The 72,089-nt window shown below is 39.4% G+C and overlaps 4 protein-coding genes across 4 annotated transcripts; 2 read left to right on the top strand and 2 right to left on the bottom strand.

Annotated features, from left to right (window-relative positions):
* Positions 1–21,630: 21,630 nt before the first annotated feature.
* rhoub (ras homolog family member Ub) lies at positions 21,631–25,202 on the bottom strand. Its single transcript, XM_041234466.1, has 3 exons — positions 24,759–25,202; positions 23,888–23,946; positions 21,631–23,302 (listed from the first exon to the last, which is right to left on the bottom strand). The coding sequence occupies exons 1-3, from the start codon at positions 24,973–24,975 to the stop codon at positions 22,847–22,849; spliced, it is 732 nt and encodes a 243-aa protein (XP_041090400.1). The 5' UTR covers positions 24,976–25,202; the 3' UTR covers positions 21,631–22,846.
* Positions 25,203–30,621: 5,419 nt separating this feature from the next.
* LOC121303918 (reticulon-3-like) lies at positions 30,622–46,168 on the bottom strand. The gene is made up of 10 exons (XM_041234781.1): positions 45,959–46,168; positions 44,867–44,920; positions 43,429–43,938; positions 40,940–41,122; positions 35,413–35,623; positions 34,612–34,750; positions 33,823–33,892; positions 33,629–33,675; positions 33,202–33,260; positions 30,622–32,260 (listed from the first exon to the last, which is right to left on the bottom strand). The coding sequence occupies exons 1-10, from the start codon at positions 46,014–46,016 to the stop codon at positions 32,218–32,220; spliced, it is 1,374 nt and encodes a 457-aa protein (XP_041090715.1). The 5' UTR covers positions 46,017–46,168; the 3' UTR covers positions 30,622–32,217.
* Positions 46,169–49,147: 2,979 nt separating this feature from the next.
* LOC121303757 (protein phosphatase 1B-like) lies at positions 49,148–54,114 on the top strand. Its single transcript, XM_041234532.1, has 5 exons — positions 49,148–50,119; positions 51,781–51,898; positions 52,786–52,897; positions 53,106–53,172; positions 53,255–54,114. Exons 1-5 carry the CDS (start codon positions 49,148–49,150, stop codon positions 53,282–53,284), a joined length of 1,299 nt encoding a protein of 432 aa, XP_041090466.1. The 3' UTR covers positions 53,285–54,114.
* A 3,509-nt stretch (positions 54,115–57,623) lies between these two features.
* On the top strand, positions 57,624–64,116 carry LOC121303756 (neutral and basic amino acid transport protein rBAT). Its single transcript, XM_041234530.1, has 9 exons — positions 57,624–57,972; positions 58,388–58,561; positions 59,439–59,554; positions 60,248–60,325; positions 61,526–61,587; positions 61,705–61,879; positions 62,115–62,249; positions 62,402–62,515; positions 62,915–64,116. The coding sequence occupies exons 1-9, from the start codon at positions 57,624–57,626 to the stop codon at positions 63,275–63,277; spliced, it is 1,566 nt and encodes a 521-aa protein (XP_041090464.1). The 3' UTR covers positions 63,278–64,116.
* Positions 64,117–72,089: the final 7,973 nt, after the last annotated feature.

Genomic DNA, 72,089 nt, shown 5'->3' with positions numbered 1-72,089 from the left:
TTTTTTTTTTTCAGTTTTACTCAGCATTTACTATGGGTTTACCCTGCTTTACAATGGTAAACCAGATTTTTTACAGTGCAAAATCTGCAAATGTTTACCAGCTCCTCGGTGCTTCACCACGACTTCACTATGCTTTTACCAAGATATACCGCAACATTTATAAGAGTATAAAGTATTACTAAAACCAGTTCATTATAATGAGAACGTTGTTTTATGATTGTGTATTATTCAATAATATCACAAAAGTGTAAGAACTACAGGGCAGCTACAGTGTAGTTTATGTATCATTTTGGAGTTTATCCCAGGGATGACATTTCTTGGTAAAATCTGTTTTAGTTTTAACTCTGGGCGCTGTCAGGCTAATGAAAACAGTGAATATCTGGATAAACATTACAGTTTAGACATTGACAATAAACAGATGCTATGCCAAGGGCTTCCTAGAAAAACTACAGAAGACAAATTCAATCAGGAGCAGATGGTGCCAGATTAACAATGTAACTAACATTTTCAGCCTTATAAGTGTTTTGTTTGTGTTGCTCGCTGTAGATATCGAACACAAAACTACAGTTACAAAGCACAAGCCAAAACTGTGACAAAGTTCAAATAAAAATGAATGCAAAGACCTACAGAATTTACAAATACTAAAAGAAATTTTGCAAAAGACTTCTAGTTGAAACGTTTGTCATTGAATTTAAGTTCGCCTGAGTATTTCTACTCTAAATTCAGCACTATTGATTATAAAGACCTGCAGGAAAAAAAAAAAAAAATTCTGGACAAACCTGTAATTGAAGAACTATAGAAATCTCAGTGAAAAAAAAGCAAAAAACACTACAATACTAAAATACACAAACCTAAACAGTTGCAAACTTCAAACTATATAAATAAGTCTTCAAGTTGATTTTGAAGGAGTGAACATAGTCTTTAATGTTTTGGGATTGAGACACACGTGCTCCCTGGGTAGACGGTGCCTCACCAAATAACCCCAGTCTTACAACAGCAGGGTAAGACTGTGGGGACATAAGGAATGAACAGCTCTGAAATACAGGCAGAACCATCAATCCAAGCTGATCTCCCAAGTCCCACCTGGACCCACCAATGATCCGAGATCAGCGAATTTTCGACGGTTCTTTCCCAGCAAGCCTTGCGGCTAAGTTAGCATTCCTTTGTTTACAAAACCGAAACAATAGATGATATTGCTTTAGTCCTGATAATCCTAACAATTCTTTTGCAGATTTTAATGCATGGAGAAATCTGCTCACCCCGGATGTGGATTACAGCCACTCGTCACTTGATTGGCCAGTGACGTGACATATTTCCATCCATCTCTGTTTGGCCCGGTTTGGGAAAGGATCTGAAAAAATCACGGGCAGCACTGATTGGCAGCCAGTGCGGTTCGGCTAAATGAACATAGAAACGCAGTATCAGGGGCAGCAGGATTTTCAACCCGGGCTGAGCGGTGCGTGGAAACAAGGCATTAGTGTTAGAGTTTTACCTCGTTTCCATGGACAGCCAAATCGAGTCGACTCAGGTGCATTTGAACTGGCCTGAATTCTCCCAGAACTCGAGCTGATGGACAACTCGAGCTGGTGAAAAAGGAGTCATTTCCATACTTTTCTGAGTTACCCGAGTTATCATGTAAGTTGGGCAGGAAACACTACCACTTTTCCCCAGAAATACTTGCAAGTTAAAGGTCAAGACGTGCATTGGCAGCAGACGGTATTACAGTCAAATTGTCAGTGATTCAAAAGATAAATCCATCTGCATGTTCTTTCACATTTATTTCAAGCAGTACATATACCTCTGGCAGACTGGTAGGCAGTAGAGAGATAGAAATGCTGGACATGGGAAATAATGTGTCAGATGTCAACGTGGATAAGAGAATGGCAGTGATGAAGCAAATTTGCTTGAAAACATTTAAAGTAGACTGGACATTTCCATCAAAGGATTAAAAAAGTCTGGAATTGATAATGCGATCAGAAACTCAGAGGCCCCATAAACTGCGCCTCCTGCTGTCGTAGGACTGTTCTTTTTAATGTTAAGTATTTATTTTTATATTTTTTTTACAAGGGCTTAATTAAGTAATATATCAAACCAAGTTGATTTTACTACTGCTTTCTAGTCTAATTGATTAGAAGGCCTTCTCTGTTATTCATCAAGTTGCCTCAGTGACATTGTAGTGCTAGCATAATCGAGTTACTGTAAATTAGATGTTTTAGCAGACGTATTTCATTAAATAAACATTTATTTGAATCTTGTTTGGAATTAAATGAACATAGTAAGGGAAAAATGGCAATTCACAAAAAGTCAAAATCCCACAAGGCTGCAAATCCGCCAAATTTAATATCAGCCAAAATGTCCTGCCTCCTACAACATTTTTGATTGACATTTAGTGATGTCATTTCCTCCCAGGCCGAATTGAGACTTTAGAATTCAGGCCAGCCTGTGGAGTGAAATAGGACCAGAGAATTCAGGCTCCAACTCGAGTAATGTAAAAACATGGAAATGGAGGTGTATGGGGGCTGTCATGCTCCCGAGTTCTGTGGTTCATAGAAACGTAGTATTTGTATAATGTAAACAATAAGCCACAGCAAGTAAACAAACGTTTCGGCAGTTTACACCGGATAGGGCACCAATTGAAACATTTGTGTACTTAAGTTTCAAACAGGTTTACTTTAGAATTCTGATTGAATGTTTTGAAGAGGAGTTTGTCATAGAACCGGGCCGAGACGTCCTCGGAAGGTAGTCTCCGTCCAGTTAATTCAAACTGAGTTTGGTTTTGTTTCAACATGAAAGCAAAATTAGTTCAGCAAACAAGCAACATTAACTGAGTCAGCTTTCCAAGTAAAGTTATTTTGCATCAAAGAGTCATACGAATTCAAAAGATTGAAACAGGTTCATCTGGAAACAAACCATATGTAAAAAGACCTATCTTAATAAAACAGTATGTTGGCAAAGTCTTATTCTTTGACTGGAGAGCTTGCTTTAGAAAGGTAACACATTCCAGCACGCTCTACCAATTCCACCATCTCATTACTTCACAGCCTGCACCCATTGTCTCCACAGCTTAACTCAGTACCCCAGCGCTTGGCTGTCAATTGTGTTGGCCTTTAGGAATCCTTTGAAATATCAGAGCGAAGCCAAATAGCTAAATGAACTGCTGTTAACCTGCTGTGAAAATGATTCATGGTTAAAAAAAAACACTTCTAGAAATGAGTTCAAATAATATACGTTGTTTATTTAGAAACTATAATGTAAGCGGTTTTACCACTTATGTTGCATGATAACTTATTAACTAGAAGCATATCTATTAAGAGAACAAGAACTGCGGCATTAAAACACATAGGATTGTTTAATGTTAACACTGACTTCCGTTTGCAATACAAAACAGTGCCTTTACATAAAAAAAGCAATATTATGAAGAAGGAGTCAGTGAACGGTGCTTATTGGAGAAAAGATTAAATCAAAATGTGTTCTGCAGATTAAAAAGGCATTTTTAAATAGAACACGATGACCTATGACAGTTGATCATTTTGCATTTAAAAATGTATCTTCTTGTGGGACCCCCTCTTTATGCCCTGTCCACGATTTCTAACATGCGAACAAGAGTTTGAGCTGACCTTGATAATTAGAGTACTGTAGTTATTGCACGATTCCATCTCAGCTCAGCTCCCAAAGGAGGAAGTTGTTTAAGGCCAACTTCACGAGTGACATCGTAATCATTCTGCAGCTAGAATTAAATGAACGCAAAGATTCCAGAATGAGACAACACTGTTTATAAAATGTTTAATCTGTCTGCTGTCTGTTCTTTAAAGAGCTGCCAAACATTCCACACCTATCTGTCTTCCTATCGTTAACAATGTCTGAGATGATTTCAACTTTTTTTGTTTAGATTTGAAACTTGCAAGACTACAGTTTTTTTTGGCTGTTAATTCTTCTACTTCATGTTGTCTATGAATGTTTAATTTGCTACTCAAAAGCTGTCCTAAATCATGAACTGACATTTGCTACAACAAATGGCACTTATTGAACAATATTCTCAGTTTATTTTTATATGTAACAAATCTGAATTAGCACAAAATTACTGAAAACAAAAACAAAAACAAAACAATTAGCGATTAAACTCTGCCCAGTTTAATTCTGCTCTGTTTTTCGAATAAATTGTGTTATAACAATTTGGATAAAAATAAATAATGAAACAAAAAACTAAATTTAACAGTAGGCCGCATTTACATCCTTCCTTTTTTTAAAATACACCTTTATTTTCCTGGTTTCAGCTAAGTTATGAACATCGATATACTGCTGAGAAAACGAGTGGAAGCTAACATAGAAGAAACGTAGAAACGTAGAAGCTAACTGAGACAGCCAAACATTTTAGTGAGTTTTTACATCATAGATAAGTAGGAGAAATGTTGGTCTACTGTACTTCTTTGCCTTAAAAGTTATGCTATACTTGTTTTCAGAACAACTAGAAGTTGTGGGCAGAATATGATCTTTGTGTTTTGTTTTCCGTTGGGAGCACTGCCTGAACTCCAAAAGAAACCTGCAGGGAGTGCCATCAAAGTGCACACTAATGGCCACTTCTGGAACAGCCCAATAGAGCGAACCTTTGACAGTGAAAACGTCCCTCTTACCTGGTTTCCTGAAATGTCAAACCCGGATGAAGGTTTGTAAAATGTTGATTTTTGGTGCACTCAACTGAGAGTCGGAATTCTTTAATGTTTGTTGAGAGTACTCGGTTGCGTTTCCATCACACGCTTTTACTGTAGAAATCACAGCAACTAGTGGTTGAACATGATCCCTACATCTTTAGGAGATGACGCATATCCACTAGAGACAATGTGGACAAGAAGTGTCAACACCTTGCCATTTTATGACATATATTTCCCTTTGAAAATTAAAGATCTGCTTACAAGTATTTTGATATCGATACTCTGAGTGAGGCAGTCCCAAAGCAGTGTCGGTGAAGACAGGGACAAAGCTGTAAAAACATTGAGAAATAGTATTTAAACTGCAAATATACAGCTACGGCCAAAAGTTTTGCATCAGCCTATAGAATTAACATATTTTGCTTCATTAAGTCGACTGAAACCTGCGTTAACATTTTTAATTACCTATCACTTTGTGGTTTTCCATATACTTCACGAAAAACTGACAACAATTGAAAAATGTGTCAAAATCTGACGTGAAATACTGCTGCCATTATTATGGCTTCTGATAGACTTTTGCGATATCATTTTGTAGTTTATTTTATTACATGACGTTAAATAAAAGATCTAAATTATGTTAATATACTTTCTACATAAACTCTACACAGTTCTGTTGTTTGTGGATGGTTTCCCAGTGCGCAATAAACTATAACTGCAAACAAGAATAGCAGAATTATTATAAGGCTTTGAATGTGTTAGTGTAACAGGGCGGGGCTAGGCGCGAAAAAGCGCAATGCAAGCAAGCACCTTAACCACAATGCAAATGAGCCAGGCTCATCTGCATTGATGGTTCTAGAGCTTTTAATCTCATCTCATCTCAGCAACATGGAACACAATATGTAACGGCAGAGTATCACACAACGCTTACACAGGTAAACTGAGAACAACAAACATTAAATCCATTAAAAGCTATTTGGTAAAGTCTTGCTTCTTCTGCTAGAAACACCCAATCCTTTCAGTTTGGTTTCTGGTATGCGTACAGCAACTGAAATGAATTGCTATCAAACAGTTCTGGACTACTTCCATTATTGGTAGGGTGACAGGGATTGGCTGTGCATTATCATGAACAAGGAAAAGGGAAACACATTTAAAAATATCTTAGTAAACTATAGTGAAAGCAAAGCTTAGGAAAGGGGTTACACAGTGTTCCACCACCCCTGCTGGTTGTTGTTACTTGGGGGCGGGAAATTTTGTTGCCCTTTTATTCCAATTAACTAACGGGACCTCTTAGAATTCCTGGCTAGATACATTCTCTTCAAATATAATCAGCAAGCCTTCTCCCAAGAGCACCCCAAAACTAGGTGTGGAATATGTATTTTACATCAACCCCACTTAGACCCTTACCTATTACATATCTTGTAAATAATCATCTCAGAAAATAAGCTTTTAATAAGCATCCCACAAACACGACAGCATCAATTCACTAGAAATGCAGATTAACAAGATGGGATAATTGTGACAGCATTCAAATCCCCAACAATGATAAACTGAAAGGTCCCCCGAATGATGTGCCAGAGTCAGCGGTGTTTGTCAGCCACTGTAATGAGAGGGGTTTACAGACAGTAACCCAGTGCTTGGGTGGGGCGCTCTGTCACGGTGTGGAGCTGTGAAGATTGATGTCCTCCTTGGGCTGTAGCATGCTGGGTTAGCCCCCTCCACTGGGGAGCCTCTCTATCAAAGGCTCCATTTATAAAGTGGGCCCCATGTTCCAGTTACACAGCAGTGGCTGCCTCTCTTCCTGGCTTTGCCATGAGAATTTGAGGGTGTCTGTCTATTTACTCCCCTCCTCCCCAAGCAGCAGGAAAAAAACAGCTTGTGGAGTCAAAACAGCTATCTTCTTTAAGCTGCCTGTCAACAACTTTAAGAAGGCCAGCTGGGTAATATTTTACTACATTGTAGTTTTTTTCATCCTAATTGGGAAATAAACTGTCAGAGTGGCCAAGTTGTTCTTAAAAGGCCACTGTTTAGGAGTTCCAACCTCCCCAAATGACTTTTCTAGTATTACTGGGTATTGCCTGGACCAAACAACATGTGGAGCGACATTTAAAGAGGCTGCAGTGAACAAAATAATTAAAATGATTCCATAAATCATAATGGTTGCGTACTTCCATTTGTCTTATGGGTTTTAAATGTGCAGTGTAGCATGATATCTGGTATCATGTTTGGCTACGTTGTCTTTAAGGAATCGATTACTGTTTCCATACAGCAGTGTCTTGTGGGTAAAAGCATGGCTCTTGCTGAAATGTCAGTCTGTTTTGCTGTATTATTTACATTTTGACATCAAATTGACAGCACAGTTATTTATTATACAAACATAAAATAAATACACTCATGGGTGCCCTGCTTAATAGTTCTGATTATGTGTTTAATAATTAATATTCTCTTTAACTTCCTGAACCATAGGTAGTTTTTTAAAAATATTTTGAAATGTATTTTAAGTTAGTCCCTGTTGTCAAAATTATAATGATTGATTAATATATATATATATATATATATATATATATATATAGAGAGAGAGAGAGAGGAGGGAGGGAGAGAGAGAGAGAAAGAGAGAGAGAGAGAGAGAGAGAGAGAGAGAGAGAGAGAGAGAGATATTACACACAATGTTTTATTTTTAAATTAACTGCCTCAAAGTTGTATTAAAGAAACAAGAATCCCATTTTTTCACCCTGGAAATCTGTTAACCCTACTCAGCTTTCATACAGTAACTCATTCTTTGATACCCAGGGATCGCTCTTTGATAGGCTTTCTCCAGGGTGACCTCAGACAGACACCTACAGGGCTGGCTTTTGTCCTCCAGCCTGTAGCTGGCTGCTGGGTGTAAAACAGGAAATTGGTTTGGTGGTGGGATCGAAGAATTCCCAGTGAACCTTCAGTGCAGTGAGAGAACATAAATGGACATAGGGGGACAAAATATTTGAGCACTTTAAATTTACATTTTTTATATTTACAAAACCTATTTTAATTGTGTTCAATTTAATAAGAAATACGCGGCTTTGAATTCAGTGTTATTGGTAAGAAGAGGTAAGAAAATAGATTGTAAGGCTGTGTCGATGTGGAGCAGGCCAGTGGCACTCCTGCATCAGTTCAGTTTGACTGAACCTGTTTGAACAGTTTGCAGTCAGGCCCTGACATGGTTATTTCAATTCCAGTCATTCGTTGCTGAGGTGCGTTCATAATGGCTTAATGGAGTTTTTCTTATACAAACGGTTCTAGTGTAGATTTCTCGACTGTCATCACTAGTACAAGCAGCAACAGAAACGAACATGAGTTCCCAGTATGCATGCAATTATATTAGGATGAGTAATCAAAGAGGAGATATTTAAAAACATACTGTATTTTAACCTTTTAAAAGATCTATTCCAAGCGAAATTGCACGGTATCCTGAAATCAGTTCTTTCTCTCGTGAAGGATGATATAATAATGTTTCGAATGTATGGAAGTTGTTTCGCCTTTTAATGGGACTATCACAGGGTACAGTGGCAGGAGGGAGCTTGTCTATTGCTGTATTCTCACTCTCCATGTGTACTGAATTCTAGGTAGGCTCACTTGTGCAATTTTGCTGATTTTAAAGTGATTTTTCCTACATCCCTTTTTTAATGGATAAAATAAAAAAGTTCATTTCCCCATGAAAATATGTTTCTTTGGGCCATCAGTTGCAGGCAACATTCACTTCTGACGTCAACTGGCATGATAATTGCAATCTTATCAGCAGTATCAGGATGCAGCAGTATTAAAGGGTCCCTTTAAACCTTTAAACTGCTGAACACTAACACTAGCTGGTAAAGATGTCTTCTGTGAAATCAATTTCTTTATTCAGCACATTTGCTGGTATTATTTGAGAGTTGCAAATATGATTGCCTGTCCCGGGCGCTAAATGTCTAGTTATGTCTCTGTGGAAGTGACTGTGAGTGAAGCATTTATTTCTAGCTAGTGTGCAGTTTACCTCCATAGTCCCTTTAGGGTGTTATTCAGTACCTTTTTACTAATTAATTTTGGGGGTGGTGACAGGGGACAGTATTGTAGACCGAAGTATTTATCTACAGAGCCAGGATCATGTAGTGGTAAAGCGAGATTTCCCACACACTGACATCATGTCTCAAGCCTGCCCTGGGCTGGAGGGACCAACTTTTCTCTAAGGGGGTGAGGGAGCAGTTCAGTCTTCATGGCTCAAGCCTGCCCTGGACTGGAGGGAGCACACTTTCTCTTATGGGTTGAGGGAGCAGGACAGTCTCCACGCCTCAAGCCTACCCTGGACTGGAGGGAACACCTTTTCTCTTAGGGGGTGAGGGAGCAGTTCAGTCTCAATGCCTCAAGTCTGCCCTGGACTGGAGGGAGAAACCTATTCTCTTAGAGAGTTAGGGAGGGAGTAGTTCAGCCTCCATGCCTCAAGTCTGCCTGGACTAGATAGACACGTTTGTTGGAATGATACACCCAACTGTAAATAAAAAGTCTGTAGTTTGTTTGAGGGTTTTTTTTAGCAACATTTGAGGTTGTAAATGACTGTAGTTTATAAAGATGTAAACATTTTCTACTACTACTACTAATAATAATAATAATAATAATAATAATAATAATAATAATAATAATAATAACAATAATAACATTTGAAACTGGCTGGCAGCACCCCATTGCCATTAAGACTGTGTTATTTGTTTGTAACAGAGTACCATGGCAACTGATGTCATGCGGATTGAAGTAATTTCTCCCAGCAGTGTTTTGAAAGCTCATGTCAAGGTCTGATCCAATCCAGTATACCGACCCTTAACCTGTGACATGAACACATGCTGAAACACTCACTGAGAAAGAGCTTCACGCCTCCTCCTACAGGCAGTTCCCTTCTTCCGAGGATTGAGTCTTCCAGCGGATTCCTAGCGGACACGTGAGATAATCAGGAACAACCTGAGACAGAAAGAAAAGAAAATGTGAACAGTGAATCACTGGAACAAAGCTCAAACTCAAGCACGCCAATAAGCCAGCATGAGTTATCTTGTCCACAGAATCAAATCGCAAAGAAAAAGCAAAAATTATAATATGTAGTTCCAAAAATGAGAATGCAGTTTCAACTATGAATGCATGTAAAATGTTCATAGAATAAAAAGTGCGTACAAAATCAAGAATTATAATATAGTCCAAATCGATTAATATGCTGTTCCGTAATTATAATGATGATGTCCTTCCTCAGGAGCCCATGACAGCCCTGAACGTGGGTCACCCACGCATGTGCTACCAGTGATTCTATACAATCCCTAGTGAATGTATGAAATGTTTGAGTTTTCTCAATAGTTCACATATCCACTGGCCAATTTGAGTGATTCTGTCCATTCACTAGCGATTTATACAATCAGTACAATTCACACTTTCACTGTAACATATACATCATTCAGCTTGGGTGTCTAATCACGGTCCTGGAGGGCCATTCCACTCCAGGTTTTAACGGGTAAAATGAGATAATTAACTAGGGTCTGGATGGAGGTTTATGGTTCAGTTAAATAATTTAGAAAAGGGTTGGAACAAAGACCAGGACTGGAAGGGCCAAATGTGGACACCCTTGCTACACAGGGTCCATTACATTACCTTCAACAGTAACTTCAACAAGGAGATTACAGGAGTATTATCAAGGAAACATGCTGCTATAAAACAGTCCTAAAATATTTTCTATTTCATTTAAAATGACAAACAGAAGTAATGACTTCTTCAGGGACACAAAACACAGCATCGTAGAATGCTGCTCCTTGAAAGTTAAATGGTTCCACAGTTGCTAAGGGCAGGGGGTCGGTAGGTTTTTGGGAGAAGACAGAGAAGAGGGGGGTTCTACCCATATCTTATCTGTACCATAATCTATTCATTTGGGGAAGACTAATTCATAAATCACTTAATTTCTGGAGTCACACATATTAGATTCAAACAAAACCTCCTAAACAAATAACCGTGTATGTATTACAGGGTTGGAAACAAACGAATCAGTTTCGCCCGTTCCAGGTTTTATTATTATTAGCTTGATTAGCCACAGTGTATAGGTAACAAGCTCAGGTGTGTCTTATCATTAAACTCATAGTAAAACCCATCGCAGCTTACATCCTACAATGCACTCGCTTCCACAGCTTGAGAATGACATGCCTGGGCATGTCCTGCTGCAGCTATACGTTCAGGCATGCTATAGCTGGTGCACTCAGAATTGCTACATGGGATCACCAATGCTGCTGCTCACCTTCTGTTGCAACCGAGCAGGACAACAACACAGGCAGTGGTATGGTTTACCCGCTTGATTTACTATGTTTTACTTGTGCCGCTGTAAAGTTTGCTCCATTTTGTGTTCATAATGAACTTAAGAAAAACTGTTTGTGTTTTAATGTCATTTTCAACTCCATCGGCACCTTTCTGTAAAACGTCATCTCTTCTTACTCCAGTATCAACCTGGGCCTACCTTCCGTTGTTTCCATCTAGGGTTACCACCTCTGAGGTACAAAAAATAAATAAAGGTTTAAACTCTCTTTAGAAATCCTCTATTCATGCAACAGGAAACATTGATAATATTACTATTATAGTATTAACAAGCAATTAATATTGTGTGTCTATTGCACTAATACTGTATGCAAGCTATATTAAATAATAATAATAATAATAATAATAATAATAATAATAATAATAATAATAAATAATAATAATAATAATAATCTCTATTTTATAAAGCTCCTAAAAAAACAAACCAGAGAGCCATATATATGTGCAGCATCTTCAGAGTATACATAATATAAAAAGAAATGACACAAATCAAAAACCAAACATCGATAACAATACCTGAACGTCAAAATGTGTCTTTAACTGTTTTTTAAAAAAGTCAACCGTCTTAACATCCCTGATAGATTGAGGAATTTTTCAAAAGGGCTGATTTGTTTAAATGCTACTGCTGTCCACTTTATAAGTGTGGCCCTTCTTCAAAGCGTGTTTCTTAGTTACCGTGCACGGTGATCGAACAAGCAGCTGTCTCTCAGCCAATCAAGTCGTGACTGTTTATTCAAACAACCATGCGTGAAGTCAGTCCTGTGACCTTGGGAGCTTGAGCCTTTCCATTACCTCCCTGGCTGCTGTTTTCCCTTCCTTCCTCCCCCTCTCCTCTCCTCTAATCCCCCTGGCTTTTTCAACGACTTTCCCAGACCCAGCCTGTCAATCACAGAGGGGCCTCGCTCTCTATTTCTCCTATTAGTGCCCCCCCCCCACCCGACCTCCCTGCACACACTAAGCCGAGCTGCTTCCTTTGATGTTTGATTGTTTCCGTTCAGGCTGTAGTGACTTAAACCCGCTTTTCTTTACATGGCAGTGGCACTGCAATGGTAATATGGGAGCACAATGGAATGCTCCAATGGCTGCCACTGATAGAATGCTTTCGAACTCAACCTGTACAATCAAAACCACAGTTTGTTCCACCAAGCATTTTTGACATACAAGCACCACAAGGAGATGCATAAAGCTGGTCTTTCGTTTTTCTTCGAAGATGCAATACAGCACAGAGGTTAGAGGTAGTGTCAGGGTGTCTCAATCAAAAAGGCTCCCCTTTCCATTTTTTATTACTGCCTTAGGATTAAAATGGAAAGGAAAAGGCCCCTTTCTGAGGGCTGCGTCACAACATTGCATGTGCATTGGAAGATCAATTGCTTTATTGATCTTGAAAGTTCAAGTTTAAACATGCTTTTGCATAAATCAAACAGGGGCACGATTGATCATATATAAAGAGCTTTAAGATAAGTGTTTTAAAATAAAAAGGCTGCAATATTAAAAGAGTAATTGTTTACTTATTAAATAAAGCACTTTAGGGTACATTGTTTTAATAATCAATAACAGCTTAAGATTACATTTCCTTTTTTTAATAAAAAAAAAAAATACCTTGCTGTTTAATTTACAGAAGAGTTAACAGGCTACAAACAAAAAAAATGATAGAAAATATGTATTACAAAGGAAGATTTGCTTGTTTATGTAGAGTAGCACAGTATTAGATAAGTGGAGTGTTTTTCTGAGAGTTCTCTTTCCTATACTAATAGAGCGCTCTGCAGTGTGGAGAGTGGAGTTCTCTTTCCTATACTGCTAGAGCGCTCTGCAGTGTGGAGAGTGGAGTTCTCTTTCCTATACTAATAGAGCGCTCTGCAGTGTGGAGAGTGGAGTTCTCTTTCCTATACTGCTAGAGCGCTCTGCAGTGTGGAGAGTGGAGTTCTCTTTCCTATACTGCTAGAGCGCTCTGCAGTGTGGAGAGTGGAGTTCTCTTTCCTATACTGCTAGAGCGCTCTGCAGTTTTGAATGGAGTTCCCTCCCTCTGCTCTGTGGAGGGGAGAAAGAGGAATCATATTATTTGTTCTGTTCCACTTCCTTGAGCCAGGAAAAAAAAAAAAAATCAGAAGAGACATTTTTCACAAGCTTAAATAAGCAAAAAGATTTATCCCAGACACAGGGGTTAATGCCCCAGCTCTTCAAAATAGCTCTACGGGGAAAAGTGTGGCAAGTAGAAAGGAGCTTGGTTTAACCATACTTCCTTCCTGTAACACAGCTGGGTCTCTGTAGAGGTTCACCATCCTTCTACTGACCAGCCCTCACTCTGTTTAGCATCGGAAATCTAATCGGATTTCAAAAAAGCAAACGTTGCTTCAGTACAATAAATCTTCACAGTAGGGTAGCCATTGCACCAATGCAAAAAACACCAGATCTTTTTCCTGAAGAAACGGTTTGTTACCTGTACATTGCAAATACATCTGAGGCACATGAAATCAGAAACATAACCCATTAAGTACCACATATATATATATATATATATATATATATATATATATATATATATATATATATATATATATATATATATATATATTTTTTTTTTAATTTTAAAAACAAAATTAGAGTTATCGTAACAACATAGTTAAAGAGAACATTTAAATAACAGGTAGATGCCACATAAAAATGCTGAAAACAAAAAATTAGAAAGTAGCCTGTCCTCAGATGAGGACAATGGCATTTAGTAGGTTAACAGCTCTCTACAGGAGACGAGACCTATTGACAAAGCTGGTGTTAAGGGCCCTCATTCAAAGTGGACACTTACACGGTGAACACAATAACTGACTTGATTTTTCGAAATGTTTATCACCGATGGTGTACATAATCTTCTACATTTGTGAGATTATGAGACTACAAATATTATAATGTATTAAACTGTTAGGCTATTAGCTTTTATAACAACAGTTTTATTTTTTAAATTTTTTTATAAAACCAGTACAAACCCATACTGAGGGTCCTTATAATCACGTTTGCAATATTTATATCAATTCAACACCAGGTTATACCTGAATGCAATGAGAAAGGCCTGCATGAGATTGGGAATCTGTGATCAAAGTTTGGAGAACATTTGTGAAAATTCAATTTTCATTAGGGATGTTACAGACAGACAGAGGGACACGGCCAGTGTAAAGGGTCTGCATTTTGATCAAGGACCCTAAAAAAGAAAAAAAAAACATTCTTTAAATAACTCATGAGTTAAAGCTCTCTGACTAGGCTCCAGTTTCGGACGAGACGTAAAACCGAGGTCCTATTGTAAGTGACTCTGCAGCAGCAGCTGTTGATACATAGTTCACACCCTAGTCTCTGTTTCGATAAAAGCGTCTGCTATATCACTAATTCATATGCTAATGGTATGAAATCGTAATGCTTAACCATGCTTTCACAATGCTTTCCTACAGCTTTGATTTGACTATTGTCCCCACGACTTGTGTTTATCAGACAGTATGACACCTTGGAAAATGAAAACACAAGTACACAAGGACATAGTCTTGGTTTATCTCAGTTTAGCCGCCACCATTTATTGGAAAGTGTTGATGGATCATTTCCTGTTTCTGGACTACAAGCCTCACTCGCCAGTTCAGTGAGCCAGAGAAGCCATCGCCTCCATTCTCTTCAAAAGAGCTCATTAGGGCCCCCTGTGTTAACGAATCTTTTCAGATGCTTGTCCTGGGAACGAGCCTGCTTTTATGAGCTCATTAGCAGTCTGTGTCGCACGGACACTGTAGAGCGAGTGGGAAGAATCGGGGGAGGGGCTACAGGGGTCACGGGGTCAATCCTATACAATAGAGTAGGTGACTGATAGAATGGGAAAGAGAGATGCCTGTCTTTTGTACAACTTTAGTGGGGTAAGCCATGGAGAAAGCATTTAAGAACAGTGGTGAAAACACAGCCAGCCACAGTATAAAGCATGTTGAAAGCGTAGGGAAGCAGCAAAGCATGAAGCAGCAACAGTTAAAAGTCATGTTAAAGAATAGGCAAGGATGAAAGATTCCTTTCACAGAGAGGTTTGAAAAACACTACTAGGATACTATGAATGGTTTGGGTTTAATAGAAAGAGCATCCCTCCCATTGGGATTCCAATAACATGGAGAAACCCAAGAAAAACCTATGCCAGACCACAGCAGTACCAATAGTTTTATAGTACCAATAGTTTATATATTATATAATATATATATATATATATATATATATATATATATATATATATATATATATATATATATAGATATATATATATATATATATATATATATATATATATATATATATATATATATATATATGCCTTATCTTGGTAAACATGGAGATTATCGTAGCAACACCGTGTGAAATACATGTTTTTGTTATATATAATATATATATATATATATATATATATATATATTAAACTCCCGACAGTTAATTAGAGTCAAATGCTGACGACGCTGATTTACGAATTTGCTGGAGATTACATTTTTTAATACATGTTAATTGCAGTCCTGTCTTGTCACTCTTAGCACGTTGCAATTCATTTCCTGCGGCATCATTTTAGTGCATGCCAGGGTTGAATGGGTGTAGTCACTGCCTGAATCTGAAATGAGTCACAGAACGGCATTATGCAGCAAAGCACTCAAACTGAAGGACTAGTGAATGGGGGCGTTTATTTTTTTTAAACTTTCTGATGATTCATTGGATACAAAGAGGGTTACTTGTATCTCCTGTCAAAGTGAGTTCCAGTATCAAAGAAGTGCATCTAGTATGCTGTACCACTTGTGTGCTAAACATGCTTTCAATTCTCAAAATACACTCTACTAGTAGATTTTCTCTCACAGACGTCAACAATACAACAACAAATAAAACCCGTCAGCAGGCTGATGAATCAAGCTAAGTACAATACTATAACCAGTGCCGTTGGAAAGCTACCCACTGTAGATCTGTTAACACTGTAGCATTGGTTTATTTCAGTGACCACATTTGTTTTTATTACTGTAAGTACAATTCAAAATGATATACAGTGAAAAAAACAAAAATAATACATGTTGTAACATATTATATAATATATATATATATATATATATATATATATATATATATATATATATATATATATATATATATATATATATATGTACAGTAGTGTGCAAATTTATTAGAAACCCCATTTCTTCTGAAGCTTTGACTTCTTGTGCATATGAAATCAAACCACTGGGACTAAACATTTTGGATTTTAGGCAAATTTGTGATAGTCCACACATGCAATTTAAATTAAACATAGTTAGAGAAAAATGAACACATAGCCACAAATGACAAAATGCTTCAGACTTTTTATAAACAGTTTAAGATACCCAAAGTGGTCTAACAGTTTTACACGTGAGTGACTGTTGTTTGTATATCACTGATTACTCACTGAAAAATGAAATGCTCACATCCAGAAGTAGGTATATAAATGACAAATCTTGAGGTGTTCTAATATAGTTGCACACTAATATAGATAGATAGATAGATAGATAGATAGAAGCAGCAATGTTAAGCAACATTAGTTCTCTCAACACTTGCATAAAATGAAAGACCTTTTTCTTTCAACCCACCCTCATACTTCATGCCCTGCAACATTTTGCTTTTACCATGGTTGTTTTTATAAGGGGGAACTTTGGAAGACTGAGAGGTTAAAAATATAGTGTTCAAAGTTCTGTCCAAATCAAACAAACTACAGAGTTTACATTAGGTGGGATCTCGGATAACATATGCCAACCTTTGTCCACCGTGCAAGTTTCAAACAGCCTTTTAAAAACATAAACCCTTTTGAAAGCCCCCTCTTATCTCCTGAACTACAATCATCAAAGCCGGAGGTCCAAGGTCTCCTGTCAGAGGCAAAACACGAAAAGGAAAACAAAACAATCTGCAAGCCTGCCTTTCCCATGTTATTTCCCTCAGATATAGACCGGGACAAAACATGTTTTGATAAGAGCTCATTTTATCCACTTCTGTTAACCAATGACTTAAGCTTCTCCTGTTGTGGGCCAAATCTGGCAGCCAATCATTTTAATTCTTACCTCAGTTGTACAGAGGCCCATTACTAAGGCTTATGGAAAGAGCTGATTAGGTTACCTTGAAAGATATCCTTTCCAGCAATGATTAGCATCCAGTCACTGTACAGATTATAGTTACCCCTTCCATACTGAATTCAAGTACAGGACGGGTTTTCCTAACAGTTGATAATGACAATCCTCTGTGTTAACTGGCATTCATTCAGCCTTCCAGGGTAATCAAAGGACCAGGGTATACTAGGGGAACACGCCCACACCAGGGTATACCAGGAGAACATACCCCACACCAGGGTATACCGGGAGAACATGCCCACACCAGCGTATACCAGAAGAACTTGCCCCACACCAGGGTACACCAGAAGAACATGCCCACATCAGGGTACACCAGAAGAACATGCCCACATCAGGGTATACAAGGAGAACATGCCCCACAACAGGGTACACCAAGAGAACATGTGCACAACAGGGTGATGTCCAATCCAATTGGGTAGACAGGCACTACAACACTCAATCAGAATTCTGTTAAAACTACATTTGTAAGTCACACCCCAATGGAACCTAATAGCAGCAACTAAAGATGTGTAGCATAGAACTTTTTTTTTTTTCCAGATGAAAACCAAGTGGGAACTTTTTTATATATATTTTTTTTTTAATGCAGCAACTGTTTCAAAATACATTGACGTGAAAAGTCCAGTAAGTCAAACTGGTATTGTATAGTTCTATAGACCAGAACACCAGCAAGAACCAACACCACTAAGTGTTCCAATTGCCAGGCTTTGCAGTTCGCACTTGTGGTCATCAATGTTTTTGTAGTAGCTGAATTGGATGTTTGTTTTGCCCTGGGCGGAAAAACATTATACCTGTGGACAATGTAAAGCAAACAGTGTGAGTCAGTAGACTGCATGCTGGAAATAACCCTATGACTTTAGGTTTTAAAGCAGTTAATTTCACTCACAAAGTTACAAACCTGTCATAATCAATGGATATTGTTATATAAATAAGGGAGTTATATGTCCCGATTTTTCCCATACTTGGTAACCCACTTATCCAATTGAGATGAATCTTGGTAACATTTTTTTTAGCTTTTTAGCAGAGGTTATTGAGAGTATTACATTGGGGGGGGGGGGGGGGGGGGGGGGGGGGGGGGGAGAGGGGGGGGGGGGGGGGGGGGGGGTGTATGGGGGGGGGGGGGGGGGGGGGGGGGGGAGGGGGGGGGGGGGGGGGAGGGGGGGGGGGGGTGGGGGGGGGGGGGGGGGGGTGGGGGGGGCGGGGGGGGGGGGGGGGGGGGGGGGGGGGGGTGGGTGGGGGGGGGGGGGGGGGGGGTGGGGGGGGGGGGGGGGGGGGGGGGGGGGGGGGGGGGGCGGGGGGGGGGGGGGGGGGGGGGGGGGGGGGAGGGGTGGGGGGGGGGGTGGGGGGGGGGGGGGGGGGGGTGTGTATTGGGAGTCAGTCTGTCACACTTACATTTTGGCATATATCTGGAAAACATTGTGATGAAACTTGGCATTAACAGTATTTAGCAGAGGTTAATGGGAGTATCAGGTGTGGATTTGATATTTTGCAACAATTTTCAGTTTTTATAATAAACTTTGAAAATTCCTGGGTAATTTTAAACTAAAAACAAAGGCCCTGGTTATGCCTTATCATCACTGTGAAGTGGAAAACAGGGTCTGATGCTAACCAGGTTAACTGAGGAGCCATTTTAGCAATGATAACCTCATATCCTTGTAGCTGACTTTGTGCTACTGTTGCCCCTTTGTACAGGACCGTGGCTGTCCTGCTGCACTGGCGCCGAAGATCATCGAGTAAGAGAAGGGCCTCTTAATATTGAACTACTGAAGAACAGTGTGTATTTTTCCTAAATATGTCCACAGCTCGCAGCTCACAGTTCCTGTATCCTATAATCCACAGTTTTCCCGGGAACATTTAAAGTCCGGGATCTGGGAAACAATGTGTCTAGTTCACTATTAACTTAACGTCTTCTTGCAGCAAAGCTTAAACATGATTGTTCTGATTATTTTATGGTTATATTACTTGATTTATTTGTTTATGCTTTTTGTGCCTTTGAGGCAATGACATGGAAAGGAACTGAACAGCCCGACTCTATGTAAGACCCAGGGCAGTTAGCTGCAAGCTAGTCAGCAGTAAAGGAAGTTAAAGAGCCCCTGTTGTTTATTTAATAAACGAAAGAACACCTTTAAATGGGAACATCCATTGCGTGCATTTTATTGTAGTGTAATCAATCACATCATACAGGGCGTTCACATAGATCCCAGTCCCCTACACAGGTGAGATTCATTAGCTGGAGAACTGGTCCATTGATGAATGGGGTTTTTCAAAGTAACTCGATACCAGCAATGCCTTTGATTCTAATCAGTTTTAAAGTGGAGGGAGTAAGGCACACACATCCATCCTGAGGTCAATGAGTCAGGAGCTGCACTGTGGAATTCTCCTGGTTCCCATTCCCACAGCGTTAACCGCAAGGTCTCTTTTCATCAGCAGAACCTAAGCAATGAATTTTACACAATGAATCTGGCTAGTGTCGGCCTGGCTGTCTCAGGATGCTTGACCAGGAGGGGCCTCTGAAGTGGGAAGAGCGAGGTAAACTCTCCAGTTCTCTTCCATAGCTAGACAACATAGCATTCCCTATGAACCCCCAGGCAAGTCAGAAGTAGTGCTTTCAAGTGTCACATAGGACTGAATCCATTTTGATTTGGATTCATTATCAATGCTCCTCAGTCACTTTGTTGCATCTAGTTATATTTTCCCAAAATACGTTTCTCCAGCTAAAAATGTATTTTGTTTTCCCGAGCTGTGCAATCAACGCCAGAGTGATCTTCTTGTTCTCAACCCCTCAGCTCTAACCCCCAGAATAGACCAACCTGTTTCTCTAGTCCATCCTTGATGGGCCGCTGTCAAAAGAAGCATATCAGCTGATGGCGAGTGCATTGTGCCAAATGAGTTCTTATCTATAACATTCAATCAGGATTTTAGTGTCTTATTCAGCAATTAAATATATTTGCTTTGTGCCTTTATTAAATCATTAGTATATAAAAATATACCTTGTAGTGTAGCATAGTGGGAGATTTGAGAAGGGCGTGATAAATTTTTGATACAAACCTATTTAAATATTTTAAACTCCAAATAGTCTTTCAATGTTTTTTTTTTGGTCACATTGGAACCCATAAGCCGTAACTACGTTGTGATAGTTCCTTATAAAAAAAAAAAAAAACAGCATAGCCTCCCATGCACGCTGATCCCACAAATCCATGTCTTAATCCATGGACCTCTACAACTGCAACTAATGGAAGCCGGGACAAATGCACGAGACAAAGGGTGGAGTGACCCGATATTAATTACGACTCTTTGTATAAACTAGATCTTGCATTGTGGATTTAAGGTGATGATCATGGCATAGATCGACAGGGTGCACAGACTAGTGCAGAGTATGACATGAGAGTGAAGCCACAACGAGAAGCACTTCCGTAGATATATGCAAAAATATAAGGGTGACAGACAGGTGGATGTACTGACAGGCGCCTCTATATATCCTCAATAACTAAATAATATCAAAAGTTAAAATACAAAACTATGGATGCATTAATGAATTCCCATTCGACAAATTACATTGGTAATACTAGCATGGGTTACAAAGTCTGATTGAATATCTCCCGAATTAGAAATGTTTTAATTTCCTTTTCCAGTGGGGTATAATTCCACTCACTCGGTGACCTTACCTGGTTAACAAACAAATAATGCAATGAGCAGTATAGCTTTAAAGTGTTTACCAGGCGATTTTACAAGTTTTCCCATGTCTTTCCCCCATTGTCAAACAATGCATGTACCATAATTTGCCATGGTGTTTAATATACTTTTCGCTTCCTTACACTTTTGTAAGGGGAAAGATACAGGGCCACCCGTCTTGACCAAACTTTGCTTTATATATATGTTTTGCTAGTCTAAAACTCAATAGCATTGGTGCCATGGAATGGAAGAGTTTTCTTAACAAATTAAATGTGGCAAAACAAAACCCTGCTTTTTAGGCTCCTAGTAACATCTTACAGACAATAACCCATTATTGAAGCATAGTAAACTGTCAATTAGACATAAACATGAGTGTTTTCATCAAGAAACAACAAGCTGCCACCATCACCCAAGAATGCCTTAACGACATTTAGTCCTTTCAACAAGATATGCTACAACATCTGTGTCCCCTACCCTCTGCCCCAAGTCAGTCTCCACTCAATTTCCAACTGCGTCCTCAGGTCCTGGTTTTGTTATTACTGAGTAAAACAAAGAAACTCTAGTCTAAAAAACAAACATTTTAAAAGAAACAAAAAATAAATAAACAAAAAGGTAGTCGACAGCAGATGAATGATCCTTTTGAGCAATTCCATTCAAGACTTACACCGTTTAAATCGTTCTTTTCCATTTAGAAAACGTTCCGTTATCCTTGCATTTGGAACAAAACTCAAAAATCGCAAAAACGTTTGCCAGTTTCAGCTGTAGTGTAAAACAAGACTGTACAAAACACCCAGAAACAGAACTTTGTTTTTTTTTTTTAAAAACGTATGTTTTATTTCAAAATCAAAAGACACCATTTCAATTAATAGCAAACTGCTTACAACGCAGTCATCAGAGGCACAGATGAAACATGAATAAAACATACAAAGGGAACAAACATTCATAAACTAGCAGGCAAGACCATTTCACAGGGGGGCTGTAGTCTTGGAAAACATTTCTGGGCAATAAGATAAAGTAGGAATCACACGTACTGCGCTCCCCGCTATAGATAATACACACCAAGATGTGAAACCTACCAGACTAAAAGCCTGAATTGTAATCAACACCACTGTAAATATAGAATTGTTTAACTGGATAACTACCATGAAGACCACACCCATTTTAGAGATTATAGAATGGATTCAACTGTTTTAAAAAAAAAAAAAAAAAAAAAGAGGATTTTTTATTTTATTTTTTTTTTTTTTTATCAGTTGCCCATACATATTGCATTCCCCTCCCTGACACACAGCTGTTTGATTAACACACAAAAAAATATATAAGCTTCTAAAAAATGAGAAGCAATAACATGCAAACGTCTTCCCCCAGCTGGAGTAGAATAAGGAAAACATTTACAAAAGTCTTTAATCAAATGCGATTTGTGGTGTATGTTTTGATCAAACCATGGCTGCAAATATGCATTGATGTATTGAATTGTCTTGCATTTATTGAGATATATAAATATTTAGATCATATTTCAACCTCCCTCTAGGTTATTGGGTTCTGATGTCATAAACAAACCAGACCCTTGGTTTTTCATAAGCAGAAAAGTCTACAGGTACTGATTCAATGTGAGCAATACCTTATAGGGAGACTAAAAAGACCTTTTCAGAATTAAAACAATTTTAAAAGTTTATGACTATTGCGCTAACCAGACCTTGGCTTGATCCAAAACTTTTAAAAGTTACCTCTGGTTTACACTTTTGTTTAGTATGTTTAAAAAAAAAAATTAAAATGATTTCTTATATGAAAATCCACAGGACTTAACGAAGACATTCTTCCAGACAGAAAAAGAGTGTTTTGAAAATAAATATCTTACGGTACAGTACAAGTTCCATCATTCGCACAGCTGGGAAAATAAATAGATCCCAATGCGAATTTCAATATCGGCTTCCAAGAAAGAAAAACACCTTGGAAGTTTGATATCTGGGAGGGAATAGGTTAAGGAAAACGTAGTCTTCTTAGGGAGCAACAGAAGAGACGATGCCCCCACCTTCCTGGATTTTGAATACATCGTTACCGCAGGCAGGCGTACTTCTTCCACCACGATTTGGAGAGTGTTTTCATTTTATCGGCCGTGTTTTTCATTTTCCTCTCTTTGCGAGCCCGGCGCTCGGAGAAACTCAGTCCGGCCGATATCGCCGCGTCGAAAACCTCTTTCAGGTTCTTCTGCGTTAGGGCTGAGCACTCCACGTATGCAACGGCTCCAATCTTTTCTGCCAGCGCCCTGGCGTTGCCCTCGGGCACCGGTTTCTCTTGCCGCCGGTTGAGTTCGATCAGCACCTTAACGTCTTGGCGAAGGTCGCACTGTGTGCCCACCAAGACTACTGGTGTCAAGGGGCAGTGGCGTCGGATTTCAGGGACCCACTTTTCCCAAACGTTCTGGAAGGAGGCAGGGCTCACCACACTGAAGCACAACACCAGGGCATCGGCACGTGGGTAGCAGAAGTGTCGCAGCTTGTCAAACTCATCCTGAACGGGGGGAGAGAGAGAGAGAGAGAGAGAGAGAGAGAGAGAGAGAGAGAGAGAGAGAGAGAGAGAGAGAGAGAGAGAGAGAGTTAAACCATGTGCTCATATCAGTACATTTTGTTTTTATCTCTCAGAGATATAGGAACAACTTCCTAATCTTTATTTAACCCTTTGCTTCCCAGTGTCCGATAGATTTGCTGTTGAGAAAAGAAGCATGAAATGCATACGGGAATATTCCCAGGACAGTAAAGGGTTAAGACTCATTTAAATAACAATTCAGAAAGCTAGCGCTCACAGCTTTGCCCCCACTTGTCTGAGTACAGTTCAGGTTTACTTGTGTACATCTAAAGGGTTGTGCACATTCATTCGTGTTACTTTACAAGTGTGCCTTTCCCATTCTCTTTATATATTTGTCTAGTTACTCAATTTTGTTTAAACAGGAACCAAGTCTCATTGATCTTGATGAATTAGAGCTTTGTTTGTCAACCGCAGTCATGCACACTGGATGCTTTTTTTAAATACTGCAGACCCTGGCTGGGCTACAGAAGCCAAGCCCAGGCTAAAACACAAGACCCAAACAATTCTTACCTGCCCAGCAGTGTCACGGAGCTGAAGTCTCACTGGGGTCCCATCAACCTGCACCACAGCTGAAATCACCAAAATAAAAACACAGTTAGTTGTGGCAAATAGTTTACAATTTTATTTATTTATTTATTTTAAGTAAGGCAGCATTTTCACTGTTCAGAATCCCTCTTTTTAATGCACTAGTCATATTTTTTGAAGCTGATTTTTTTTTTTTTTTTTTTTTTAAGTTTAGGGGTGGCTAATGGAAAAATGGAAATGGAAAATGTGATAACGAGTTTAAACAATGTATGATAATAACCAGCAGGACTAGTCGAACGGGTTTCTTGGAAACTCAGACAATGAGCTCGGGGTAAAAGCGTTAGAGACGAGAGACAATCCCTCCTTTCACTGTGATTAATAGACACACGGACACCTGCTGTACTGCAACGTTTGCCAACGTTCAAACGGTTTATGGTTATAAAAAGATGTGCAAACTTTACGTACCCTAAACACTTGATGCTTCTTATGAAGCATAGAAAACAATTAGCAATTCAATAAAAACAAAGCAAAAAAGTTGGCTATTTCAATTTGTATTTCTAACACACGCTGTTCTGTCAGATTCCCATTTTAATTTTCAAAATAGAAATTCAATAAAAGACTATATATCATATATATATTCATATCATATATAGAGATATATATATATATATATATATATATATATATATATTATATTGTTATATATATATGTTCACATATATATCTGTGATTGTTTCAGTTTCACACTGTGACAGAATGATGCACGCAGTTATTATTCGAGTTCTGTAATGAACATAGTCACCGCCACACCTGTAAACACGTAGGCTATGCATGATAGCAGAGTAATAATTCGTACCTGAGAAGTCGTCAAACGCAGTGGGCACGTATTTGGTCGGGTACCCATTCGTGGTATAGCTGACAACCAGGCTGGTCTTGCCAACAGCACCATCGCCCAGCAACACGCACTTCAAACTCCGCTCCTGCCCGACGCTGTAGCCTGTCTCGTTGCTGTTGTGTGGCGGCACTGGAGGAGGAAGATGCGGTTCGTAATCCCTGGTCTTCAGAGGTGGCATGCTGGTTGTCGTAATGATAGTCACGAAAAAATAAATAACTACTAATAAAAATAATCTCTATTGACTGACTATACGAGAAGTTTAATTAACTTTCAGACAGCTTGACAGTTTCTGCAAGTTTAACCGTTAAAGATTTAATAAATTCCTTCACGATTTGTTTTTATTTTTTATTTATTTTTTTTAAGCTCGGTGCTACAGTTGTTTCTATCTCAGACTAACTATGCTCTTCTGAGTGTCGTCTTTAGCAGTTCTGTTTTAAATCCTCATTGATTTGCCTATCCCCTCCCTCTTAATTCCAGCACAATGCCCTTGAAAAAAAAAAAAAAAAGTTGTTCACACATAACGAACTGAAACAGACAGCCCTCCTGCAGACACCCTGCTGGGGAAAATAGCTCATTACACCCAGTCTGCAAGATAATTGCCTCCCCCTCTCTGTTACCTGACGTCTTGAAAATGTTATTTTTAATTACATACTGTATAAACGAATTAGTGCGTCAGAGACATGCTTATTTAAGTTAGGATTACAGTATTGTCATTATTATTATTATTATTATTATTATTATTATTATTATTATTATTATTATTATATACTTTAACAACTCGGTTTGCTCGGTCTGATGCAGCTATCGATTCTATATAATGGGTACAATATGAAACCAATCAATGATAATTTACTGAGGTTTTTTTAAAAAAAAATCGATTCTACAAATGTGGCATCCATAACAATTTGACATATGAAGCATCGGATTGAGGAGCCCATAATGCTTTATTTTAGAGCCCATTGGTTTTTATATTGAAAACATTATACGAAGCAGAGACCCATTATTCAGAATATCGAATAGACTTGATAAGGCTTTGAATGTGCCAGAGCCATATAGATAGAGAACAGGAGAGGAATGTCTTGATTGTGTCGCCCCCTGTCTGACAGTTCCTGCATAACTTTAATACCAAGTATATATTTATTATTATTATTATTATTATTATTATTATTATGAATCATTTAAATTAATTGCACGTTTATGTAAACAACTTAAATAGAAAATAACAAAAAATAAACGCTGCCATTTTGAGCACAAAATTAAATAAAACGAATATTAATAAAGACAATGCTTAAATTCTAATAAAATTAAATGCTCTAATCATTTCTGGAATCGGATGGTGCTCAAACACTGCCAGACAAGATACAATCAGGAGTCTTGACGAAATGAAAAGCTATCAGCAATAAAAAAAAAAGGAATATTGATTGATTAATTAAATGCATTGATAACTGATTGATTTTGGTTCATCAGTGACGATGCCCCTTTACACAATTTTTTGTATAAAACGTTAAATGTTCTTTTTCTGTTTCTGCAATTCTGTTCCTGTAATATAGAAGGAATACTCAATATCAGTTTCAGATATGTATGTCTACACATACACGCACGTCCTCCCCCAAGACAAACTCATTAACGCTTGAGGTGAATGTATTGTGTGCCAAGTATGGTTGAGATACGTCGCCACCCCTGTTAATAGGATCATTCCCAATGTCATTAAAACGAAGCGCAGGTTAGCGCGTTAAACGCATGGCCATTTGCTGGCGACACAGGAAAACAATGAAAATCGAAATGTCACTTTAATATTTCAAAACACCCACCCGACCCCCTTTAGACTGCAAACAAAGTGCATTCACAATGCTAGACGACAGGCTTCCATATTAACACATATAATTAACAGTGTGTCTACAGCGTTAATCACGTGAGTCAAATACGTGCAAATATATTTAAAATGTAGTGTAGCCAATACGTAGATTATGTTATTAAACAAAGCCACCAAAACACGCATTTTAGACAACTCGATTGCAATTAAAACCCGTTGGTTTCGTACTTGGATTATAGGAACTTTTGTCAAAGTACTTCACAGCTGAAAAACAAATTGGGGCGATCTCGGTTCCTGCAGGCAGGCGCATCACACAGGGCGAGCCAATCCACACCCGGGACCCGTGCGACGCTTATATATATATATTATATATATATATATTATATATATATATATATATCTATTATATTATATATAGCATTAAACGCAAAATTTTATGTTACAGGAGAGGCTTATTTCCCTTTCTGGATATAAAGGCACTGCAGACTGGTTGATCCCGTGAAAATCAACTAGGGCACGTTTTTAGTTGTAATAAATGGATGCTGCAGTGTAATAAGTTCATTATTGAAATATAATAATAATAATAATAATAATAATAATAGGGTGCACACTTCCTTTAACTTGTTTTATATAATTGTTAAAATGAAAGCAAGCTGCAGCATTTGGAGGATAAACACGAATTCACCCCAGAACAACAATACCACTTTTTAAAGTCTATTTTTAATAATTAAAGTTTGATATGAATACACTAACCCTAAAATGCGTTTGTAATTCATAATATTTGTTTTACTTTTAAGCATTTGGTTCAACAGCGTTGTTGAACTGAAACACAGGAGCCAAATCTGTTGAACACATTATTAAATATGTTTTCAGTTTTTGTTCAATTTACTAGGTCTGCAGATAGCTTTCAAACGCCTTAAGACAGAATACAATAAACAAATATCCTTTCAGTGTTTGCGGTGAACTGGATGAAATTCTTGATTGCCTGACTGTTTCGATTTAGCTAAAGCGTTATATGAATTATTCAGCATATATACTTCCTAATGTATTTATTGATCACGCCATTACATCAACGACCGCTTTCTCCTCATTACGTTGCCTTGTTTAAGATGATCTTACAAAACAGATGCGACCATTACTTGTTGATAAGAAGACTGTTTTGATAAGATTCGACTTGATATTATATTGTCCACATTGAATTGGCTATTTCCCCACAAAATGAAAACACACATGTTAATATTTCAGACTTGACTCTAGTGTTTATAGGATATCCTTTATAAATTATTGTAACCGTGGCAAATGCTTTTAAAATGTCAACTATCCAATCTGTAACCTGACGTCACATAAAAGTCATCACTTTTTTGTTTAGTTGTTATTTATAATTTTCCAGCATTATATTTGTTCCTAACCTTTACGTTCAGCGTCGTGGTATATGTGTGTGCAGTCAGAGATTTAAATCCTAGCGGTTGTGTTCTGGACATCGAATTCTCACTAATAGTGTTCCCTTTTCAATTCCGGTGGCCTTTTAATCAATTCTAACACATCGCTGATCAAAATTGCAATTAGCAGTGTTCTGTTCAAACTCTCACCATGGCAATAAATTACTTAATTGAAGATTAGTCAATTCAATTGGCTTCATTGAAAGTAGTTTATCTCTAAAATGAATTGCATCCAGCAGACCACCTCCACTGTATCCTTGTCCCAGGATTTAACTCATTAAGTGCAAGTCTCCTCGTTTGAGGACAGGATCATTTGTATTTTTTAGGGCATGTTTAACTAGACCTACTTTTTTTTTATTTTAAGTATCATGTTATAATAGCTTAGTCTAATTTTGTTAACCACAAAAGTCAAGTCTAAATTATATAATTACAGCGTGTGTTCTGATTTTTTTTTTTTTTTAGGTATATAACGGGTTAATCCCCTGCTGAGGATAATATGAAAAAACACAGGCAAGGACAAAGAAAACACAATGATAGTTTTAAAGAAAATATCATTCTTTTACAAAACATAATAACAAGCATCTTCAAATCTGCTTTTACTTCAAACACACACAGAAAAAAAAACATGCATTTATCCTTTTCAAACATTCAACTTAGTTTATTTAAAGCCAAGAAACAAACTGTAATAAATATACAATTCCAACCCACTTACAAATCTGTTACCAAAGTCTACCAAACAACTAAAACAGCTGAAACGCCATAGTTAGCACACATCTTGTATTGTCAAGCAAATAAATTGAAACTTACAATTGTTGGAATGAAGTGGTGCTACAATCAGAGAATCTCTTGCATTGTAATTATAACTCTCCAACACCTGTGATAAGGTAGGTCATTAACCTATCAGGACCTCTTAAATGCATATTACCTAAACAGCGCAGCAGACAGTCAACCTTCGTTTTAATATCCTTACTGTGGTTTCATGCTGAATATTACAAAAGGAATAGTATGCATCCAATTGTATATAACAAGGCTTTAAGGTCGTCAAGGGGTTGTTGGAAATTTCTAGAGCGTTATAACATTTGTAGCTGCAATATTCTGTATTTTTGTTGCACATTAATACACCACTGAAAAAAATAAGAAGTCAAATTATTTATATGACATTTATAGCCATATGCCACCATTTTTATTTTTCCATTCATCTGGATAACCACTTCCCTCTGAAAAAAAGCTTGATATCGACATTCTTCTTGTTGTCTCTGTCTGTAGCCTATAATTTGAATTTCTAGCTGGTTTAGAAAACACTTTTACAGCAAAATAAGTTGTAGCTTCCCCGAGCTTGTTTATGTTAAGTTTGTGTTTAGCAATGTGTTTACTAACAGTAATAAAAAATGAAATAAAAACTCCAAAATTTATTATATACTGTTGCTGTCTAAATACTTTGATGTGCCATTGTATATTTAATCAATAACTAGGCATTCTTTGAGCGTGTGAGGAGAGAGACAATGTTATTGATGACCCGGGTCTGTTAAACATTACTCCCACGACAAAAATGAAAAATAAAATCCAACCTCCCTTGACAGAGTTATAGCAAAGGTTTAGAATCTTTTATCCTTGTATTACATAAAGGCTTTGTCCTCTAGCTGTACAAATAGCCACAGCAGACAGAGACAGATAACAACAGACATACAAACACATTGGAGGCGGTATGGAGTCACCTCTCAAAGACTCAATCATCAACAGCAAAATAGAAAATGTAAAGTCAGTTTCTCAGCCTGGAAAAAAGCAGCCTCATTTACATTAAGTGGAGGGAGACTTTGCTAGGGTTTGTTTGCCTGAACCGTGCCCCTATTGTCTTGTGAAAATCGATTCTCTTTAGCACACACTGTAAGATCCTTATTGAGTATTTGATTCTGATTATCAACACTAGATAAAGGCACACAATGAAAAAGGGCTCTTCTTTGATATGCCTACCTATCACAGCACTGTTGTTGATCTGAAGGCTATATTAGTAGCACCACTATTGATTTGAACATCCTTTGATTTTTAAAAGCCTATGTTTGAACTTCGCACCATCTGAAATGTGAAACAAGCATAGAGTGTGATTTTTGTTTGTACAATGCTAATGAACTGTAGAGCATTTGCCTAAAGGCAAGTGTGCATTAGTTTGTGCCCTAAAGGTGCTCTGTAAAATGTCAGCTGTACCTGAGAAGTAACTATTTGTAACTAGTTACATTTTCTCAAAGTAATAAATTACTGCAGCTAGTTAATTTTAATTTCAAATAAGTTACAACTGTAATAGATTCATTTTCAAAAGTAACTTCCCCAAAAACGTTACAGTTATGTATTACAGTTTAAAAAAAAAAAAAGAACAAGTTTGGGATAAAGCAAGTAGACAAATAGTTCAGTTATTGCCTTCGTCAGCCTATGTGACACTTAGAATTACTAAAATACATTTTTCAATGTCTCCTGCGTACACAGCACTCATTTATCACTCAACACTAACACAGCCCTACAAAACCCCCCCCCCCAAAAAACAAAACCAAAAAAAAAACCCCAAACATCACAGACAGTGTTCTTTTGGCTACTTTTATTGCAAGTTGTTGAAGAGTAATCCTTTACTTGCTAACAATACAAAAAGAACGGCATTTGGATCTGAATCCTCTATTAAGACTTTCAGCAGCGTTACAAGCCGAAGCTGAAACAATCCAATATTTTACACTGGCGAGGAGGCACATGAAACAGCTTCCGTAGAGAGTCGTTATCCATTGGGGCCACTTCAATGGCAACAGCATAAAAGACTATACAAAGGGTTGAACCTGCTATTGGTAAAACACCATAGTGGGCTCATACTTTGAAATACCAATGAAATGAATGGTATGGCCACACAATACACACTTCTGCTAATCCAGTGGGCAACACAGGATCCAAATCCATAGCGTTGCCATTGCTGTGAACCTTGGGGCATTGGTTTTACGCGGGAAATACACTTAGGTTCAATCTATTTGATTCGGATGGGAATTACTGTAAGTAAAGACAGACGGTAGGTTTTTTTTTTTTTTTTTTTTTTTAAACACAGAGAGAGTCTAGAATTGGTTTTGCTGCTGAATCTTTGACCATATTTATCCTTATCATCACCAATTTCTCTGGAATGAGAGAGAAGAAGTATGCAGTGGTATACAATGAGGGGTAAGAAGCAAGATTCCACCAGGGTTTTCAAACCTAATAAATAAATAAATAAATAAATAAACGCATTCATAAATTCGGTTCGTTTAGTGGGGTGATTGTATGGAAGAAGAATGAGTAGTCACTGGGTGGAGATTGGAGAGGGGTATTTTGTATAGAGGAGGGGTTTATACCAGGGGGCGGGGTTTATACCTGGAGGCAGGGTTTATATTTCAAGAGACATTGGGTGGTATTTGAAGTTGTTTTCTTTAAATGTAAGTTAGATTATTTATACAACTGTTTTTCAAAATCAGGAGTTTTTCAGGATTATCAAACAATATTTTATTAATGAAAACACGGGCAAGGCTGTATTTATTCATGCTTATCACAGATTAGACCTGTTACACTGCATTTCGGAACCCGGCAGCCAGTTTAGTTTGCATAGATCTGCACGATTTCTTTAAAATGTCTTCAACCATTCAACCAGCTGCATCAAAGATGGGAAATATTTCTGCTAAAGAGCGCTCTGCCTAGTACAAGAAAAGGACAGTTCACATGTTTGTTTTTTTTCTGCTTGAATACATACTATGTTTAATCATGAAATACCTATTTTTAGACCTTAGGTCTATTAAATAATACCATTTTGTAGCATTATATTAAATGTCATGACGATGCACCGAACAATATGTTTGAAAACTTGTATGCATGTGTAGGTTTTCAAAGTGATTAGGGAATATTATTCAGATGTGTTCTGTGCAGTTTTATTGATTTGACTAATATTTTGCTGTTTTTCATTTTTGTTTAGAATGTCTTGGGAACATTATTAAGCAAGATCACCCAATGTCTTTTTAAAGGATTCAAGTTTTGTATGAGTCTTTGCTGTTTGTCATTCCTCTCTCCCTGAAGCCCAACGGGTAAGACAGACATCAGAAATAGATTTCTATACGTTATATAAAATTGACAATGAGGACTTTGCGTGTTCTGGAGTTTTCCGGGGGACCCTGACTCACTCTTCCTTGGGTTTGGCACTTGGAATTTTTGCCTGGATCCTGGAAAATAAGGATATTCAAACAGATTAGTGAAAATTTAAACAATAATAATTTAAAAAAAAAAAAAAAAAAAAAAAAAAAAAAAAACATGGATCTAATTCCAGGAAATCCTAACTACATTTCCAATATGATCGATGGTTTATTTGAATTATCCAATGGATCTCTCTATTGGGCCCATGGCAAGGGCAAGGCTGTTTTGACCAGGAAGGGTGACACTCAGACACAGAAGCTAGAGTTCAAAACGCTATTGCGCTCTTAAACAAATACATAAAGCAAAACGGACAAAACACTAACACAGACACAATTATAATAGTAACACAGCATTTCATGTTAGATTTTCAGTTTTTCAATTGGTCAAGTATATGGAAAACTACAAAGCAGTTTGTTAATTAATATGTCAGCGTAACATTATTCAGCAGGTTTCAGTCAACTTTATGAAGCAAAATTAGTTAATTCTATAGGGGGGTGCAAAACTGCTGGCCTTATCTGTAATTACTGTTTAGCGACTAACTTTATTTTCAATGGGGATATTTTTTTAACCATGGCTCTATAAGAGTCCCTGATAATCGGTATGGCTATTTTAGCCAAAAAGGCTGGATAGCTCGGATATTAACAGTGGCTCCACTATGTATTAATACAGATGCAGTGGTTTACATATTAATATTACTATATTTCAGTGAAGGAGTTCAGGTTTAGTAGTATTAATAAAGTCCAGATGCCTTGCACCATTCACTAGAGTTCAGCGCTGGATAAAATAAGCATATATGTAACAAAGAGTTTTTTTTTTTTTCTGTTCTCCTCATTTAAAGTAAATCGCTTTGAGAATCCAGCCTTATATCTTAATCAAACCCTGATGCGCATTTACAGTTTATATCAATGCAAAGTATCTATTCCTACGTCTCTATTCTCCTGAACGCCACCAGAGGGCGCTGTGTACTCACTTTGCTCGGATGTCACTGATATGTGCTCTGACCTGCTCAACATACTGGTCAATCTGTGCCTGTAACCAAAAAAAAACAAAGCTATCAGATCTGATTTGATAGATGGATGATAGTAGGGGCTGGGTTGATATGCACTTCTGTATTATAGGTTATAAAAATGGCTAATGTTTTAAAGGAATAGTCTGATAGTAGACTATACTATGAGCCATTACAGATAACAGACCCACATAAGAACATAAGAAATGGGTTTATGGACTCAGTTAAATTATCTATTGTTCTAGGATATAGATACAGTACACTTATATCCTGCTGGATTATTCAGATCCTTTAAGAGCTGACTTTACATCTTGAGATCGGCTTTTAGAAAAAAAGACTACATTCCTCTTCTCGCGTTCATAACCCTTGTGGGTTGATTAGAGGACTTTACCTGGTGTTGTCTGTAAAGCAGCGGCAGACAGAAAGCAGAGATCACAGCTGGAATACAAGAGAGACACGTCCCAACAGGACCCTTGAGTATTAAAAGCGGTCATACGCTTTTCAATTTGAGATACAGGTAATTCAAATCAATTGTGAATCTCGGCTGTCTCCAGTCATTGTGGTGGTGAGAATAGAGGATCTTACCTATAATGAGGAGAGTAAGGGCATTGAACACCGCTCCAATGTAGGTCAGCATATACATCAGCACTGCAAACTGAGAACACACACACACAGGGTTAACTCACAGTATACTCCACCTTGGACAACTGGGAGAGAGGGAGAGGGGGAGGAAGGGAGAGAGAGAGAGAATGACAAATATCTGCAGATGATCTAATCTAATATATTTTTAGCTGCTTATTAAAACAGCTGCATCACAAAAACTGGAGGGTACGTGGCGGATGATATGCAAAGGAAAGAGCTCTGACACATTGTTTGGCCAGCAGAAGCTTGTCAGGGTTTAAAGAGGCTGGATGCCTACAGTTCTTCATTACTCACAGTCTCTACTGCGTGGATTCTGAACTGCTTTGTATACAATCACAGACAAGTGTTGGCACCATATATTTAATATATGATCATTCAAGATTCGCTGATTGGCAGACTCCAAGACTACAATGACCCAAAGCATACAGCTAAGTCAACTCTGGAATTCTTGAAGAAAACAAAGTTTTGGAATGTCGCAATTTGCAGATCTCAATCCGATAGAAATGCTTTGGACTGATCTGAAAAAATCTGCAGCCAATCTGTCTGATCTGAAGGAAATATGCAAGACAGAATGGGCCCATATTTCACCAACAAGATGTAACATGAGAGGCGGGGGAGAGTGAGCAGAGAGAAGGAGGAGGAAGGAGTGCAGAAGAGAGATTGATAGAGGGAGCGAGGGAAGGGTGTGCAGAGGGGAGGATAAGACCGACAGAGAGAGATGGATTCTCCTACCTTCAAGGAGTCAATAAAGTCCTGAACAAGTGTGAGTCTCCTCAGCTCAATGGCGGCAGTGGTGCCCATTGAAATGACCCTGTCGACATAGTGCTGAGTCTGTTCCTCAGCAAGGCTGATATCCATATCCAGGTATTTCCTACACACACACACACGCACGCTTTAAACACTTCAGAACAAACAGACGCATTTCACATTACGATACAATTTCAATTGTCTTTGATACTAAATAGTACTACAGTCGTCAAATACTACTTAATGTAATGTTTATTATTATTAGCACCATATTGAAATGTCCCAGACACAATGCAATAGGATCCAGTAACATCACTTATTAAAGAAAGATATGAATATAAGCTGAAGGTTTACTGTACATGTAAGTAGGTTGATTTACAGTTTTTAAGTGAAGGCCCTATTCACAAAGCTTTAACCTGTGAGTTATTTACAGAACATTTTTCCAAAGTCTGTTTTAATGAATAATATTTACAAAGCTGTATTTAAACTGCTTTACTGTTTATGTAACCAAAATAGTCCAGCATCGTTTTAGAAATATCAAACTCGATTTTACACATGCAAATAAAGTGCATTGTTTTTAATAGTGCTGTACATGTATAGCACAGGACGATACATTGAAAATTACTTTTGAAATTGCATTCAAAGAAGCACTGAACTGCAAGGAATAGCACAGTGTGGTAAAGCTCACCAAAGCAAAGTGAAAGCAATGTAAAGACTTTGTATAGACAGCGTAACTGCTGTGCGTTTTGCTGTGGGAAGCTGCTCTGAGCTGGGGAAGGGACTCACTGGAAGGGGCTGGTTCCGTCAGACTTGTTCAAGACCTGCAAGATCTTGGTGTAGAGCCGCATACCCAGAGTGACACACATGAGGAGGAAGGCCAAGTTGGAGATGACACTGATGATGCTGAGCTGAGACAGGGAGATGAGCACCACCACCAGGCCGGTGAACACAGCTCCTGTCTGCTTGGAGTCCTTCCAGTAGATGAGGTCCGAGACCACTGGGAGAGAAAAAGAACAGGAGAGGGACAAGGAGGTTCAAGGAGAGAAAACCACCAACACAAGAAAAGTTAGGAATGAGAAAGAGAGTCGGTTAAGGCTAGTCCCATCTTACCCCTACTAGGAGCATTTAATAGGGCAGAATCCGTTTTTTTTTTTTAACTTGAGGGTTCTGATGTTCCTACTTCACCTCATGGAATATGCTATGCATTTCTACCCCTCTGTAAAAAAAAAAAAAAAAAAGCAATTCCTACTTTCTGTCCTAGCTTCAATTTATGCCCCATCGTCCTTTTCTCTGTGCTATATTTGGTTTACAATCTGATTGGCTGCAGTTAGTCAGTGCACCCAATCATAAGTAGAGTCCAGGTGTATAGGTGAGGCAGCATCTGTTACCTGTGCCTACCTACAGCCAATCAAATTTGTTCTGTAACATCACAAGCAGGTAAAACGGTGGCAGTGGAAATCATTTTAAAATCAAGTTTACCTGCTTTTAAATTGGTTTCAGCTAATAAATTACTTCCATTCACTATGCAGATCTGAAATGGGCATTTTTTAAAGAAACAGGATATCATGAAGATCTCTGTTCATTTTAAAACAGGACATCTGGTACTACACTAGGTAAAAGACAGTTGTCGGTTTGCTTGCAGCATAATAGATTTGTGAATTAGTTTTCCCCTAGTTTAAGTCAATTTCAATAGGTTTATCCGTGCCTTTTATTGTTCTTGTGGACTATTTGGTGGTCGCAGCATTTCTGTCTCAGTGGCAGTGCGCTGTGTTTCTTCATTTATAGAAAGGGAAACGTTGTTGCAATTTGATTGCAGTTTTCTAATGCGACAGAGTAAGTGCTATGAAACTCAGAAAAGAACAGAAATGCAGCACTCTGACTGGCTGCAACACTTTACAGCATGTTGATGCAGAGTCGTTACTGGAATGAATGGAGATGCGGGTGTGGTTCAGTTTTGCATACCGTTTGAAAGACTTCTGGGGGCGTGCCTGTTTTTCAAAACAGACTTCTTTCAATTCTACACATTTGAAAACTGTACAGTGAGTAGGGCCATTTATTTTGTTAGCTACAAATCACTTTGTAATCATATATAATATAATATATTAATAATATATATAAGATATATATATATATAATATAGAGTATAGATATATATACAACACACACATATAAAACTCAAACCACGTCAGTCTGAAGCGGTTGAATGCTTCACAGGAATGAAGCGTTATTTCTTTGTTTGAAACTCAGGATGTCAAAGTCTGCGGGCCTGCAAGATTTCAAACTTAAAATATCTGCAGTGTCTTTCCACACTAGGCCCAGCCAGGAGCCCCTTGAGTGGACACTTGAACCATTTTACCCTTTGAATCAAAAAATAAAATAAAATAAAAACTTGTGCTATGCAGGAGGAAAGGCTCCCAGGGAAATATCAAATGCTACTGTAGGGCACCCGGTTTGTCCAAAAGGATTCTGGGTAAGACGATGAGGAATGCATTAAGTTTAGCCAGAACTTTAGCGAGAGAGAGGGAGCGGAAGCAAGTTTGGAGAGGGTACCCAGACAGACGACCTGTTCCTTCCCCCCTATCCAGCTGCACTAACATCTCACTCCCACTCTCTCTCCTCAGCTCCAGTCTCACATTACAGCGCTTCCTACCACAGAACTCATTACTAGCCAAGGCTTGACATACCCAGCAGAAACACATGACCTTTCATAAGGTTCTCAATGCCTTCTTGAGTTATGGATCACCAGGCCAAATCGTTCAGAACTTATTATCCCCGTATGGGGAGGACCAGCCCAGCTGACAGGAATGCAGCGAGATATGTTGCACACACTTTAGCTCTTGCTTTAAATCCGCCTTCACCTGGTTTTGAGATGTTTTGAGCTTGTCTGGAGAATTCGAAGTGCCCGGACTGAACATCCTTCTTCAGTCAATTCAAATCATGTGACAACGTGACCTTTCAACTCTGCCGTCCCCACCTACTCAGGGTCCCGTTGTCGAGATAAATGCGATGAGGAAGGCTGTTGTTCAGTCCTCATAGGGTTTTCCGCACAGGGCATCCCTTCCAAATCCCTACAGTATACTTTTTGAATGCAATGCACGTTTAATTATTGGTACGTTCTTATGATGGGTGGTAAAAGAAATATTAGCACAGCCCCTCCTTTTTTGCCATCAAAATGATCCCCACTAGTTTGTTGTAGCCCTTGTCAAAATAAAAAAAAAAGGACAGAACCGTGAGGTTTGTATTTCAGGAATAACAGCGTGGCAATCATAGTGTGTTTAGTGAGACCCCTATTTTCATTGTAAACGTAGTCAAAGGCGACATTTAAACTACCACTAAATTGCCATTAGAAGTCAAGGAAATCGAACACGATTCCTCGCGCAAAAACAATTTGACAAAAACAACTACAACACCAGGACATTATTGACAACACCTACACAGTAGATAGAGAAGCAACAGCAGTAAATAATCCTTTAAAAAATATATCTAGTGTAGTGTGAGCATTGTGCAGTGTAGTAATTCATAGAGAAACCATGAAAAGGCATTCTGAAGAGCAGGGTGGACAAGGATATTTACCACAGTGCATAATCACAAGGGAGATTAACACAATTCTAGACTAGCAGAGACAGATAAAGACAGACAGACCTGAAAAGACTGTATCGGTTATAACTGAGTAAATACAATAGCAAGAAAAAACAATGGCAAAAGTGTATAATAATATTCATTTTATTTCTAATCATATTCTATGATTGTTAATAGCATAATTAATAACACCCAGTTTCATCTAGGAAACGCTAGACAAGACACCCCTTCAATATCCTAACAGCATTCTCTTAGATAGGATAGGAATCCTGTGTACCAAATTAATCATATATGATTTCAGAATGGGGAATTCTGTAGGAACCATAGGGCTCATAGTTTTTACTATATGAGCCCAACATTAAAATAATAATTAACCCTATATAGAAGGATATTATAGGTATCTTAAAGGGTATTTTTGTATTCAGGCACCTGTATTTCAAAAGTGGATTCTGGGTACATTTGTTATTCTTAAAAATAAATATAAATTTGTTTCCCGAATTAGGGTCACAAAACAACAGCAACAACATAAAGACTCACCTTTGCTTGCCATTTTGGCTGGTCAGTCCCTTCTGCTCCCTCACAGCCTAACGTTCAAAACCTTGTGTGCTTTTTTTGGCCACCCAGCCTGGTCAGCAGAAAAAAAAGCCAGCGGGCCTAATTATAACTGACCAATCACTGGAAGGGCCACACCTGCTGTTGACCTTTTCCTGGAGTGGGTGGGTTTTTGGTTGTCCTTTATAAGGCTGTTAAACCCACTCACAAGCTGTAAGCTCTTGCACGTCATAGGATAGAATACAAGACTTGCTATCAACGCCTCCCCTTGTCAGTATTATAAATAGGAATGCATATCAGGCTACAGCAATGCAGTGATTTATTTTCCTCACAAGGGGGAGCAAGTGGTTCAACAGATGAGAGAAACAAAACAAAAACAAAACAAAACAAAAAAATGCATTTAGAATGACAGAACAAAAAATAGTTTGAAGAAAATAAAAATATGAAACAGTCCGTGTTTTACTTTACTCGGATAGCTTGATATATAAATATCTAGGTATTTTGGATAAGACAAATGTCAACTCTTTTGTGATCTACAAATGAGCTGTTCAGAAAGAGTGGGTGTGTGGTCAAGATTGGTTGTATCAGGAGCAGTGTGCAATATTTGTTCAAAATCCATTGTGTTGCCATTACTGGTAATGCTGTTGTCTACAAATGGTTCTGAGGGATGTTATAATGGTCTCCCAATATAAAAAAGTAAAGCTGTGTTAATGCATTACTAAAATTCAATTACAATGGGACATTTGTGAATTAAACATTTACCAGAACCCTACTTTGGGAAAGATCTATAAAATTCAGTTTCTTTAGCAATGCATTTGTTATTAGAGCTGTCGGTATGGCCTTTGTTATTAGAGCTGTCAGTATGGCCTGAGCCTTCTCTAGATTCTTCCCTCAGTGCCTTCAGCAAGGTTTGAGCTCAGCTGCCTTGTTAAATTTCTAGTAAAGTGCTGACGCTGGGAGAGCTGCAGACGGGCTGTATCTGCTGCTCTTAATTACCTCCCATTCCCCAGGCCCAGGGGAGCCATCGTCATGGAGACCAGGAAGAGCACTGCACTCAGGCTGCAGCCCTGTAGATCAATACTAGGCCTCAGGTCCCAAGAGGGTCTCGGATAGTGCTTCCTGGAAATAATGTGTAGTAATTCGAGTGAGTGAGTGAGTGTGTCTGTGCACGTGTGTGTGTGTCTGCGTGTGTTTCTAGAGAGGGTTTACAGTGGATGCATAATAAACTGGCTTCACCACAGCTGGGAAAATAAAGTCTGGCAAGCCAAACAGTCTACTGCAAAACGGATGAGGAACATGTCAGAATTTCAAAGGTAGATTGACCCCGGAGGTTAATGCAGACAGAATGTTAAGGATTCTGACCTTAGCAGCAGATCCAGTGGCCTATATCCACTGTGTTCAGCAAGAGGAACAGAAAGCTTGAGTTGACAGGGAAGAGAAACGAACTCCTGAAGACTCCATTTCCTCTTTCAAAGAAATCTGGGTTTGTTATCACCTCCTGGCTATTTCAAAAAAATAATTTCCATCTTTCATTTTGAATTCACGTCTTGTCTGTCTGCGTATCCTCCCAAAACCCTGGCAACGCCCACGCAAACCCTAAAGCATGCCCTGTGTGTAGCTTGTTAAACACCTAGGAGTTATGTCTGTTGTCTGTGTAGAAATGAATATCGACGCAAATGAATGCAGGGAGACAAAAAGCCAAGATATAACCCCTTACACTGGTGGAGACACTAGCCAAAACTTGTATCTTCTTGACCAATAGTTTGAGTGTTTTTGGATGAAAGACTTAATTACCATATACTGTAACAAGCTATACTCGAGCAAACACTTTGTATACTTTTAATGTTAAAAAGATGAATCTCAATTATGTCTACACAACTGCTTTTAACTTTACCATGCTTACATATATTATTCCAAAGTTTATGGTTTGCTCTGTAGCATTCCAAGAAAGACTTTGCTCCTCAGCCTCAACTGAGCATGTTTGAGATTAACTTTCAACATCACAATCCTCTTTCCATCTAATTGTGTGAAATATATAATGTCTGAATAGAGTTCTCTTTACATCTTACAACACCTTGTGGGGTCTATACCTCGTTGTGTGATCAAGACAAATGGGAGCCCAACCAGGTCTGAATCAGGTGGCCAGACAGTGCGTATGTGTTACAGGGTTGTGAGATCTCACCTGATAGGAGCATTCCTCCTTCGGGGCTCTCTGATTGGGTTAACGTTGTGTGCCACTGCTCACTGATTTGCTCTTCCTGAGTGTCCAGACCAATGGAGTGCGAGGTGATGTCCTGATGCCCCGCCCCTGGCAGCGTGGTGGTATCGGAGGTCACACAGGGGTCAGCGCCGGACTGCAGCGACTCTGCAAACAGACGGAGGAGACGTTGTTAACCCAATGAATCCCTGATTCCAAACCAACACAAAATCACCTTTTTTATTCGAAAAAGAAATTGAAATAAAAAAAGCAAAATAAACTGCTTTAAAATAAAGACATAAATAACGGCAGCATGTTCCCAAGTCAAACGTGAACCTGCATCCAATTCAATGGAAGCCCAGGGCACTCATTTGTAGACTAACAACAATAACCAAACAGATGCCTAAATCTTAAATGTGCGAGTCCATTCCCTTTGTGATGCTTATTCGATGTAAACTGGAGTTACTGGTGTTCCCAGAGCCTTTTACAGTGGGCAAATCGATAACCTACAAATTTTGTAATACTGAAAGAATCTTGTCAAATGAAATGACAAACATTTAGACAACCGTAGAAGTCTTTCTAAATGTTTAAATAGTGTTTTATAGATTATGCTAATAAGATTTAAAACCTTGTTAAATCGCTCCTTTGAATATATTGTGTTAAGTAACATTAAAATGAGGCCTGAAGCAAAAGATTGCCAACCTGCTGAGCGTCTTCAGAGCCAGCATCCAATCTGATAAAAAGCTCTTGGGGTTTGCCTTTCTTTTAATGATTGAACTCACAGATATCGATTACTTCCTGAAGACAATGAAACTATGATACCTCCATTAGACAAAGTCATCAGCTATCTGGTAACATAAGAGAATACATAAATGAGCCTGATCTCTAATATTGATCAAATTCAGAATACTAGCTGTTATTTTAAATCCATTTAGGACCATATTTTAATCATCCCTTGTCTCCTAGATACTGAATTTCAGAAAAAAAAGCAAAGTGTTGAAAGCCTGGTTTGTTTACATTTATGAAACGTAGTTTAGCTGTAATGGAAAAAAAGCATCCTTCCCCTTTAAGCCTTCTTGCCACTGTGCTCTGTAATCCAGATAAGAATGTTATTTTCTTTTATCCTTTTTTTTTTATATAAGTCCTTTCATTGCACTCACAAAGCACTTTGCAGAGGTAGGCTGTGAACTGTGCATTATATGCAGAGTCACTTACAATAGAACATTGATTTAACATCTCATCCACAGGACAGAGCACAAGGAGGTGAATTGATTTGTTCAGGGTCACACAGTGAGTCAGTCGGTGGCAAAGGGTATTGTTACTACTTTCAGCATTTGGAGGTTATAAACACTTCCAGCTCTGCTGTTGCTGCAAAAGCAAAACTGAAATGTAAAAAGATGTAAAGGGGTGATACAGAACGCAAAAACAATTATACATATAATAGTTCCGCAAGGTGAAATGTGATTTTGAAAGGAACTGCAAAACAGACCTGCGTCAGGTGAGGGTTATTATCAGGAGTGAAGTTTGGCCTCCCACCAGACGGAGGTGCTATTGCTATTGAGGTTACTTTCCCTTCCCTTACCAACATGGAGCTGACACCTTGGTAAGGGTAGCAGCACAGGCGCTCCTGGTTCCACCTCATCAATATGGAGATTAACTGATTATTCAATCAAACGAGTGGTTGGCTAACGCTCGATTTATGGAGCATATAGGGGGCTGTGTGAGGTATGGGTGTTAGTTGTGTTTGGAGAATGAGAGGGAACAAGAAGACGAGAGAAAGGAGGGCTAACTTTCCTATGAACACTTGTTGGTTTGTCACTGTGACCAAGGGGGCCCATTTGGACATGGTGGACTGAACTGAGTGAGGAGCTTGCCACAGCTGGACCAAAAGTCGTAAACATTGTACATATCGCAAATAAATCAATATATTTTGTGGAACTCGTGACAACCCCCTGTTCTTTTAGGATCCCACTACAGTATAATAGGTTCCTGTAGCGAGACCCTCCTTTTAGTGGAGCCTCCTGCTAGCCAACTTTTATTTCTTTGCTTTGTTTTATGGGTTTTATTTTTTTTTTTTTTTTGTGTTCGTCTCCAGTACACAGTTTTTGTTTTTGTATTGGTTATGATACATGTGTCTACCATTGTTGGCATTCTACCTGGGCGATGCCACAGCAACCCCTCACTAGTGCATCCTGGTGTTGGCATTTTGCAACTGCAGCAGAGACCGCCTGTTTGTAAATATTATAAAGAAACAAGAGTGGATCACGTTTCAAACAGAGTCCTTGTGCTTCTCCACTTTATTTGTGATAACCCACCTCTCTTATAGCGGGCATACAGCTAGTAATCACTCTGCAACAAGTTTTACCCAGGGATGAGATGAGAAAGAGGGATAAGATGTTACGGTATTGCTTCCAATCAAGACTCCATAATGTCTGCGGAGTGTTTCGACTTTTCTAGATTCGGTGGACTCTTACCTGGGATTACTGAACTTCCGGGAGGGACATCCTCCGTCTCGGAAATCTGTCCATCCGGAATTCTGTCCATCAGTTCTCCCAAGGGCTCTGAAACCCCTAAATGGAGATGGTATTGCAAACTCCGCTCGGGAGCGCCCTGAAGGTCCTCGGATAAACCCTGTTCCCAAGTCTTGGAATCTTCCGCCAAGGAAAAAGCGGGATCCCACTGCGCAAAGGAGTCCTCCCCCAGCGGAGAGCTCCTGGTTGTGTCGAGGAGGAGGGTTTCGGCTGTGTCAGTCCTGCTCAGTCCAACCGGACGACTCCGCCTCCGTCGCGCCCCCACAGAGTCCCGTCGTGATTGACCGGCCTCAGGTTCTGAGAAGGTGATGTAGGAGAAGGTGAGCTCACTGGAGTTCTGGTAAGGGGTGCCCCAGACCAGTGAGCTGCCCCCCCCGCCCCCCTCCTCCTCTTCATCCTCTGACCAGTCCTGAGCCGTCTGCAGCTCGGGGAAATCCTCCTCCTTATCTCCGCCTGGAAAACAAGGAGAGGATTTAACAGCTTGCTCAATTCAGTGGGCAGTGCTGTGGTATTGAGCAGGCTATTGAGTCATGTGACTCCACTGTAGTGTTATATTAGACTGCGCTTGTAGATCTCTTGATCGGCCCCTCCTACTCTGCACTGCACTGGGCTGACCTCATCCTCAGCTGATGCACCATCCTTGCACTATTCCACTACTAATAAGTCTTTGTAGATTTGCTGTAAACCTTATTACTGTCCCCCTCTGTAATGGTCAACGAAGGTTAAACCAGTTTTGTGAGCATTCTTGAGAACACTTTGCTGAGCACAGCTGCAAAGCATGTTGTTATCAACAGAGATGCTTTTCTCCTCAAGACAAAGATTGATCAGCTGGGCTACATTTGACCTTATGTACAGCTATAGACAAAAGTTTCACATCCGTCTATTGAAGTAACTAATGGTGCTTCATAAAGTCAAATGAAACCTGCCAAATTACATACCGCTTTGTAGTTTCTACATCACGAAAAACTGACAACAAATAAAAAAAAATGTGACATTTCGAAATTGAACATGAAATATTGTACTACTACTATGGCTTCCAGTAGATTTTTTTTTTTTTAGTATGTCTCAATTCTAAAATTCTTTAGTTCATTAGTTTAGAATGTAGTTGTACACAGAGCTAACAAAACAATTCCTGTAAATCTTTATATTTTATATGCATTACTATCACTTGGTAGATCTCACATTTTCCTCTAGGAAAGATTCACATTCTGTAATTTTTTTTTCCTTCGCATTTGCAAGCAATAAAACTGGAGACCATCTTTACCATGTTGCACGTCCCACTTACTTCCTCCGACACACAGGCTGCTTCTGGCGAGTCTTTGTAGTTAAAACAATTATCTACAACCACAACATGCTCTCTTGCTGATTAGGTCTCATTTACCTTCAGCGCTGGAAGGGGTGGAGTCAGGCGTGGTGGATATAGAACCAGATTCCTCTGTAACCAATCAGAGCGGGACAATTTTAATGATGGCATGGCTAGTAATTATGAAAAATAAAGCTGAGAGAACACAGAGCTACTGTGGCTTGGAACTTGGTTTCAGGAAACTAGGTTTCAGGCCACTACATGGCATATCAGGGGAGACTTGGGGTTTGATACAGCAAGGAACTGTTCCTGAAAAAGTGGCCTAACCTATTTTTTCAACCACACCTTTAAATTCTCTTAAACCCCTAAGTTGAGTTGTATTGTAACATTGACAGTATGTGTTACCCTTTGCACTGGAGTATGTGACAGACTGGAGAAAACTGCTTTGAGTAGTTTACTGATATCACCTACCTCTCTCCACGCACACACGCACGCACACGCACGCACACTGTATCGAGTCAGTCAGGTTCTGAGACCAGACCTTGAGAGATGATTAGGGTATTCCTTCTAAAGTACAGCTACAGGCCTATATATTCTATAGGAAATCCACAAGCAACCTTTGTCAATGTGAAGACAAAGACAGAAGAAAATGCATAATATACTATATGTAGCACGTATGTACAGTATGTATTGATGTATATAGAGACAGACTTATTGTTAAACGGTTTATCTAATTGAATAGCAAAATGTATTTTTTAGTGCTATTTGTATACTTGCATCCACACAATATGTACATACTTACAATCATAGAAACCTATACATATTTTGTTAGATACATACCGGTACTAAATGTATACATAGGTATACATATGTAAATAAAAACCTATTTTGTTATACACATAAACACACACCTACATTGTGTACATGCTTACAAACATAGAACACTATACATCATCTGTTACAGATATACAGTTACTACATTTAAATATATGCACATATATTCTTAGCTACTACATATATACAGTACAGGTATACACACATACATACACACACTGGATGGATACAAATATAGGTGGCTCCATTCATCCTCCCATATTTTTCTTCACACGTACAAAGACAGAATGGCTATTCACACAGACCAAAATGTGTAACAATAAGATCAATACGTACTGCAGTGGACGAACCCTAAAACCTGGCCCATGCTCCATTCAGCACCATCTGGGCCCATTCAGACTGGAGTCCCTTGCCAGCTCTGAGTGCTGCTGCTACCGGCTCTCCTCCCACCCTCCTTTCTCTCTCTCTCTCTCTCTCTCTCTCTCTGTATCCCTCCTGCTCTCTCTTGTCTCGCTCTCTCTATTCCGCTGTCTGTTTTAATCAGCAGGCTGTAGGCACTTTGTTGTAGAGTGGGGATGGTTGGTGTAGAGAGAGATGGGGAGGGGAGTATAAATAAGGGCACATGGGAAAGGGGGAGGGGTACGGCAGCCTAGGTTGGACAGATGTTTGTTCCCTTTATTTATATATGTATCTTTATATCTGTATTCCATTTAAATATTTAATTTACATTCTATTAACATTTTAGGTGCATTCCATATCTATGTAAAAATATATAGGTACAACAGCAGCGTACAAAAATGTTTTTTTTTTTTTTGGCATGTACGCAAGAGTTTTAAATTTAAATGATTTTGAATAAAACGCCCTTCTTCAGCTGTGTAGAAAAATAATGATAATATTCAATGTTGTGTTGTTCTTGGAAGTTTTATAGCCTGAATCCTAGAAAAAGGAGAACGTTTTGAGGTGCCATTCTACTTGAGAGATGTCTTGCTCAATACAATCCCCACCCCTAGTCTTGCAAAATCATGTGTGCCCCTTCCTCAAGTAAATGTTATACAATCATTAACATTTGGAATCTATAAAAGAAAAGGAAAACAACAACTCTGGTTAAGAACACATCAATGAACGGAGTGGACATATCATAATTACAGACTTCAGTTTTTTTTTTACATCACCCAAGCAGTGACCAGTGACACACAAGTTTTATTTTGCGTGTTGCACATTGACTGTTGCAGTTCTGCAGATTTTAATGCTGATGTGTGGGTCTGACCTGTGAAATGCAGGTTATGTGGCTGGTGTGGTAACATGCCATTTTTATATTAAAAGTAGTACCATGCCAACGGACTGAAAAATAAAGTGCTCGTGGACAAATTAGGACTGTTTAATTAGGCCTAGCAGCGCTACCGGCAAAGCTTTTAAAAAGAGAAAACAGAAAAATAATCTTCAGGCACTGACAGGGAGGCAGTGTCACAACAAACGAAAACAGCAATGTTCTTCTTCTTTAAACAGTGTTTAAATGTCCTCATGTTTAACCTACTTCCAAATACAAACACTTAGCTTTTTATCCCTGTTGACATCACCCTTAGAAATGGAAAAGATACAAACATTAGTGAGAATTATCAGTCAAGGGAAACGCAACTTGGCAATTCTCTCTATCGAGTATGATATATCTATATATCCCCTTCAGTCACTGCATGCATAACTGTGCCATGTTAAGTTTCCTATCTATGCATCTATTTTATAATGCATAATTATATATATAGTATCCGTGGCAAAGAGGCTTGCAGTGTGCAGGTGCAGGAGTGATGTGGTGATCGATGAAAGGCGGACAAGAAGAATCCAAAGAGCAAGGAAGTTTATTTATAATCCCAGTCAAGTGACTGCAAATAATAATCCCAGGCAATATACAGCAATGTGTACTGCACTGTTCTAAATAAAGGGTTTGCAGTCCCAAATAATAAACACAGTTAATTGCACACACAATATACAAAAACGGTCACCAGTCCTGCACAATGCTCGTGGTGCAAATGCAATTTACATCGTGATACAGGTGAAGTGATGTCCGGGCTTAGTGTCACTTACCTTCAGATCCAATTATATTTTTCAGTTTCTCAAATGAATTTTATTATTGCACAGTATGCCCTATTTTTTGCTGATACTTCATAGTAAGTTAAAACCTGAATTCCTCCTTTTTTTTTTTTAACCCTTTCGTGCATTAAATATTTTTTAAAAAATAGCTGGAAAACAGTCGTTTTTGGACGCATAATAAATACATTTTTGCATTGAAATTGTGTTTCAATTTCTGCCATTGCTTTATATGGGTCTATCAGGTAGTAACGTCTTCCGTATGTCCCCATATAGAGATATAAAGACTTTTTTTATCCTTCCCCATACAAGGTCGCTGTGTGTGAAATGGTTCAAGTTTCAAATTATTCTTGTCTCTGTCTAAAAACATGTTTTAACGTCTCCTCTTCCAAACATGATCCACAAAAGCAACCTGTACATCTCCACTCTGAGCCCACAAAGGTTCAGTCCACAATGCCCTGCTCTGATTCATGTGATTAATGTTTGATTGATGTTATTATTCACATTTGCTTATGATATCCCACCCCGTTTGCCATTTCTTAATCATTTTCTCCCTGATTATATTTACAATTTTTGTATCCCCTAATGAGATTGCACAGTTTACTGCCTCATTGGTTAGTGCTTTTGTGAGCTTACTGGTCCACTCTTTCATTCCCTACTAGAACTACATGGGCTACAGAACCAATGCTAACCACCCAACCCGGGTTAAAAACCCAGCTGACCCTGATACTGCGAGGCTTTCAGCTCCACGTATACACAGATGGCCATCCAAAAACTTTCAATCAATCTGGCCACCTGCCTTACGTGTTCTTGCAAGGATGATCTTTTAATCCCATCCCTGCCAAATGTATTTCTAAAGCCCCCTGGGAAGCATCTTAAAGGACGATATGGAAATCAAGTTGTTATGGTAAACTAAAGCATGACCTCACAAACAAACAAACACGTCCATTAAAAATAACCAAAGAAGGTGGGTGAGAATAGCTGCAGTCTGCAGGGTTTACTCTCTTAATCTTCGGGTATTAACAAGGCCACAGATTAACAAAAGCAAAACAGGGTGGAGGGATGGAGGGAGAGCTAGAGAACGAGGGCTAAAGATAGACAGGGCCAGAAAGAGAGTAGCCAATCATAGCAAAGCAGGTGTGATCCAGGGCGGCAGACAAAAAGAGAAACTCTCAAAGAACTGAGCTAAAAAGAGAAAAACGGAGAGCCAGAACCACCCTGACAGTGACGAAGAAGAAAGGGAAAGAAGGCGATGATACCTTTGGCTACTTTTGCTTTATAATTGTAAAGCACAACCAATTGGGCGACTGATAGAGGCGATAGTAGGAATAGAGAATTTAGAGGAGGAAATAAATAGTGTGTAAGCAAAAAAGAGAGGTAAATTTATACAGATTGGAAGAAGATATCAGAATAAATTTGGAAGGAAAACTGGAAGCCGGACTGATGAAGTGCAGGGGGCCAGACAGCTCACAGTGGGAGAGCAAGATGCCCCAGATGACCTCCTTTGTGAGGCTGCTGGCCCGGGAGACAGAGAAGATGGTGTCCTTCTTCTTCAAGGGAGGACCCGAGGAGGAGGAGGAGGAGGAAGGGCTGGACCGCGACTACTTGGACCGGCCCGTGCTGGACAAGGAGACTGGAGAGGGGGGCGCATGGGGGGGGCTGCGCTACGCTCTGGCCAGCATGCAAGGCTGGCGGGCTCAGATGGAGGATGCCCACTCGTGCGTGGCTGAGCTGCCAGGAGAGCTGTCCGACTGGTGCTTCTTCGCCATTTATGATGGGCATGCTGGATCCAAAGTGGCCCAGTACTGCTCCCACCACTTACTGGAGCACATCTTAAAAACCGGAAGAGTGAAGCAAGGGGGGGACCCGGAAACTGTGAAGGACAGTATCCGGGATGGCTTTCTGACCATCGACAGCTATATGCATCGCTTGACGAGGTACCAGGGCTGGGACAACAGTGGTTCGACTGCCGTGGCCATCATACTTTCCCCTGAGCATGTTTATTTCATCAACTGCGGTGATTCCAGGGCGGTTCTTTGCCGCGACGGAGAGGTGTGTTTCTACACCAAAGATCACAAGCCGTTTAACCCTCAGGAGAGAGAGAGGATTCAGAATGCAGGCGGGACGGTGACCCTGCAAAGGGTGAACGGCTCGCTGGCTGTGTCCCGGGCGCTGGGCGATTTTGATTTCAAGGAGGTGGAGCTGAGGCTCCCCACCGAGCAGCTGGTTTCTCCCGAGCCGGAGGTGTATGAAATGGCACGCTCCCCTGGGGATGAGTTTTTGGTGCTGGCCTGCGATGGAGTCTGGGACATCATCAGTAATGAAGGTCTGTGTGCCTTCACGAGGAACCGGCTCCAGGTTTGCAGTGATCTGAAGGAAGTGTGCGCGCAGATCATTGACACATGTCTGTACAAGGTTGGTGCATTTCTTAACCAGTCGTATGAGCTATGTCTACAGCTATTACCAAAAATTTTCATCAGCTATTGAATTATATACTGCTTTGTAGTTTTCCATATACTTAAAGAAAAACTGACAAAAATTGAAAAATGTGACTTTTGAAATCCAACTTGAAATACTGTACTACTATTATGGCTTCCGGTAGACTTTTGCGATACCATTTTGTAGTTTTGTTATTTACATGATTTTAAAGAAAATATCTAAACTCTGTTCATATTTAAATTAGCTCTCGGTACTCTAGACCAGGGCTTCTCAAACTCAGTCCCGGGGACCCCCAGTGGCTGCTGGTTTTCATTCCAACCAAGCTCTCCATTACTTAAGTAGCCCCTTAATTGAACTGATAATTTGCTTAATTAGACCTTTTTACTTGTTGTCAGCATAGTTGCAGCTCAGGTTACTTATAAACTGCTACAGCTAACTTCTTGAATTTTAGAACTGTGCTTACTGATATTCCAGAAACTTGTTTTAAATACAAACAAGAGACTGTATAAAATTATATGTTCCTACCCTAACCCTTTTCTGATACAATTGTATACTTACATACAGCATGAAAAAGCATTTACACATTAATTACATTGTAACTGTCTATTAAAATCAACTTTCTTTTTAAATGGAATTGAGAAGCAGTTAATGGAATGCAGCTGCAGTGTGCTCTTGTTGTCAACATGAAATCTCAATTTACTATGTAACGTTTTAATCGGAAATAATCCTTTCCTCCAGGAAAACTATCAATCACATTCAATTAGGTAAATTAGCTGCTAATTAAGCTCTTGAGCCTCAAGAAATGCGTCAACCTGCATATAAACCTTCGCTATATCTGTACAGCAATGGTGGACAACCTTAGCTAACCTTTGGATTAGCCACTGGCACGCTTAGCAAATAATGATTATATAACTTTGGAAATATGAATTTGCTATGGTAAACAATCTATGAGATACTTTGAGAGTTTGACAGATCAACATAGTAATAATAATAACGTTAAAAATGAAGAAAAAAAACAAAACACCCTGAGAATGTTTAAAAGCACTTGAAATATATAACTTAGTTGTTTGGTTTTAGTTTAGTAAAATTAAAAGGTTTTACCCCTTTCAAAAAACAGGAGTTAAATAAGGACTGGAGCAAAGGCTTTGGCCCATAATACCTTAATAAAGATTTTCATGTTGTGGGTCTTCTATAGAAAGAATGCAAAGACAGCATTCTTAACATAATAATAAAGCACACCCAGCAGTATATAATAAGTTTGTAATTTGATGGATGTATTCCTGTGACATTATAACCTACAAGAGCTATCACATTAGTGTGTAAGTGCTGTCGAGTTACTATACATATTGACACCAAAAAAAAAAAAAACAGAAAATACTAATTTCATACTATATCAAAAACGAAAGCCCCAAAAAAAAAGGACATACATAAAGCTTGAAAATATCTAAAAATAAGCATAAAAAAAAAACATTTAATAAAACCTCCAAAACAGAAGCCCTATATATAAAACAAGAACAGTAGCAATGGTTCATAGGGAAACGACAGTAATGTTTTTAATAATGTTCCCTTGCAAATGAATACTGGATGATAAGGTTCTTCTTCATTCTAACTCTTTGTACCCCCTCTCACACCCCCAGGGTAGTCACGACAACATGAGCATCATCCTGATCTGCTTCCCTGGCGCCCCCCAGGTGTCACAAGAGGCACTGCAGCGTGAGGCTGAGCTGGAGGAAGTGCTGGAAAGCAGAGTGGCAGGTAATAAAGAAACTCTGCTCGCGGTTTTCTGTTTTAAATGTGCACTTGCTAACATGTGCACTTTTGTGGAGTCATTGTGGGTTAAAGTTAAGTTTTTATTTTTATTGTAATAGACTCATCGCTGTCAGCAACCACACAGTGTGGGAACCAGTCAGAAAGGCCAACATAATGCTTGGGTATGTAGCCAAAAGTGTAGAGTACAAATCCAAGGAGGTTATGATGAGGCTGTATAATACACTGGTGAGACCGCATCAAGGACATTGTGGCCCTGGAGAGAGTCCAAAGAAGAGCAAGTAGACTAATCCCAGGGATGAAAGGATTGGACTGCAAAGATAGGCTGAAAGAACTGAATCTAATTACCCTGAAACAAAAAAAAAAACTGGGTGGGGAGGGCATGATTGAAGTCTTTAACAAGCTGACATACAGTAGTTAACAATCCTTTAAGTGCAGCACAGAAACCAGGACCAGAGGACATGGAAATTAAGTAAAGATAGACATAGGACAGAGGGAAGGAGTCACTTCTTCACACAGAAAGTGGTGAGGAGATGGAATGGGCTCTCTAGTCATGTTGTTGAAGGAGACTCTTCTTCACACAGAGTGTGGTGAGGGGATGGAATGGGCTGTCTAGTCATGTTGTTGAAGGAGACACACATAGAAAGTGGTGAGGGGATGGAATGGGCTGCCTTCTCATGCTGAAACAGAATTACTTTAAGACCCAGCTTAGGTGTGTCAAATGAAAAATCATTAAACCTGTCACTTGTGCAACCAAGTTCACAAGCTTTGCCTCATGCTGTGATAACTTTCCATTTACTTTTGATCAAACTGCAAGTTAGAACAGGAGGGAAACCCCTTCTTACAGGTAGCATTGTGCTGTGTGTTTGTCACAGAAATCTTCGAGGAGTGGCAGGAGGAAGGCGTGCCTGACCTGATCTATGTGATGAAATACCTGCAATCGGAGATAATCCCAGGACTGCCACCAGGGGGCGGGCTAGCCAGCAAGTGAGTGATAGGGGGGAGTGAGGGGACTGGTGCTGAAATACCTGGGGCTTCCACTGGGGGGAGTTCAGAAAGGAAGCAGGGAGGGAGAGATGGAAAGGGGGATAGGGAAAGAGGGGGGACAAGTGCAAACAAAAGAGGAAGAAAAAACAGGAAAGAGGAGACAAAAAAATGTACAGAACGACTTATGTTCTCCTCTGTTCCTTTGCAGGAGGGACACTGTTATTTCTGCGTATCACAAGCTGAGAGCAGAGAAGGGAGTACTCGGAGAGACCACGGTAAGCTGATTTTTAACATCTTCTCAAAAAAAGAAATAAATGTAATTTAAAAAAATACATTAATAAAATGTTTTATTTTCAGAATATAAACATTTCAGACGGTTCCAGCTAACAGCCTGTTTCTGTCTCATGGAAACAGAATGGCAGCATATAATGTCTCCATGGAAACACCTCCCTCAACTTCCAGCCCAGTCTGAAAAGCCAGCCAATCATAAGCTAGCACAGACTACAAGATGCCAAATCCAAAATGGCTACTGCAGTGCTATCTTCAACCAGCTTGATATTAAAATTCAATGTTTCTTCCCCCTTAAATGTGTATGATGTATGTAATCTTTGAGTGGTTCTTATGGCAATTATTAAAATACTGTGCTTTGATTTTTTTTTTTTTTAGATATGTCTACTGTCTGTTAAGTAAATGTAATCCAAGATCAGAGCTAATCATTAGATTAGAGTTTTTGTCATCAAAAACATCCAAACCATGACCAGTCCAGGACAATGTTGTGTGTCCATCCTGTTTCATCACACATTGCTGCAACCTTTATTTAAGCAATACAGGGGAATAGTGAGGTTTTTGGTCTCACTGGAAAACACTATAACAGGGCTGGCCAACCCTGGTTCTGGAGAGCCACAGGGTCTTCTGGTTTTTGTTTCACCCGAGATCTCAATTACTTAATTGAACCAATTATATTGTTAATTGGTCAACACTAACTTTTTGTCCAGGACTTTAGTTGCTGAGGATTTAGAGAGACCCAGAAAACCTGCGAGACTGTGGCTCTCCAGGACCAGGGTTGTCCACCCCTGCACTATAAAATGGGCTTCACTTGTTTACCTGTGAATGCTTGTTTTAGGTTGCTGTCAAGCTGTCATGTTGCAAAGCGTTACCTAAGATATCAGACAATTAGAGGCATCTGAAATTCACCATCTTCTTCTCTGTTTGCTACTATGTATTAATTCTTGCCTTGAAAATATATTATTGCACAATAAAGATTTCTTCTTGATGTTCCAGAGTCTTCTCAGTGTTGTAATTGGAGTTTTCCCACAATCTCATTCTCTTTAAAATATAGTTTGTTGCTGTGTTAATCAAGTTAATCCTGCTAACAGATTTGGAGGAGATCCCTTTTGAAATAAAATCGTGGACCGAATAATCAACTGATTTGATTACATTCATCACCATTGACTAAATCAAGACGTTCTAGCCCACTATGTTGTATAAACTGTTAGAGTTCTAGCCTCTCTTACCTGGCCACACTACCCTCCTCCTCCTCCCAGTCCCTCAGCTCTAATCACTTGGCCACACTACCCTCCTCCTCCCAGGCCTGAGATTGTGCACTTAATAGTAAACTGTGAGTTCAAACAATTAATGAGAGGCAGACTGGGATTGAAAAACAATAATTATCTTCAGGGTTTGAAATTCCTGATCTGGGTGAAGTTTCGTATGAGGTACAGAGGCTGACTGCAGAAGGCTGCAAGATAAACCACAAGACAGTTTGTAGAAAGGTATTTACAGTGGCTAAAAAAATATGAGGACCAAGTCACCCAAGTGACCCCCCCCCCCCCCCCCCAATGACATTAAAACATGCAGACCTGCGACAGGCATTGTACAACCAGCAAAATAAAAATTAGTGACGTAAAAAACTGACGTTTGTCATTATCAACAGCTGTTGTTTTCTTTTTCTTTAAATTTACTCTAAATGCTATTTTAACAATTTAGGACAGATTAATAGATTAGATGTACTGTCAATTGTTATTTATTTTTTTGTATAAATTTGGAATGTCCAATTATTCAACCTAGTACGCTGTTGCAACCCCTGCACTAACTCGGGAGAGACAAAGACGAGCACTCGTGTCCTTCGAAACGTGTGCTGTCAGCCACCCACTTTGTTTCGCACCTTAAGCCCGCCGTGAAGCCATTACAGAACTACAGAGTAGGAGGACCACTGGGCTCTGAATTGCAGGCCTGCAGGCGCCCGGTCAGCCACAGGGGTCGTTGGTGCGTGGTGAAACAAGGATTCCCCAGCCGACCTAAACCATCCCCGCCCGGGCAGTACTTGACCAGTTGTGCACCGCCCTCTGGGAACTCCCAGCCATGGTCGGCAGTGGACTCAAACTGCCGTGCTCCAAGATATAGGGCGCATCCTACACTCCAGGTGGAGTTCCTTTACTGGATGAGCTACTCGGGAGCCCCGAACGTATTGTCATTTGACACAGTTATTGAATTTCAGAAGCACTGTTGCTTGTCTGTCCCCTAAAACAACCTTGAAAGTGGGTCTAATCTCTGGACATTTAATTATCTAAATGCAACAGGGATTTAGTAGAGCCTTACAATGATCAAGCTAAACTTAATGAGCATTAGGCTTGAGGAGACAGAATCCTGTAAAGGATTGCAGGGCTGATGCTAAATGATGTGCAGGGCTATACCTCCTAATCAGCCTGCCTCTTATAGCCTAACCTGGACTGTAAATCCTTATCACTTGATACCCGCTTGAGCCCTGCTTTGTGCTTAGCAAATCTTATAGTGGAAAATAATGTAGCACGTATGCTGTCATCGCCCTGATATGGGACATGAATTAAATAGACCCCTTGCCTTCTAGTTCATCAGTTCTGACATGTTGAACACATTGCCTTATTTTCAGTCCCTAAGCTTTCACCACTAGGCTCTAAGTCTCAGCTCTAAACACTACACCATTCTGCTTCCAACCTTCATAGTCACTTAAATCTATTTTCTACTGTATAATTATGCCGGCCAAGAGGATCCTGGCTGCTTTTCCACTGCAGAGCCCGAGTCATGCAACTGATGTCAGGCGCAACTAAGCTGTCACATTGCATGCAAATGCATTTCAGGCCCTGTATTTGCGTTGGGACAGTTAGTCTCTTATTATATATTTTTATTTTATTCACTGCAGTGTCAAAGAAACTGTTTGGTACAATTGCAAAGGGGCAGCTAAAATAGAATGAGGCTGCCATTGGAAGAACGGAACCACAGTGGCAACATTTTCATACTCACCCCCTATCAGAATCATTGTGCAGGACCCTTCCCCAGTGCATATTTCTTTATTATTGCTTTGGGTGGCCGGTATCTCCCTCATTATACATGTGAATGCGTCAGGGGAGTGTGGAGGCTTTTCACAGAACCGTGCAAGATCTGGGTGTGAATCACGTCCAGCCTGCTCACTAACTGTGGACTGACAGCCGCTTTAAAGAAAGGAAGAGTGTGGAAGACACAGAGAGAGAAAGAAAGAAAGAAAGAAACCCTGTCCAAGGTAAGTCAAATTAATTTTTGATGCCTTGTAATAGCTGATAGCTGCACGCATAATTAGAAAACTCAAATATATTAGTCATTTAGCAGATGCTTTTATCCAAAGTGACTAACAGAGACTAGGAGGGTTCAGTGCTGTACTTCATAACAAAATAACTGTCACCAACTGAAAATGTGTAATTTGTTTGTAAATGTTTGCAGTTTCAAACGTTCTAACATAATTGTTTCTGTAAATCTTACCTCTTGGGCAGAATGATTCATCCATATATTTGTTATTTTAATTGGTGTAGAACTCCAGAAAGAAATGGCTTTCTGGTGTGAAGCAAAGATACTGATTAAACTTTGAGCACTTAACTTTTGGAGTAACTTTGCAATTTCTTGTACCTTCTTTTTTTTTATTATTTTTTTGAATTATCCAACTCTGAAACGCTTCTCAGCTCAGTGACATACCGTGCCCTTTACAAGTCTAGCTTCCTAAAGGGGTGTCCCACCTTTCATAAGCATTTTGTTTTGGTACGGTGAGATTGACAGAAGGAATAAAGATGATTCTCATAACCCTTTTAAAATGTCTGTTTTACTCGCAGAGGCGTAACAAAGCCTGAAGATGTAACGTATTGGATAACATTAATTTTTTGCAAGCAGTAACAGGGTTGAGGCTAGATCCCATAACAGGAAAACACCTAGGGGCGGGACAAGGGCATGGTATCAACCAAGAAATTTTGGAATCTTTTTAAATGCCTAAACGTTCTTTAACTCTTTACCGTACAAGGGACTTATGTGTCCCACCAATAAAAATGATGCTAACTTTCTTATTTTTACAATGAGGTGCACGAAACAGGGTTTAAAATGTACTGACAGGTTGAATCTGGCCGTCAGTTACCTCCTTGTGATACTTGAGTCACTCTCAAATGTATTTTAAGATTTGAACAAAAAGCGCTCGGTTCCTTGTGTACCGTTAGGGGTTAAAGCCTTTAGGTGGACCAGAATAGTCTCAGAGTTGGTTTTGTTAAACTTGGCATGGGAATGTTTAAAAGAAAATAAAAATCGCTAGTATCATAGCAATCCCTCCATTGAAATCACACCCTTGTCCCTCCCCTAAGTCACCTTTCTTCTTATGGGAACCAGACCCAATCACAGGAGCCTACACATGTGTAAGCTGTTCACTAAGAAAGCTGGTTCCTCTTGACAGGAGAAGATGGTTTTGAAGGGTGACCAGGAGGCAGCAGCTGCTCTGTCTGTGAGCGGGCGGTACTGCGAGACAGAGCCTCTCCTGGGCTCTACCTCCGCTCTCATGTGGGCACCACTGGGGCAGGAGGAGCTGAGATCCCAGGCAGGGGGGTTCAGGTGGCGGGCGTTGCGCTGCAGTCTGCTCACAGTCTTCTGGCTTGCCTGCCTGGCGATGCTGGGCACAGCCACCACCATCATTGTTCAAACTCCACGTCCAGCGCTACCCCGCCTGCACTGGTGGCAGAAGGATCTGTTCTACCAGCTCGAACCCTCTCTCTTTCTAGATACCAACCAGGACGGTATTGGAGACATCAATGGTGAGTCTTCTTTCCTGTCAGAACTGAATCTGCCATGCAATATTAAAAATGCTTTTCAGTCAACTCCACAACTGTGCAATATCTGCGCAATCCACAATCCACTAGCTCAGCAGAATTTGATTGATTTGATACTTTGAAAATCCTACTTAATACTGCACAGCTGTGGATCTATTTTTCTGTTGCAGGGTTGAAGTTGTGAACTGTGATTCAAGTTGTCACCTTTGTGGAACGTTGTCCAAAAAATGTAAGATTTGACAGAGTTGCATGGAGTTGAAAATTTTTGTTTTCCCAGGTACATGTTGCTACAAAATGACAACAGTAAGTCAAGCGAGCCCAGTCCAAACCTGGTTTCAAGCCACAGAAATCATTTTCTGAATATTCACAGTATTTGATGTTCTCCTCTGGGTGCTGGCAGGTATCCGGGCTGGCCTGCCATACTTGCTGTCTCTGAGGGTGGGGGCTCTGATTCTGGGACCCCTCTTCTCAAGTCTCGGGGGATCCGGATCTCCACCCAACCTCACTCAAATCAACCAGACCCTGGGATCCATTGAGGACTTTGAGGAGCTTATTGCTCACAGCAACTCCCTGGGTGAGAACTACTCACAGAGACATTTCCGTTTGACAGACGCATCTAACCTCTTTTGAAGTCCACATAGAACTGGTTTGATATGAAGGAGCAACCAGGTTTGTTCAGGAAAAGGTATCTGAGTTGGTCGCTGTGCCTGCAGTCTTTGAGGGTTCGGCATATGATACCATACCTTGCCTCCCTCTATAGCACGTTGTGTTGAAAGTCCAGACACAAAACATTTTCTGAATTTTAAACATTTAGAATTTCTCTTAATCATTTGACCATTGTCAAAGGTACAGTAGGCATGTCAAATATAGAGGCCAGCTGTAGAATGTGTTCAGGGTACGGTTACTTACTCAGTTACTCAAGTCTTTTCCACGTAAACATCAGTGTTGTACACATGTAGTCTCATCCACATTGATGCAGTTGTAGATCATATAAAAAATTGTTATAGTTTAAACATGTTTTAATCGTGACAGTTTTAAATATTTAGGAAATTAAACAGAATCTAACAAACCTCTTTGCAGTACATTGCAAAGTAGGCAGTGTTGTTCAGTGGTTAAAGTCCAGGGCTTATAACCAGGTGGTCACCAGTTTAAATCCCACCTCTGCCACCGACTGACTTCACTGTGCGACCTGAGTCACTTAACCTCCTTATGCTTCATCCTGCGGATGAGATGTTAAATCAATAGCCTTTGGTAAGTGACTTTGGTTCACTATGAAAGGCGCTATATAAAAAAATAAATACATACGCGAAGTTAAATAAAGACTGCAAAGTTATAATTGAAGTCTTGTTGTGGTGTTGTATCAGTTGGATTACCCTGTGGATCTCTCTCTCTCTCTCTCTCTCTCTCTCTCTCTCTCTCTCTCTCTCTCTCTCTCTCTCTCTCTCTCTCAGGAATCAGGATCCTGCTGGATCTCTGCAGTGTTGAGCCATGGCACCCTGAAACCCTCAACATCTCTAGTAATCACACTCTGCCTGACCCAAACACCAGCCACCTGGGAACAGTGAAGGTAGAAATCTGGGATTTATCTTAAGAGGAAATGGCTTTTTTTCTTTTCGACTTACCCTTTTATGAGCACTTGTATCTGAGTATCCAGGTAGTCAGGGGTTAATTTGGAAGGGGGATAGCAGTTTTGCTTATACACATTCAGTTCATGGAACAGAAACACACTATTGGAATTGGAATGGAATTATTTTTTGCAACAAAAATATATATCTTTTCATACGGCTTATCGTTTGCAAACTGTATAATTCTCGCCTGTCAAACAAAAAGGAACCAGACCTGAGATCTGGTATGCGGTGCATATGGCACAAACTAGCCCATGCCCCGTTACCACCATGTCACTAGGCACCAATAACTACAATAACTTGAGTACATTTTCACAAAACAACCAGCCGTTTGGTAGACAGAAGCAAGTTCTACAACTCTATTGAAAAACAGATTACAAGTGAAATTTACTGCATTCTGAGTGGCTGTTGCTGTTATATACTTTTTGAGGTGCTTTGACCTGCGTTTGACATATGTAACACAGGCAAGATCAGAATGTAGTCAAGCTTCCTTTTGTATTGCTGGCAATCCACGATAGCGGGTCACTGGCTTTGTTCTGATGGCTGGTGTGTTGTTAAGAATATCGTTTTCTATTCTTGCTCTGTAAAATGGCACCGCAGGTAATCAAGGGGGTTGGATTGGTTTATTTTCTCAGAGTGCCCTGCAGTTTTGGTTGGAGCTGGGAGTGGCTGGATTCAGGATTTGTGACGCAGAAGCTGGTAGCTCAACGCAGGTAGGTAAACCGCTGCGATGCACGCGCCACCATAGCGTCAGCATTTATTCTTTAGCCTAGTAAATGCCATTGTCCTCATTTGAGGACAGACAACTTCGACATTTGTTGGAGCATTTTTAACCTGCTATCTACCTGTTATTTTCATTTTCTCTTTAATGTGTTATGATAACTCCCTAGATTTTTGTTAACCGCAAAAGTTAAGTCTAAATTTAACTGGCCCTCCAGATGCTTTTATGGCTTCTCAAAATAAAATAAGAAACTGAAGCTTAAAGTGGTAACTGTCTTGGTCTTTTCAACCCCACTGTGATGATAAAGCTAAATTTTCTATGTGTTGAGCTTCATAGCTGGCATGAAATTTCATTGGTATAATTAGGATGCAGCAATTTGAAAGCAAAGGCTTTAAATATTTTTCTGTGAAAAAATATTGATTTAGAATGTATCAAATCGCATTAATATGTGCTTATGTTCTGATGCCCTTTTCAAAGAAAAATATATTTAGGACTGGACTAATATGATACTAATTTGCATGCTACGGGATATTGGGTATCAAGTTGTTTAATTGAATACTGCAAACTATTTATCAGTTCTTTAAACGTTCAAAAGACAGTCAGATACCAGCCCATAGTTTTATTCAGTGTGTTATTCTTCTGCTTTTTTGTTAAGGTATGGGATGGGGTGCCTAGCTATGTTGTTGACGCTGAATCATTGCAATCCTTTAAAATTGGACTTTGATAGGATTTTGAGATTAATAGACTGCTAGGAGTCAGAGGGGCATTGAGGTAACACTTTACATTAAGTGTCCCTAAGTACAGTGTATTTAAATAGTAATTACTCTAACTACATCTGTAATTACACTTTGTTATAATGTACTTCATGTGTAAATCCTATTAACGGTATATATAAGTACATAATTGTACAGTAAAACCACACAACTGTATTTAAATATACTGTTAACATGATTTAATTACACTGTAATTATGAGTAATTACACATGTCATTACTGAATAAATACTATGAAATATTAAAGCATTGATAGGTTGAATAGCCCCCTCTAATGTTCTAATTCTTATCTATGTCACACTTGCATTTTATATAAAGAACCACATTGGAAACTCAGTTAGGACGCTTTTTAGCACATTATTTAGGGTGTCGGGGTTTGTGATGGTAGTAAAGGTTTATAACGCACTTCTGGTTTTGTAGGCCCTAGAGGAATGGCAAGCGACGATTAAAGTCTACAGCTCGAAGGAGGGCGAGAATGAAAGGTAATTGTTCAAGGACCGTGATTGGACACCTCTGGTTTAATATATACTTTTTCTTAAACAAGATGTATGTCTCATCCAACAGTTAATATGTTTTAATAATGGTTTTACCTGTTCCAGGATCCTGATTGTCTCGTCCGAATGGGAGGATGGTGTTATTGTGAAACGCTCCTTAGCCGATCTCTTCACCCGCCCCCTGCTGCCTCCCTCGAGGGGAAACCTCTCCGCGCAGGAAGTGGCCGACGCAGTGGAGCAAGCGTTGTGCACACCGCCAGAGGCGTGGCCTAGCTGGACGGTGAGTGACCCCCACTACAAAAGAACAGACTCCGTGTAAAGCAAGGGTTAGAGCACAAGCCAGGGTTCAACAAACAATACTCTAAACCAGCTTTCATTCACATTCATTTCTGCTAAATTTCTGAGCATTGTGCTATACTATATATCCTCAAAATAATGCTACCCTTGAATACATGACAATACTGCACACCACAGGTGAGTATTGGGTTCGTCTGCAATCGTTTGTTGTTTTCCAGCTAGGGGGTCCCAAGGTGGGCCACTTGGTCTCTCTGGTGGGTGAACTACAGCGCCTCTTCAGTGTCCTCACCTTCACTCTGCCCGGGGCACCGTTCCTTTACTACGGGGACGAGATCGGCCTTCATGAGCAGCAGGTGAGCTCAAAGCACCAGTCTGCCACTCAGGGGACGGAACATCACGTACAATACATCTGCAGAAATATGCATTTTGAGAATGGCGTTAATCTGAATATAAATTGAACGAAGCAGCGGCAGCATTAAACCTGGACTCTCTTCGTCTACCACAGAACAACTCTGTGACGGAGCTGCCTTCTATGAGGTGGGGCTCATACCAAATCTCTGGGACTGTGCGACATCCCACAGGATCCCCCGGAGGGGCTGAGGCACAGATTTCGGTCGAGGTGAGTGGAACGGATTGGTTATACGTTGGGAACCTTGGTGTGGGTCTTTACCGATACCCTCTGCTTGCTGTATTCCTCTTTATCCCCGATTGATCCTTGTCTATTCTGCATCAGTGGCTGCCAAGGTTGTGCGTGCGATGAAACAGTCAACAAATTCCCTCCATGCACGACGCCACTTGAAGCGAGAGAGAGTTAGTGGGATTTACTTTCCTTGTAAAACGGTGGTAATCTAGATACCAAATCAAACACAAGACATTTCGGTAAATTGCATAAAATCTGTCAAAATAACTGTGGTGCATGTAAAAAAAAATAGTTTTTAGTTTAAATTACCCCCCCCCCCCCCCCCCAAAAGTAAAAAGCTATTAGTGGGTTCTAAACTACCCTCTGTTTTCCCACCAGGCTGAGCTGAAGGAGAAGCATTCAATTCTCAAGCTCTTCAAATCTCTAAGCCAGGCCAGGGCTCTGGAAGTGGCCCTGCAGTGTGGGAATTTCACTCTGCTTCCCTCCATCACCACCACCCCCTCCCCATTTCTGGCTTTTCTACGCTCCTGGGAGTGCATCCACTTCCTCGTCCTGCTGAACTTTGGCCAGCAGGAGGCGGTGCTGACAGACCATTTGACTCCCGGCCTGCCCACGCGGGGCACCATAGTGGTCAGCTCCAGACTGGACCGCCAGGGAGCAGTGGCACTGGACACTCTGCGGTTGCAGCCAAGAGAGGCCTTAGTGGTTAAGTTTATTGATACTGGCTACAATAGGTCCTAGCGCTCTTTCCACTACACAGAATTTCACAAGGGCTGGATTGAAAATCCCTCTTTCATTTAGGTTAAAGACTAAAACTTTTAGAAGCGTACCACAGTAAAAGCACAACACAGTGTAATAAAGCATAGTGAATGCATGGTAAAGCACAGGTAATCATTTTAAAAGAACAGAAGTATGGTAAAGCAGATTCATAAATGTAGCAAACCAGGGTGCACCATTCACAAAAAATTGTGCAGAAATACAGTGGTACATTTTAATAAGCAAAGTAGATTGATATGGCCTTTGAATTGCGTATTCCCTTATTATTTTATGTTTGCATTTTTTTAAATCTCTATATCTGCCTTTGCTTGGCTTTGAGCTTGTCAGGAGACTCCTTTCAATTATTCTAGCATAGAGGAATATAGAGGGTGGGGCTTGTAGAATTGAAAGCTCACATTGTTACTTGACTTGAATGGAATGAGGAAGAATGTTGGTTTGGTGCTGGCAACGATGGCATGATATTTTAAGCCACTTCTTCGTCTAGTTTAACATTGAATATAAATCTGTCTTAATCAAAAATTTGAGATAAGCATAGCAGATCTCACTGTATTCAATGTAAGATTCACTAAATTCATTTTGATTGCTCCTGAAGACAGTTGGTTTATTGAAGTATGAAAGACTGATATTTAATGATTTTTCGGGAGCAGTGGCATTGTCACATGACTAGTTTCACTAACAGAGAATTACATTAAAGTTTATTATAAGAATCAAAAACCAAAAGGACAGCCTTCATTTCATTTACTTTCTAAAACGATACAGCTGGGTGCAAATGCAAACCAAGTCATTATCTTATATATATCATTCCTAACCAGAGTTCTTTTAAATAAATTAAATAAAGTTTGTGATTTTAATGTGTCTAAAGTACAGAGATAAATGACAAATAAAGTATTTGCTTTCTATTCCAGAATCTCTCTCCTTTTTAAATTTAAACAGCTTTGATAAACAGTAAAATTCAATAACATTTCTGAAATTAAAAAGAGGGTTCATGGCGAAAGTTGTCAGTTTTTATCTGCAAACTTTAATCACTATTATATATTATATATATATATTGCTAAAACACATTTAATTAAATATTGAAATACAGCCAATATTAAAAGAATGAAAAAAAAAACTAATTTGAACAGTGAGCTCGATCTCCTGGAGATAAAAAAATTAAACATGAATTTACATTACACCTAGATAGATGAGATGACAAATGTCACATTTATAAATAAACAAACAAATAAATAAATAAACCTTTGTTTTTTGTTTTTTTCTTTCTGAAAAATAGCGAATGGCGTTTTGGTCCTTTTAATCTTAATTGCAACAACAAACCCTCTCTTTAAATTCAGAATCTACTTTTTTCACGGTCTACCAGAAAAGCCACTAAAATAAAGATTTTCTTAAACAAGAACTATTATATAAATTCCCATTTTTGTTAGTGTGGGAGATGCGAGTCCTATGACTTAAGCCCGGACCAAATCAAAACTTTGACCCACCCACTAATCGCAAATTGCAACTCAGAATTTGATGGCGGGTGTTTTTATGAGTAGAAGAAACAAGATTCTTACCAAAAAAGAAAACCCTATTATACACTGTTTTGTAAATTGCGATTAGCGTGTTTTGATTCGTTCTGGGGCCTAGTTTGTCTGTTGTGCGAGTTCTGGTTCGACTATTGCTACCTGTAGCAGCAGATTTGGGACAGAGAAGGAACCCCTAGACCAAACCTTACCTCATACTTCATATTCAGACAGAGTCTACTTTACAAAATATAAATGGATTATAACCCCCTACAAGGAATTAACACTCCCCGGTGACAAGGATAGAATGGAAGCGCCTGTAAGATGACATGGGAAGACCGTGCAACATTTGAGAGCTGAAAATAGGCCCACTTGTGTGGCATTGAGAGGAATTGGCTCACACTGTGATAGTGGGAGACCTGCTTGGCGACATTGCCCTTCTTTCAGAGAATTTTTGAAATACGAACTTTAAAATATGCAGTTTCCTACAACCTAGAATGCACGTTTTACATAAAGCAAAAATTTGTTTCATTATGTCTCATAAAATCTCACTAACAAATTCCATCATACTGAAGAGCCTTCCTTGCCTTTTTAACCCTGTGCTCAGTTGCCCTGTCCTGGCCCACACTTGATTTGTTTTTTAAGCAGCTGGTATAAACTGACTCACTCCAAAAGTATCCTTTTTTAATTTTAAGAACATATTTCTCTCACCCAAGTGCACACATACTACAGAAGGAATATACATTTCTGTGCTTGGATGATATACTGCACAAACAATTGTATATTCTTATATTTTGAACAGAGAAGAAATGACAGTGTGATTAGTATTTTTTATTGTGCTGGGATACTTAGCGAATTGTGGTAGGACTACAGCAGTACTTAAAATTCGTAGCCTATTGCATAGGGTTACCAATTTAAACTATATATTCCTTAATCTATACATTTGGCATGGAATGTGACTTTCACTTAGTATAACCGGAGAATAGGTACACAATTTTGAATGTTGGTTCACTGCATTCTTCTTTATTAGCAATAGTGATTTGCCAGCTGTCTTTACATTTTCCAATAGCATTTCTATAACAGACTAGCATTTGGCTGTAGTTAAAATAAGTGAACTTTATTGTGGTATGCAAATATATATCCCACATTCAGAGCAGCAATACATTTCTTTTTCAGTTCTATGATGTATAATGCATCAAAGAAGTCTAGAACTACTTTGGAAACATATTCCAAATCATTAAACATTCCATGAATTAAAAATGTGTGGGCTTAAAAAAAGTGGGGATTTTTCCTCTGGGATAATGATGTCACTGAGTGTAAAATACTATAGAAGAGCAAGACAGAGCTGTGTGCATTCGCTGGTGTCTTTGAACATTCCACAAGTTACTGATACTATTCCCAGTCAGAGCAGGAATATGGTGTCTCTCTTGTGTGAATTTGCTGGTGTTGTCTCAAGTTTCCTGAAGCACTAAAGAATTTCCCACAGTCAGAGAAGCAATACGATTTCTCTCCTCTATGAATTTGCTGGTGTAAAACAAGGCTGTTTGACCGACTGAAACTCTTTCCACATTCAGAGCAGAAATACGGTTTCTCTCCTGTGTGAATTCGCTGGTGTAAAACAAGGCTGTTTGAGTGACTGAAACTCTTTCCACATTCAGAGCAGCGATACGTTTTTTCTCCTGTATGAATTCGCTGGTGCTTTTTCAGAGTTCCTGACTGGCTGAAACTCTTCCCACAGTCAGAGCACTGATACGGTTTCTTACCTGTGTGAATTCGTTGGTGTCTTTCACGGTTTTCTATCCTACTGAAGCTCTTTCCACATTCAGAGCAGTGATACGGTTTCTCTCCTGTGTGAATTAGCTGGTGTATTTCAAGGTAGCCTTTCCTACTGAACCTCTTCCCACAGTCAGGGCAGCGACACGGTTTCTCTCCTGTGTGGATTCGCTGGTGTCTTTCAAGGTGGCCTTTCCTACTGAAACTCTTCCTACAGTTAGTGCAGCAACACTGTTTCTCTTCTGTGTCAATTCGCTGGTGTATTTTAAAATGGCCCAACTGGGTGAAACCTTTTCCACAGTCAGGATGTTCTTGCCGCCCACCCTCGCTTTAGCTGCTGGACTGGAACCTGGAAAATATGAACAGCAAAGAAAGTAAGAGGGACTGCTTGTAGGCTTAGGGCATGTGGCTAGGTGGTGGAGTGGATTAAAGCATGTGAATGTCATCTGTGGGGAGCTTGCACTGGGTTACACCCCCAGAGAACTGGCGAAATTACAACTATATCTTCCGTTCACCAGTAGCGAGTGAGTGCTAAATTGAACAGAGAGGTACAGGGGGGAAAAAAACCCAATAATCTAACCCTATATGCTCCTGTAACAGAGGATAAATGTTCATACTTAAAAGTACTTTGCATATTGCTAAATTCTGCTGCTAGTAGCTTTCCAAACAGGCTTTAGAGACACCTGCTGGTAGAATACGTGTATTACATTTGCGACTGACTGGAATGTACCAACCTATCGCCTAAGAAAAGGGGTTAATATTTCAAACAAAGTACTTGATGCAAATATTATGTTAACGGATTTTAGAGTGTCTCGCTAATGAAAGAGAGATTATAAAATGTACTGTTATAAATATGTGGGTTTTTAATCATATAGTAACATATTACTGTTTGTTGATTTTATTTGAGTCCAGTCTCATACGTCTTTAGTGGTTTGTACAGTCATATCCAGTCACTTCTATATCTTTCCACGGGGCAGGTGAGATGTGTTTAATTTTGCTCTGTATATGTATTGCTATTGTGAAAAATACTGTCTTGATTTACTTTCGTAGTTGATCATTCTAAACTGCAAAGATATACTGTATTGTTTGAAAACGTATTATAATTGAAAAATACCTTGTTTAAAAATAAGAGTTAGATATATCTTTCCACCGGTCAGAGTACAGACAAACCTGGCGTCTGTGTGATGCATTGCTGAGGGGTCTGCCGTGTAAAAGGAGGCCAGTGATTGGGACGGAGAGCCGTGTCGAAAGCCAGCGACTGTTACACTGCCTCCCTCTCGACCACTCAGTCTAGAAGGACGGTCACAGCTGCTCACCTGTTAGACTGCATTCTGAATGTGACCGCCCGGCTTCCTTTCCACCTCCTTGCTTGCTGTTGGGAGAGCCTTCCTCTCCAGCGCCTTGCACTCTCACGCAGACTCTCTCCAGCACCACGCTACACTCCCGCATGCCTGCAGGCTCCAGCTCAGAGGTGTTTGGTTTTAAGTCCTCTGCTTCTTCCTTCCCTGGTTCCTTGAGGTCAGATACCTCATGAGGCGCCCATTTCATACGGACAATTTCCAGCACCTCTTCTAATTTAACAGGAAAGGGCTCTTCTGTCTGGTGGATCTCCAGTTCATTGCGCTCAGCTTTAAGCTCCTGTTTAATTGGGAGGGAAGCCATTAACTCTTTAAAGGGCACAAGTTCAAGTTCAGGGGACTCCTCTTCAATCTAGACAGATTCCGTCTTCACACAGTCCATGGCATCAAACAGGACTCTGTTTTGTAGCATAAATAAATAAATAAATAAATAAATCACTTAATTCAGTGTTACTAAGGGCCAATCATGAGTTACACAGTTCAAACTGTTAAAAGGTTCGTATTGAATACCCATTTAATAACACACAAGCAGAAGGGCGCGTATTCAGTCTCTCTCACACACACACACACACACACACACACATATATATATATATATATATATATATATATATATATAGTTTTAAATGTTATATTAATATATAGGCTACATAATTATTTACCTAATACTAGGCCCCGCAGTAACTCTCTTTACAGGGTCAAGGCCTTGCACAATATTCACAAAAAAAGCAAAACGTGATCCTTTTTTCAGGTCAATGTTTAAGTTATTATCAATTGGTTTTCTTTCAGGTTTAAAAAATAAATACTGTAACTAAATTTCTGAGTTTAACCTATGTAAAACTGCAGAATATATGCTCTTAAAATGAACGACATAAACATGTACCTTTTTGTAACATTAGTGGCTAAAACAAAACCCTTTTTGTATTACCCAGTCTTGCAGTATCTCTAGGGTTAAACATCAATTTATGTCTCAAGTCTTGAGCCTTGTCTTATTATCAGGATCGGAACACAAAACGTGTTCGTTGTGCGATGCTGTCTTGCTCTTTGTGAATTAGACTTTAGTCGCTGCTGTTCGAATTAATTTTACCAGCAGCCACACTATAAAACTAAAACTGTACAGAGGCAGCTGTTTGCCAAAAAAACTTTTTCCGACCCCTTGGGTGTAAGGATTATGAAAGCAGCTAGTATCATTTTACTATTGATCTTAATCCATGTTATTAATGATGCTTGACAACTGTGTGTAAATTCAATCAAATTTATTCAAAGATTATCAGTAATACAGAAACACAGCTATTGCAATTAGACGAGACAGGTGCGCAATATCTATCTGAACTTTGCATTCCACAGTGAAGGCCTCCAGAACAGCACTGGATGTATCTACTTGTGAGTGTTTATATGCTGCAGCGAACAGATACTCTGCCAAGTAATCCCTATCACCCAGTGTACTTCAACTTTTAACCGTTCACTCTGCCACATACGCAACTTCTGTTCCGTTTATTTTGCCCCGTAAACTGTATTGATAAGATCGGTATCTTACTATTGTGAACTTTCATGATCCTTATTCAAGCGTATCATTAACCCTTCAAGGGCACAAAAGTCACCCTTGCGCCAGTAGCCACACAATACAAGTTCATGCCATTCAGACATTTAAAAACGTTTGCCTTTTTTTAAATCCACAGGGCTACAATATCAGTGTATGCAAATGAAAATCAATGAAATTATCCCCCAAATAATAATGCAAGAAAGTACAGTACGGTTTTAATAAATAGATCTCAAACATTTTTCCCCAGGGCAAAACTTCATTATCAGCACGAAATGATCTGGGATGGGCCACTTTAGAAGAAGTTGAGTAGTCGCAGTAGTTACGGGCCACAAAAACTGCTAAAAGAAAATAAAAACAAAAACTGGCTGTCCACACATTTATTACATTTTTAGTGGGCTACATAATGCATAACTGAAAATATTTGATACAATCAATGTGCATGTCAGCATACAACGTCGTTTTAAAATGTAAAACTATAAACACGTCTTGTTCATTTTGCAAACAAAGTGTGTGTCTGCCACACCCATTTTGTGGCAATATATGGATGTGTCTCTGACATTTTGTAAATATTTATTTCTTAGCAGATGCCCTTACCCAGTTAGTCTACATGCTGTAAATCATATATTTTACCATGACACTAACAACTCATTTACCTAAATGACAACTAGGTCTTAAAATCCAATTTTCATTAAGCTATGAATTTCCATTTCTTCTCCTAGTTTGCCAACACTTCATTATTTTTGGTTGTTTGTCTCCCAGTTGGCTGTGACTGAATGAATTCTTCAGCTTTATGACAGAGGAGACACCCGCTGGGGGGCTGCTTTCATTTACGGTGTTCTGGGTTTTAAAAGGCGGCATGTGAACCTGTTTTAGAAGGAATGTGGCCAGCTGTCACTGACGAACTGCCACTGTTGCATGCTCTCAATTCCGGTGACTGCAGGAAACGAGCGTTTGGAGAAACATCAGGATTTCTCAATGGATGCGTAATGAAAGGCGGGCAGAGGGGCGGGAGAGGCTGGTCCGTGAGAGAACTGGTCGGAGTGATTGCTGTCACGGCAGACTGGGTTCCCAAACATTAACTTGTGAAATTGGCCGTTGCCTTTTCCGTAGGTTCTAAGAAGCTTTTGCAATTGTTCCATGATTCATTTAGAATCACAAAAGTAGTTCATACAATTACTCTTTTCTTTTCTGGACACTAGCGGCCTAGTAGCCATCTTCCAAATGTTAGGGGCTCGCACCTCCAAGCATCTTTCCTCTTCTACAGGAGTTCTCAGACTGTTTGAATTGCACCCCACTTTAGCAAAAATATCTAATATTTAAGTTTTGTGTGTTTTTTTCATTGAATTTTTGTTTATCTCAGCAGTGTGACTACAGTAGTTTGATATTCGATAACCCTATCTTATAAGTTTGTAACCTGGTACACTAATTGTGCATCAAAAAACATAGCATAGCGCATTATAGTCCACCAACTAGTCCTTGAATGAATAACACATGTGTTTTATTTGAATTCATACTCCTCCTGTCTCATAGAATGCTTGTCTTTTACAATATAGCCCATCATATCATTTTATTATGCATCATACAATTAGCCCATCAGGTTCATCACAGGTATTGTGATACATCTCACATCATGATAATTGCAAATTTCAGGTCGTGACATTAGTATATGCATTTGTCCTGTCGTGATTACCAAGGCTTTAAAGTCTATTATCGTACATCAGCAGCATTTTCACAGCCCCCCTTCTGTTGTGCCAAAAATCTTTTGGTTCTTTTAAATACAGCGCAATACATTCATGATTGATGATTGCTGTTAGCACACATCTGATGGAGGACACTCTCTGTTATCAAAGAGAAACAGCAACAATTAATTTGTTGTGTTGTAGTGCAAAAGAAAATCTGCATTTAAGTAAGATTTTCAGCACAAGAACAGGAGATACAGAGAGAATGTTACTGCAGAGGTGTGAACATTGATTCTAAAGCCTTAGCTATCTGACCTCTTTGTTAGGTCCTGTGTTCCCCACTGGACTGGGCATCACCCTGGTGTGGGTGTAAGGAAACTCAGTTATTTGTGCTTTTCTCTGTGTGAGGAGTTACCTTTTATTGATGGCAATAATCACAGTTACATTTTACAGCTTAGTCATTATCATTAGACACAATAATGAGTCCACTAGTTATTAGCAGAAATGAAGCAACGATATCAGTTACCAATTTGTGGAAGAAGCATCAGACACAACGCTGGAGTTTGTTCATGGAGGATGCTTCTCAAATGCTCCTCCAAGTGCTGCTATTTTATACAGTTTACACCCCTTTGCGTGCAAAGCTTAGTTGCTAGCTTATGTCCGTGTGTCCGCAACTCCAGCTTGCACCAGGTCAGATGAGGTCAGATTTACTGACACTTTCTCAGGCAATAAAACATTCTTTCCCTAATAGCAGCATATTTTGCACAGCTGGACTCAGAATCATAGTTTTGTACTTACAATCATTAACTCTATACATGGAGCAAGTTCTCTTGGTTTACCATGGGTCCCTTGAACAAACGCGGTAGTTTACTTAAGCATCACTGCAAGTCAAGTCCTCCCAACAGTGCTGCACTTGTATCCTGA

The sequence above is a fragment of the Polyodon spathula genome, chromosome 35 (genome assembly GCF_017654505.1).
Source record: "Polyodon spathula isolate WHYD16114869_AA chromosome 35, ASM1765450v1, whole genome shotgun sequence".
Classification (NCBI taxonomy): Eukaryota; Metazoa; Chordata; class Actinopteri; order Acipenseriformes; family Polyodontidae; genus Polyodon; species Polyodon spathula.
This window is presented reverse-complemented; position numbering and strand designations above follow the sequence as displayed.

Excerpts from the sequence above, each read along its gene's own strand:
- rhoub (XM_041234466.1), bottom strand. The coding sequence starts at position 24,975 with ATGCCACCTCTGAAGACCAGGGATTACGAACCGCATCTTCCTCCTCCA. Across the intron at positions 23,947-24,758 it reads TGCGTTTGACGACTTCTCAG|CTGTGGTGCAGGTTGATGGG; the intron begins GTACGAATTATT and ends TGGTGATTTCAG. Across the intron at positions 23,303-23,887 it reads TCCGTGACACTGCTGGGCAG|GATGAGTTTGACAAGCTGCG; the intron begins GTAAGAATTGTT and ends CCCCCCGTTCAG.
- LOC121303918 (XM_041234781.1), bottom strand. The coding sequence starts at position 46,016 with ATGGGCCCAGATGGTGCTGAATGGAGCATGGGCCAGGTTTTAGGGTTC. Across the intron at positions 41,123-43,428 it reads CGGAAGTTCAGTAATCCCAG|AGTCGCTGCAGTCCGGCGCT; the intron begins GTAAGAGTCCAC and ends GTCTGTTTGCAG. Across the intron at positions 33,893-34,611 it reads ACTTTATTGACTCCTTGAAG|TTTGCAGTGCTGATGTATAT; the intron begins GTAGGAGAATCC and ends GTGTGTTCTCAG.
- LOC121303756 (XM_041234530.1), top strand. The coding sequence starts at position 57,624 with ATGGTTTTGAAGGGTGACCAGGAGGCAGCAGCTGCTCTGTCTGTGAGC. Across the intron at positions 57,973-58,387 it reads CGGTATTGGAGACATCAATG|GTATCCGGGCTGGCCTGCCA; the intron begins GTGAGTCTTCTT and ends GGGTGCTGGCAG. Across the intron at positions 59,555-60,247 it reads GCCACCTGGGAACAGTGAAG|AGTGCCCTGCAGTTTTGGTT; the intron begins GTAGAAATCTGG and ends TTATTTTCTCAG.
- LOC121303757 (XM_041234532.1), top strand. The coding sequence starts at position 49,148 with ATGAAGTGCAGGGGGCCAGACAGCTCACAGTGGGAGAGCAAGATGCCC. Across the intron at positions 51,899-52,785 it reads GCTGGAAAGCAGAGTGGCAG|AAATCTTCGAGGAGTGGCAG; the intron begins GTAATAAAGAAA and ends TGTTTGTCACAG. Across the intron at positions 53,173-53,254 it reads GAGTACTCGGAGAGACCACG|AATATAAACATTTCAGACGG; the intron begins GTAAGCTGATTT and ends TTTTATTTTCAG.